The sequence below is a fragment of the Salmo salar genome, unplaced genomic scaffold, assembly GCF_965601325.2.
Source record: "Salmo salar unplaced genomic scaffold, fSalSal1 ptg000117l, whole genome shotgun sequence".
NCBI lineage: Eukaryota > Metazoa > Chordata > Actinopteri > Salmoniformes > Salmonidae > Salmo > Salmo salar.
This window is the reverse complement of record NW_027675317.1, coordinates 22,082-94,170: the sequence shown is the minus strand read 5'-3', so window position 1 is coordinate 94,170 and position 72,089 is coordinate 22,082. Positions and strand designations below refer to the sequence as shown.

Below are 72,089 nucleotides of genomic sequence, written 5' to 3'. Positions count from 1 at the left end.
AAATACCCTGGTTTACATGAAGATATGGATTTACAAACTACAGGCCACTAAATACCCTGGTTTACATGAAGATATGGATTTACAAACTACAAGCCACTAAATACCCTGGTTTACATGAAGATATGGATTTACAAACTACAGGCCACTAAATACCCTGGTTTACATGAAGATATGGATTTACAAACTACAGGCCACTAAATACCCTGGTTTACATGAAGATATGGATTTACAAACTACAAGCCACTAAATACCCTGGTTTACATGAAGATATGGATTTACAAACTACAAGCCACTAAATACCCTGGTTTACATGAAGATATGGATTTACAAACTACAGGCCACTAAATACCCTGGTTTACATGAAGATATGGATTTACAAACTACAGGCCACTAAATACCCTGGTTTACATGAAGATATGGATTTACAAACTACAGGCCACTAAATACCCTGGTTTACATGAAGATATGGATTTACAAACTACAGGCCACTAAATACCCTGGTTTACATGAAGATATGGATTTACAAACTACAGGCCACTAAATACCCTGGTTTACATGAAGATATGGATTTACAAACTACAGGCCACTAAATACCCTGGTTTACATGAAGATATGGATTTACAAACTACAGGCCACTAAATACCCTGGTTTACATGAAGATATGGATTTACAAACTACAGGCCACTAAATACCCTGGTTTACATGAAGATATGGATTTACAAACTACAGGCCACTAAATACCCTGGTTTACATGAAGATATGGATTTACAAACTACAGGCCACTAAATACCCTGGTTTACATGAAGATATGGATTTACAAACTACAAGCCACTAAATACCCTGGTTTACATGAAGATATGGATTTCTCACCATTCCTGTAGGGTTGTGATAGGTCCATTCCTGTAGGGTTGTGATAGGTCCATTCCTGTAGGGTTGTGATGGGTCCATTCCTGTAGGGTTGTGATAGGTCCATTTGCTGTCATTTAGTGGTCTTTCTTCTCAATTGCCCTCAGCTATGTTTAGACTGTTGTTCATGTTTTGTTGGGTTCAAGTGTACTAGGGAATAGATTGCTTTCTTGTTCTTGACTTCTCTCCCAGACATGTTTAGGGTTGGAACTACCTTGCTGGGTGTTCTAGTGCCTCTAGCTTGGAGTTGTATTATCTTTCCTTTTTTGTGATGACACAGCCACAGTGTTTCACTTTTTAATGTGTATAGTATTGCTTACTAGGTGTGTCCAATCAATTTTGTAACCACTCCCTCTTCAAATTAGGGCTAATTGGAAAAGCTGTTAAAAAGAGGACATTGTATCATTTCTTTGTACTCCCTGACGAAGGCCATGCAGCCGAACCGCGTTGGATTTTTTTTTAAACATTGTTTCTATTGAACCTGCCATACTAATAAAGGCATTTTAATCAATTATATGAAGAGTGCCTTGGTCCTCCTTTCTTTTTGATGACCTACTCACCCCTTTTACCAAAGAGCACCTTCTGTCTACCAACATTTACTATTGTGTACCTTAGTAGCGCTTCCCTTCCTCCTCTTTCTACTAGTTGAAAATAACTTCTATTTCACATTATAATCAACTACAATGCTTCACCTTCACCAATATAAACATGGTGTCTACTGGCTGTCAACAATTATAAACAAGAAAAAATATATATTCTCCCCACTAGCTTCTACAATACTCCTCTTCCTAAAACTCCAAAGCTTCTAGAACTCTCGTCCCCTTGGAACGAGCCCAAACAAAACTCATCTCCGACACGGAAAAACGTGTAGTCAAAATAAATTGTGATCTATAGCAACGCACTAGCTAAACGCAAAAAAACTAATCTTTTTGACTGCCCACCCTTGAGACAATCAGAAACCAAGTTGTCCTCACCATGTCTGATTTCAAGAGGAAACTCCTGCAATATCCGTAGTAACTTTCCACCTAACTGCGGAGCTTCTCTCTCTTTTCAGGGTTCACTAGATAGGCATGTTGTTGGAACGGGGCCCAGTCCCCAATGTCATGCTCTAGTACATTTGTGTTGGCACATCTGAGAATGAACCCTGATATTCTAAAAACAGGGCAACAATGTCATAATTGTACCAAAAAAATTGTCAGTTGGTTGCATAAATAATTATCACTACTAAATGTTACATGAAATGTAAATATGAAATATTTGATTGCATAGTCATATTTTCAACGTCATTTTGCTAGATGGGATATCCCCAATGTCAAAACAGTTTTAACGTGTCCAAATCAATAACCAATATGCAGAAACAGTTTGTGATAAATTGAAAACCTAAACATAAAATGTGCTGTATACACAAACATCTGCCACAATAATTATATTACTTGTATTATTTAAAACAAGCACCTTATAAAACTGTACAAGCACCAGAAACACTGTTGTTTTGACAAGTAGCAATAAATCACTGATATCGATTAGGGGGGAAATCAGGTTGTACGTGCTGTTGAAACTAACACAACTAAAAAAACACATGGAAATGGGAGATATATTTTACCTCACTGATTAGAGGACAACCTGCAGAAGACAGTCAGCTACATTTTGGAGTGATGCATTTCAATTTAGGGGTCACTAAACAAAGGAACACAACACTGATTTGTCATAACTCATTAATATCATGTGGAGTTTTTTTCTTCTTTACCGTTGTTTTACCAGTTAAGTTGACTGAGAACACATTCTCATTTACAACAACAACCTGGGGAATAGTTACAGGGGAGAGGAGGGGGATGAATGAGCCAATTGTAAGCTGGGGATGATTAGGTGGCCGTGATGGTATGAGGGCCAGATTGGGAATTTAGCCAGGACACCGGGGTTAACACGATAAGTGCAATGGGATCTTTAATGACCTCAGAGAGTCAGGACACCCGTTTAACGTCCCATCCGAAAGACGGCACCCTACACAGGGCAGTCACTGCCCTGGGGCATTGGGATATTGTTTAGACCAGAGGAAAGAGTGCCTCCGACTGGCCCTCCAGCAGCATATGGTCTCCCATCCAGGGACTGACCAGGACCAACCCTGCTTAGCTTCAGAAGCAAGCCAGCAGTGGGATGCAGGGTGGTATGCTGCTGGCAATCAATTGTGCGAAAGGAGGAAGATGAGGTTACACTTCCTGTTAAAACGAACAGCTCAAAAACCACACGGAATCTGGGAATAATGTGTACATCCCTGGTTAGAGGACAATTTGTAGAAAACAGCTCGCTACATTTTGAAGTGTTGCGTTTTGATTCAAGTGGGTCAGCAACATGGTAAGTGTAACACAACTCTTTCTTTTGTTAGTCACTTTTTGTTAAATCTCATAAATAGTAACTCTTCCATTTCAGAGCCTGGATTTTCCCCCTGAGGTTAATATCCATATCATGTTGAAATCAATAGAACAGGGGACAAACATTTAGGGTTCTACATTGTGACATCATTAAAATACTCCTACTACAATGTTTAAACATTCTACATTGTGAGATTTCATTTCATTGATATCATGAAACAATTCCTTCATGTATGTATTTTCTGATGTTTGATCAGAGATCTTTTATCAGAGTATCTCTTGTCACACTGATCACAGCTATAAGATTTCTCTCCTGTGTGTATTCTCTGGTGTAGAGTCAGAGAACCAGATTGACTAAAACTCTTCCCACATTGATCACAGCTATAAGGTTTCTCTCCTGTGTGTGTTCTCTGGTGTGCAGTCAGAGTGCCAAATGTAGTAAAACTCTTCCCACATTGATCACAGCTATAAGGTTTCTCTCCTGTGTGTGTTCTCTGGTGTGATATCAGGGTGGTTAACTGAGTAAAACTCTTCCCACATTGAGTACAGCTATAAGGTTTCTCTCCTGTGTGTATTCTCTGGTGCACTGTCAGCTCTCCAGATTGACCAAAACTCTTCCCACATTGACCACAGCTATAAGATTTCTCTCCTGTGTGTGTTCTGTGATGAATTTTAATGCCTGATGGGGAGGTGAATCTCTTCCCACAGTCAGAGCAGCAGTGAGTTCTCTTCTCTGCAGGTGTTTCTTGAGGTGTTCTAATGTGGAGAGACTCTTCTCTGCCTCTTCAGCATCATGAGGTTGTTGAGGCTCCCCAGAGGATCGAAGATAGTGAGGTATCTCTCCTGTGTGAACAACAAAGTCAGACAGATGGTTAAAGGCCCACAACAGCGGTAATCCACTGTAAAAGGTGATGCCAACAGCGTAGCCATGATGTTATACAACAATTGACGTCTGTAATGAATGTTAAAATTATTTGATATTTGCCTTAAAATGAGCAAGAATAGTCATATTTTGTCTTGTTTTCACATTCGTAGTGACATCGATGATTGTAGGCTAGAAATAAGTTATTCATGTTGTTGAAACTCTAAGCAGTGTGCCAGACGACTTTTGGTCTCCAATATAGGCCCCTTTCTGTATTTGCTAAAATTGTGGCACGAGGGCAATTTGATTGCAGAAACTCCTCCCTGCTAATGAGGAAAGCGATAGTTATGGATGTAGTATATCTGCCTGGAGCAAAAATGGTGAGCAAAGATTTTAGTTTTTCACAATGTATTCTGAATGTGAATGGGGGAAACTCAGGGGAGTAACCTCCATTTCCAGGTTGGTAATGAGTTCATTTCACACTACCTTGGATTATAATTGTAAGGATATTTGAATGTCCTGTTTAATATAATGTTTGCTAAAGCATTAAGAATTATGTGTAATTATTGAAGAACTGCGTTAATGACAGTATCCATTTGGGTGTTGTCAATAAAGTTAAGATTTTATTTATTTATTTAACCAGGTAGGCCAGTTGAGAACAAGTTCTCATTTACAACTGTGACCTGGCCAAGATAAAGCAAAGCAGTGCGACAAAAAAACAACAGAGTTACACGTTGGATAAACAAACGTACAGTCAATAACACAATAGAAAAATCTACATACAATGTGTGCAAATGGAGTACGGAGGCAAGGCAATAAATAGACCATAGTAGTGAAGTAATTACAATTTAGCAAATTAACACTGGAGAGATAGATGTGCAGATGATGATGTGCAAGTAGAAATACTGGTGTGCAAAAGAGCAAAAAAGTAAATAAAAACATGGGGATGAGGTAGGCAGTTGGATGGGCTATTTACAGATGGGCTGTGTACAGCTGCAGCGATCGGTAAGCTGATCAGATAGCTGATGCTTAAAGTTAGTGAGGGAGATATATGTCTCCAACTTCAGCGATTTTTGCAATTCGTTCCAGTCATTGGCAGCAGAGAACTGGAAGGAAATGCGGCCAAAGTAGGTGTTGGCTTTGGGGATGACCAGTGAGATATACCTCCTGGAGCGTGTGCTATGGGTGGGTGTTGCTATGGTGACCAGTGAGCTGAGTTAAGGTGGAATAGCAAAGACTTATAGATGACCTGGAGCCAGTGGGTTTGGCGACGAAAATGTATCGAGGGCCAGTCGACAAGAGCATACAGGTTGCAGTGGTGGGCGGTATATGGGGCTTTAGTGACAAAACGGATGGCACTATGATAGACTGCATCCAGTTTGCTGAGTAGAGTGTTGGAGGCTATTCTGTAAATGACTTCGCCAAAGTTAAGGATCGGTAGGAAAGTCAGTTTTACGAGGGTATGTTTGGCAGAGTGAATGAAAGAGGCTTTGTTGCGAAATAGGAAGCTGGTTCTAGATTTAATTTTGGATTGGAGATGCTTAATATTAGTCTGGAAGGAGAGTTTATAGTCTAACCAGACACCTAGGTATTGTAGCTGTCCACATATTCTAAGTCAGAACCATCCAGAGTAGTGATGCTAGTCGGGCGGGTGTAGGCAGCGATCGGTTGTTGATTGATCGGTTGTTCTTATCAGCTGATGAGTCTGCCAATAAGAATACGGTGATTGACAGAGTCGAAAGCCTTGGCCAGGTCGATGAAGACGGCTGCACAGTACTGTCTTTTATCGATGGCGGTTATGATATTGTTTAGTACCTTGAGCGTTTCTGATGTCCACCCGTGACCAGCTCGGAAACCGGATTGCACAGCGGAGAAGATACGGTGGGATTTGAAATGGTCAGTGATGTTTGTTAACTTGGCTTTTGAAGACTTTAGAAAGGCAGGGCAGGATGGATATAGGTCTGTAACAGTTTGGGTCTAGAGTGACACCCCCTTTGAAAAGGGGGATGACCGCGGCAGCTTTCCAATCTTTAGGAATCTCAGACGATACGAAAGAGAGGTTGAACAGACTAGTAATAGGGGTTGCAACAATGGCGGCAAATAATTTTAGAGAGGGTCCAGATTGTCTAGCCCAGCTGATTTGTACAGTTCCAGGTTTTGCAGCTCTTTCAGAACATCAGCTATCTGGATGAAGGAGAAGCTGGGGAGGCTTGGGCAAGTAGCTGCGGAGCTGTTGGCCGGGGTTGGGGAAGCCAGGAGGAAAGCATGGCCGGCCATAGAGAAATGCTTCTTGAAATTCGCGATTATCGTGGAGTTATCGGTGGTGACAGTGTTTCCTAGCCTCAGTGCAGTGGGCAGCTGGGATGAGGTGCTCTTATTCTCCATGGACTTTACAGTGTCCCAGAACTTTTTGGAGTTAGAGCTACAGGATGCAAATTTCTGTTTGAAAAAGCTAGCCTTTGCTTTCCTAACTTACTGTGTGTATTGGTTCCTGACTTCTCTGAAAAGTTGCATATCGCGGGGACTATTCGATGCTAGTGCAGTACGCCACAGGATGTTTTTGTGCTGGTCGAGGGCAGTCAGGTCTGGAGTGAACCAAGGCCTACATCTGTTCTTAGTTCTACATTTTTTGAAAGGGGCATGCTTATTTAAGGTGGTGAGGAAATTACTTTTAAAGAACAACCAGGCATCCCCTACTGACGGGATGAGGTCAAAATCCTTCCAGGATACCCGGGCCAGGTCGATTAGAAAGGCCTGCTTGCAGAATTGTTTTAGGGAGCGTTTGACAGTGATGAGGGGTGGTCGTTTGACCGCGGACCCATAACGGATGCAGGCAACGATCGCTGAGATCCTGATTGAAAACAGCAGAGGTGTATTTGGAGGGCAAATTGGTCAGGATAATATCTATGAGGGTGCCCATGTTTAGGGATTTAGGGTTGTACCTGATGGGTTCCTTGATAATTTGTGTGAGATTGAGGGCATCGAGATTGACGGCCGGGGTGTTAAGCATATCCCAGGTTAGGTCACCTAACAGAACAAACTCTGAAGATAGATAGGGGACAATCAATTCACATATGGTGTCCAGGGCACAGCTGGGAGCTGAGGGGGGTCTATAACAGGCGGCATCAGTGAGAGACTTATTTCTGGAGAGATTCATTTTGAAAATTAGAAGCTCGAACTGTTTGGGCATGGACCTGGGAAGTATGACAGAACTTTGCAGGCCATCTCTGCAGTAGATTGCAACTCCTCTCTTTTGACAGTTCTATCTTGACTGAAAATGTTGTGGTTGGGGATGGAAATTTCAGAATTGTTGGTTGCCTTCCTAAGCCAGGATTCAGACACGGCCAGGACATCACGCAGGGCCTGGGTTAACCTCTATATCACCCGAGGAACAGAGGAGTAGGATGAGGGTACGGCTAAAGGCTATCAGAATTGGTTGAATAGTGCGTTGTGAACAGAGAATAAAAGGAGCAGATTTCTGGGCGTGGTAGGATAGATTCAAGGCATAATGTACAGACAGGGGTATGGTAGGGTGCGGGTACAGTGGAGGTAAACCTAGGTGTTGAGTGACGATGAGAGAGGTTTCTCCTCTGGAGGCACCAGTTATGCTAGGTGAGATCACCGCATGTGTGGGAGGTGGGACAAAATAGCTCTCTGAGCCATGTTGAATAGGACTAGGGGCTCTGCAGTAAAATAAAACAAGGATAACTACCCTAAACAACAGTATACAAGGCATATTGACATTAGAGAGAGACATAAAGCGAGGCATAAAGCAATCACAGGTGTTGATTGGGATAGCTAGCTAAGACAACAACGGGTAAGACAACAGTTAATCAGCTAAGATAATAACTGGTAAAATGGCGATGAATGGGCAGAGAGGGTCAGTTAACTACATACGGGGCCTGAGTTCGAGGCTGTGGCCGACAGATAAACAAAATGGAAACCCGTGATTAATGAACAGTCCAGCAGGCATCAGCTATGTAGCCAAGTGATCATAGGGTCCAGTGAACAGGAATATATGAAACAGGGAAGCAGTTAGGTAGTCGTTACTACGCTAGCTGGGAGATGCGCCTGGCTCGAGGCTAACTGGTGCTAGCTTCAGGACAAGGGCGTTAGCCACTAAAGCCACTCCGGTGCAAAGGTCCAGAGCTTACGGCAGGAATCCGGTGATGTGATGTGATGTAGTGGCTTCTAGTCGTCTTAGTGAAGAGTCTGGGAGGCATCAGCTGTGTAGCCGAGTGATCATAGGGTCCACTGAGCAGGCCGGAAAATGGGCCTGGCTCAAGGCTAGCTTCGAGGCTGGGCCACTCGGTAGAAGCTAGCTAGTTGCGATTATCCGGTGTAATGGTCCAGAGCTTACGGCAGGAATACGGTGATGTAGTGGAGAAAACAGTCCGATATGCTCAGGGTTGATAACGCGCTGTGCAGACTGGCAGGTATAATCCAGGCAAAAAGCGGCTGGTGTCTGAGCTAAAAAGGTAAAGCAGTGGCTAAAAATGACTAAATAGCTAGTTGCTAATTAGCTGCTTAGCTCCTGATGGCTAGGTTCTGATGGAGGTTCTAGCTATAAGGTCTAAAAAAATAGCAGCTCCGTATCACATTGGGTGAGGCGGATTGCCGGAAGGTATATTTAATTTAAACATGGAAAAAGAGATTGAAATATTTTGCAATATATACAAAAAAAGACGAAAAACAACAACATTTACAACAACAATCACGTCATACTGCTACGCCATCTTGGATTAGAAGATGACTCAGTTAAAAAACATTGGATACAGCAAACTCTGAAATGAGTTTGTATTTCTGTGCCCACAAACTGTTTTCCCAGAGTAACATAAGGAGCCACTAAATGATACGAAGGTCGAGTGCATTTTCATTCACCCGTCGCTGGAAGCCCCGCCTTCCACAGGTGATGAGCGTGAGGCTCGGGTTTATTCCTTAAAATTTAATACCGCTCTTCACCGACCCAGGAAGGGGTGGGGCCAAACAAGTGTTGCACCTCATTTCCCTCCTTCAGGGAACAGTAATTATAGTGTTAGGTTCTAATTTTTCAGAGTAAATAACTCACGGACACTAGAGAAGCTTGTGCAAGTTTAGTTCTTCCCAAAGGGTCGTTACAGCTGTAATTCAGACAAAAACATGTTCTCACCATCACAAGTATATATACCCCACTTTGTACACTCCTTCAAACCAATCCTTACATCTTCTGGTTCAACAGGAAGAGGGTAACAGGATACTAAACCCTTATTACTCCCATCAGGGGATCTGACCTGACCTCCTGACCTCAACCCCTCCTTCGCCTAATCCACAGATGTCCATCCGCTTCCCCTAAAGCAATCCTGTGATCTCCTCCCGTCCACCCAGCACATTCCACAGCCACTCTGTCTTTCTACAGATCTCACTCCTTTATATACTCTGTGTCTGATCTATCATGTCTTTAATATGATCAAAGTTTAGAATCCAACAATAGTCATAAAGTTACACTCCCTTTTAGTCGGTCAACTTCGGTACTATGGGACAATACAATCATTCTCAATGCCGACCCAAACGGATACTAAATGAAACGGCCCCTGGCAGACCACCCAGACCTGACCCCGCAAGATGCTTCAGTTTTGTCAATTTATTAATTGTCTTTTGTTTGAAACACTCCTGTCAATGTTGAGTAAGGACGCACACCTGAATACACATATAGAAGTAGGACTAGTCTACCTGGCCTGTGTGCAAATGTAGGCCTATAAAATGTGCCCATTTGGGGATGTCTGATAGTATTTCTGATTGTCTTAATGCACCACCACTAATGAGTTGTGGAGGTTCTCAAAGCAAATGTTTCTTCACCTCAAACAGCAAGTGCACCTCAGCCACGCTCAAGGTCCTAAACGATATCTTAACCGCCATCGATAAGAAACAATACTGTGCAGCCGTATTAATTGACCTGGCCAAGGCTTTCGACTCTGTCAATCACCACATCCTCATCGGCAGACTCAATAACATTGGTTTCTCAAATGATTGCCTCGCCTGGTTCACCAACTACTTCTCTGATAGAGTTCAGTGTGTCAAATCGGAGGGCCTGTTGTCCCGACCTCTGGCAGTCTCTATGGGGGTGCCACAGGGTTCAATTCTTGGGCCGACTCTCTTCTCTGTATACATCAATGATGTCGCTCTTGCTGCTGGTGAGTCTCTGATCCACCTCTACGCAGACGACACCATTCTGTATACTAATGGCCCTTCTTTGGACACTGTGTTAACAACCCTCCAGACGAGCTTCAATGCCATACAACTCTCCTTCCGTGGCCACCAACTGCTCTTAAATACAAGTAAAACTAAATGCATGCTCTTCAACCGATCGCTGCCTGCACCTGCCCGCCCGTCCAGCATCACTACTCTGGACGGTTCTGACTTAGAATATGTGGACAACTACAAATACCTAGGTGTCTGGTTAGACTGTAAACTCTCCTTCCAGACTCACTATAAGCATCTCCAATCCAAAGTTAAATCTAGAATTGGCTTCCTATTTCGCAACATAGCATCCTTCACTCATGCTGCCAAACATACCCTCGTAAAACTGACCATCCTACCGATCCTCGACTTCGGCGATGTCATTTACAAAATAGCCTCCAATACCCTACTCAATAAATTGGATGCAGTCTGTCACAGTGCCATCCGATTTGTCACCAAAGCCCCATATACTACCCACCACTGTGACCTGTACGCTCTCGTTGGCTGGCCCTCGCTTCATACTCGTCGCCAAACCCACTGGCTCCAGGTCATCTACAAGACCCTGCTAGGTAAAGTCCCCCCTTATCTCAGCTCACTGGTCACCATAGCAGCACCCACCTGTAGCACGCGCTCCAGCAGGTATATCTCTGGTCACCCCCAAAGCCAATTCCCCCTTCGGCCGCCTCTTCTTTCAGTTCTCTGCTGCCAGTGACTGGAACGAACTACAAAAATCTCTGAAACTGTAAACACTTATCTCCCTCACTAGCTTTAAGCACCAGCTGTTAGAGCAGCTCACAGATCACTGCACCTGTACATAGCCCATCTATAATTTAGCCCAAACAACTACCTCTTCACCTACTGTATTTATTTATTTATTTTGCTCTTTTGCACCCCATTATTTCTATTTCTACTTTGCACTTTCTTCCACTGCATATCTACCATTCCAGTGTTTTACTTGCTATATTGTATTTATTTTGCCACCATGGCCTTTTGTTTGCCTTTACCTCCCTTATCTCACCTCATTTGCTCACATTGTATATAGACTTATTTTTTCTACTGTATTATTGACTGTATGTTTGTTTTACTCCATGTGTAACTCTGTGTTGTTGTATGTTGTCGAACTGCTTTGCTTTATCTTGGCCAGGTCGCAATTGTAAATGAGAACTTGTTCTCAACTTGCCTACCTGGTTAAATAAAGGTGATTTAAAAAAAAATAATAATAAAAGATCAATGTCCCTGTTTTATTAGATAGTACTCACTGTATTTACTGGTGTTAATCAGATCAATGTCCCTGTTTTATTAGATAGTAATCACTGTATTTACTGGTGTTAACCAGATCAATGTCCCTGTTTTATTAGATAGTACTCACTGTATTTACTGGTGTTAATCAGATCAATGTCCCTGTTTTATTAGATAGTACTCACTGTATTTACTGGTGTTAATCAGATCAATGTCCCTGTTTTATTAGATAGTACTCACTGTATTTACTGGTGTTAATCAGATCAATGTCCCTGTTTTATTAGATAGTACTCACTGTATTTACTGGTGTTAATCAGATCAATGTCCCTGTTTTATTAGATAGTACTCACTGTATTTACTGGTGTTAATCAGATCAATGTCCCTGTTTTATTAGATAGTACTCACTGTATTTACTGGTGTTAATCAGATCAATGTCCCTGTTTTATTAGATAGTAATCACTGTATTTACTGGTGTTAATCAGATCAATGTCCCTGTTTTATTAGATAGTACTCACTGTATTTACTGGTGTTAATCAGATCAATGTCCCTGTTTTATAAGATAGTACTCACTGTATTTACTGGTGTTAATCAGATCAATGTCCCTGTTTTATTAGATAGTACTCACTGTATTTACTGGTGTTAATCAGATCAATGTCCCTGTTTTATTAGATAGTACTCACTGTATTTACTGGTGTTAATCAGATCAATGTCCCTGTTTTATTAGATAGTACTCACTGTATTTACTGGTGTTAATCAGATCAATGTCCCTGTTTTATTAGATAGTACTCACTGTATTTACTGGTGTTAATCAGATCAATGTCCCTGTTTTATAAGATAGTACTCACTGTATTTACTGGTGTTAATCAGATCAATGTCCCTGTTTTATTAGATAGTACTCACTGTATTTACTGGTGTTAATCAGATCAATGTCCCTGTTTTATAAGATAGTACTCACTGTATTTACTGGTGTTAATCAGATCAATGTCCCTGTTTTATTAGATAGTACTCACTGTATTTACTGGTGTTAATCAGATCAATGTCCCTGTTTTATTAGATAGTACTCACTGTATTTACTGGTGTTAATCAGATCAATGTCCCTGTTTTATTAGATAGTACTCACTGTATTTACTGGTGTTAATCAGATCAATGTCCCTGTTTTATTAGATAGTCTTCTCTTCTTCGTCCTCCTCTAATGTGACAGTAATCTCCCCCTCTTCATCCTCCACTACAAAAACTACATCCTCCTCCTCTTTCACTCTGAAGGCGTCTTCCTCTTCTTTCTCTGTCACGTCTTTCTCTTCTTCTTTCACTGTAACAGCCTCATCCTCTACTTGTTTTTGTATTGAAACAGCCTCCTCTTCCTCCTCCTCTTTCACCAGAGCTTCTTTCTCCGTCCAACAGACATCCTCTTCTTTAACAGGAGGAGAGTAGCTTAGTGAACCATGGTCGGAGATAATAGCTAGTTAGCATTAGCGACTAGACTAGTGCTAACTTGACCAGACAGCTAGTTGACTTACAACGTAAATATTACATAAAATGGAGTACTATGTTTAAATCACAGTGGCGATTAAACCACGAAATTGTCTAAAGAACTTGAATGTTCCGACTTTGTCGGCTAGCGAGCTACCGAGGTGGCTGCAGTTGTTGAAGAAGCGTTCCGTCCACTAGATTATACGTCACACTAGAAACATCGCCTGAAAGACACATATCGCCATCTGCTGTCTGGAGGGAGGAAACGCAGTTGAGGAGGGAAAACTATTTTTATTCTTCATTGAATTATAATATTATAAAGCAGTTTAGGGAAACGTTTTTTTCCTCTCCATTAAATATGAATATTATATCAACACGTATAAAGAGCAACAAGTGTTGTTTGATTAGTTCAGATTTTTTCTGAGAATTTAAAACAAACTCTACATCTACTCCACATCTGTATTTCTGATTCGGTCAAATAACTAGATATCAAAATAAGCACCTAGTTATTGATATCCTTGATAAAGATGAGCAAAAATTACTGTATAAAATAAATAAATAAACTTTACCCACTACCAGGATATTTTAGCCCAAAACCTGGTTACCTCTCTGCTAGGAGGCTGAGACTTGGCCATAAGTGGATCTTCCAGCAAGACACATCAACATCCACAAAGAAATGGTTAATTGGGCACACAAATCAACATTTTCAATGGCCATCTCAGTCTTCGGACTTGAACTCCATTGAAAACTTATGGTTTGAATTGAACAGGGCAGTCCATAAGACAGACTAAATAAATCAAAGACCTGGAGAGATTCTGTATGGAGGAAGGGTCTAAGATCCCACCCAATGTGTTCTCTAATCTCATTAAACATTTCAGTGTCGTTATCCTCCCAAGGGGAGGGTGCTGGAGTATTGAAAACATGGGTAGCAATAATTCAGACCCCTACATTTTGAGAAATACATGTTAAACTAAATCTCTTTCTCTGAGCAATTGTATTAGTATAAAATAATATAATTTCCCTTATTTTGGTGTAACAATACATCATGTAGTATATAATGAACAGACTAGGTCTATACTGCTCCTACATGGTGTAACAATACATCATGTAGATGTACAGTGGGGGAAAAAAGTATTTGATCCCCTGCTGATTTTGTACATTTTCCCACTTACAAAGAAATGATCAGTCTATAATTTAATAGTAGGTTTATTTGAACAGTGAGAGACAGAATAACAACAACAAAAATCCAGAAAAATGCATGTCAAAAATGTTATAAAATTATTTGCATTTTAGTGAGGGAAATAAGTATTTGACCCCCTCTCAATCAGAACGATTTCTGGCTCCCAGGTGTCTTTTATACAGGCAACGGGCTGAGATTAGGAGCACACTCTTAAAGGGAGTGCTTCTAACTGAAGAGGGATAATTCCAGTGCAGTCAGGGGCGGAAATCCCAGGGGGGGGGGGACGGGGGGGACACGACTCCCCCATCCTGGGAAAAATATGATTTGTCCCCCCAATATATCACTGAAACATAACTATGTAATTTAAATAATATTAATAATACGCAATGAAAGCAATTGTGCTGATTATAGACACTTAATAGCGCATTTTTAAGTTTCAAAAGATTGCGACCCCCCACCCTTTGCCTCACAATGGTTTGATCCACTGCCAGTTCCTTAGTTGGCAAGGTAACAGAGGGGTCGTGTCTACTGTCTGAAAGGCACTCAATGCACGTAACTGACGTGAGGTTCATCCAGTCAATCGCGCACACACACTAGCTGAATATGCAGAGCTAGTGCGCAAATATTAACTATTAAGCTAGCTAGTACCTATTCCATTTATGTGGCGTCGTCAAAGATGGAATCTTTGCTATCGTCAATTTATTCCAAGATCAGCATGCAGATGATGTAAGTTAGTGCTTCGAAGTCCCTGTGATAAGGTTAGCGATAAACTGAAGTTTAAACTTAACTGAACTACACTCTCTTCTACCATTGTCTTAACTATATTTAATGGTCTCGTTGCAAAAGCTAAATTGTCGCAAGGGAACTTTTATTTATTTATTTTACTTCACCTTTATTTAACCCGGGTAGCAAAGATTATAGCAAACACCACTGAAACTGAATTGGTGCTCGCTTGCTTTGCAAATTCAGCTATTGTTGGAAGCCAGCAAATATGAAACAAACTATTAAAATTACAAAAGGTTGCAGCATATGTTGTGTAAATGGTGAACTCATACAGCTGTCAACTCTTGGCACTGCAATCCGTTTCACATTTGCTATCTACCTTTTAGATCGAAGCCCAAATAGAATGATAGAAGATGATAGAAGCCCATCTCCTACTGTAAATAACCTACACACTGTGTGTGTGTGTAGCCAGCCAGCCAGCCAGCCAGGTAGAAAAATGGCAGAAAAATAAAAGACGGACATCAGAGTATTTTTCAATACACCAAAACGCATAGTAAGAACCCTAGTAGCCTAATATCTCAAAGACTAGTTGATAAAAAGTTCATAAGAAAGAAATGAAATTCTAATGGAAATGTTTCACAATGATGTCATTAGGCAGAGCAGGCAACAGATGGCACACAGACAGCAGAGTTGGGGACAGATATGCAGGGACAGACTGGCAGGGAGTCTCAGGTAAGTTTGTTGAGTCTTTGTTTGGCAACATTATGAAAGGTTCTCAATTTTTTGGACTAGTAAAATAGGAACATAATTGGAAAATGCCATGGATACCCCCACTCTCAACTTAAACTGGTGACTGAACTAAGATTTGTTAAAGGCAATGGTATTGCTGTTGTGATTAGTTGTGTAGTTTTGGGTACCGGTAGTTAGGAGTACGGCAAACACCTTATTTCTTTGGTTCCTCAATATACATTTACCATATTACAATGTAGGCTATGTGTTACAGCACTACTTTTGGTGTCCCCCTCAGGAATTGCTCTTGAGAAAATTTCATGTAATTGTACCCTGAGTGCAGTACATGTATAGAGAGATAATTCCAGTGCAGTACATGTGTAAAGGGTGTAGAGGGATAATCCCAGTGCAGTACATGTGTAAAGGGATAATCCCAGTGCAGTACATGTGTAAAGGGTGTTGAGGGATAATTCCAGTGCAGTACATGTGTAAAGGGTGTAGAGGGATAATTCCAGTGCAGTACATGTGTAAAGGGATAATCCCAGTGCAGTACATGTGTAAAGGGTGTTGAGGGATAATTCCAGTGCAGTACATGTGTAAAGGGTGTAGAGGGATAATTCCAGTGCAGTACATGTGTAAAGGGTGTAGAGGGATAATCCCAGTGCAGTACATGTGTAAAGGGATAATCCCAGTGCAGTACATGTGTAAAGGGTGTTGAGGGACAATCCCAGTGCAGTACATGTGTAAAGGGATAATCCCAGTGCAGTACATGTGTAAAGGGTGTTGAGGGATAATCCCAGTGCAGTACATGTGTAAAGGGTGTTGAGGGATAATTCCAGTGCAGTACATGTGTAAAGGGTGTAGAGGGATAATTCCAGTGCAGTACATGTGTAAAGGGTGTTGAGGGATAATCCCAGTACAGTACATGTGTAAAGGGTGTAGAGGGATAATCCCAGTACAGTACATGTGTAAAGGGTGTTGAGGGATAGTTCCAGTACAGTACATGTGTAAAGGGTGTAGAGGGATAATCCCAGTGCAGTACATGTGTAAAGGGTGTTGAGGGATAATCCCAGTGCAGTACATGTGTAAAGGGTGTAGAGGCATAATCCCAGTGCAGTACATGTGTAAAGGGTGTTGAGGGATAATTCCTGTACAGTACATGTGTAAAGGGTGTTGAGGGATAATCCCAGTGCAGTACATGTGTAAAGGGTGTTGAGGGATCGTTCCAGTACACCGGTTATTGACTGGAGACTTAAAATGCTGAAAACAGGTCCCTAGTGGAATGACAACAACATGGCTGCTTGTTAAAGAAGAGATGGAGAGAGAGACAGAGATAACCATATACATTGCACATGGACCGTAAGAAATCCTGAAGGTATTGAAATGCCTGGGCTCGCAGGGGATGTGTTAATTCATAACCCATCATTTATACCTGTTAATTCATAAACCATCATTTATACCTGTTAATTCATAACCCATCATTTATACCTGTTAATTCATAACTCATTCTCCTTCAGAGAGCCTATGGGAACCTTAGAAATTGTCACGTTACAGCAGAGATGCTGTATTTTCAATAGAGATGCCACAGAAGCAGAAGAATGGGCCAGACAGGGCACTTCCTGTATGGAATCTTCTCAGGTTTTGGCCTGCCATATGAGTTCTGTTATACTCACAGACACCATTCAAACAATTTTACAAACTTTGGAGTGTTTTATATCCGAATATACTGGAAAAGAGTAGTAACCAGTTTAAATCGGGTACGTTTTTTATCCGGCCGTGAAAATACTGCCCCCTAGCCCAGACAGGTTAAAGAAGAGGAGGGGCATTTGTAAGGAGTATGACATATGTTATGACCAAATGTTAGGTATAAAAGGCTGTGTACATTGTATGATATTAAGAGCTCTCTCAATAAAGAACTAACCTTTTGCTGACTTCTGGGACTTTGTCGAATTCTTCTATTAACCGGGGCCTTACAACCCCCGGGGAATTGGTCAAAGCATATAGTGAGTTTTGAGTTAATAACATTGGGATGAAAATTCTCGTGACAACTTGGTCCTTCGAGCCGGATCTCAAAACCTGCCTCTGTCGTCCCAAGGAACTGCTGGAAACCGTGCACGGGTGGATCCAGGATCCGTAAGACAAAGACCTGACCTCTGAATTGAGGGTTTATTTCAGGCCAGTGGTGAACTGGTACACGACAGAGGTGGTGTGTCACGTCCTGGCCAGTATAAGGTTAATTGTTTTTGTAGTTTGGTCAGGACGTGGCAGAGGGTATTTGTTTTATGTGGTTCGGGGTGGTGTGTTTGTGTAAAGGGTGTTTGATTTAGTATTTCCGGGTTTTTGGTTGATGGTCTATGTGTTTGTATTCTATGGTTAGTCTGGTGTGTGTGTTTCTATGTTTGGTTAATTGGGGTTGGGACTCTCAGTTGAAGGCAGGTGTTGTCTATCTGCCTTTGATTGAGAGTCCCATATATTAGGGTGTGTTTGTGTGTGTGATTGGTGGGTGATTGTTCTGTGTATAGCCTTGTGCCGTACCAGACTGTCAGTTTGTCGATTGTTCGTTCTTTGTTATTTTGTACGTTCATTTTTGAAGATAATTAAAAATCAAGATGAGCATTCACATACCTGCTGCGTTTTGGTCCTCCATCACCGACGACAAGCGTGACAAAATCACATGACTTCTAGTTAGAGAAAAGGATTCCTGTTAACACGGCCTGCTACAAGCAGGAAACAAGTTATGGACAAACCAGAAATGTCACATGTCTGTTTGACAGTAACCCTGGATGATGAATGTGTGAACTATCTTGTCATCTTTTTGGGTAACCACAATGGAACATTCTAGTCTTTAAGGACATGAACTGGCAGAACAGGTTTCAGCAAAGTATGAAGTCATTGTTTTCAGGAAGGTGCAACCATGGAGATAGGAGGGACAGGAGGCAGACTAAGGTACAAGGGAAGCCAACTACTGCCCTAGAAAAGACAAGGAGCAGTCTACACAAACAGCCACCTGAACTACTGCCCTAGAAATACAAGGAGCATCTACACAAACAGCCACCTTAACTACTGCCCTAGAAAAGACAAGGAGCAGTCTACACAAACAGCCACCTTAACTACTGCCCTAGAAAAGACAAGGAGCAGTCTACACACACAGTGAATGTGAGAAAAATGGTTTCAAGTTTGTTTTTTAGTCCATGCATATCAACCATGACCACTGATCTGACCTATGACCCCTAAAACGCAAAAGAAAAGTGCAGCATCTAGAAATCTGAATGTGTTTATCCAGCTTTCTTGTTGTTTTTCTGTTTGATGAAACTAGTTGAGAGTTCTGTGTTATTTCTTATTTTATGTACATTTATTTAACCAGGTAGGCCAGTTGAGAACAAGTTCTCATTTATAACTGCGACCTGGCCAAGATAAAGCAAAGCAGTTTGACAGAAACAACACAGAGTTACACATGGGATAAATGTCACGTCCTGACTAGTAAAAGGGGTTATTTGTTATTGTAGTTTGGTCAGGGCGTGGCAGAGGGGTGTTAGTTTTGTGTGTTTCGGGGTTTTGATGTATGTTCTATATTTTCTATTTCTATGTTTATTCTAGGTTTCTCTTTCTATGTTGTGTTTTTTCAATGACCTCCAATTAGAGGCAGCTGGTGGTTGTGAGTGAAGGATACTTTGTTGCAGAGTTGTATGGCATTGAAGGTCGTTTGGAGGTTTGTTAACACAGTGTCCAAAGAAGGGCCAGATGTATACAGAATGGTGTCGTCTGCGTAGAGGTGGATCAGAGACTCACCAGCAGCAAGAGCGACATCATTGATGTATATAGAGAAAAGAGTTGGCCCGAGAATTGAACCCTGTGGCACCCCCATAGAGACCGCCAGAGATCCGGACAACAGGCCCTCCGATTTCACACACTGAACTCTATCTGAGAAGTAGTTGGTGAACCAGGCGAGGCAATCATTTGAGAAGCCAAGGCTATTGAGTCTGCCGATAAGAATGCGGTGATTGACAGAGTCGAAAGCCTTGGCCAGGTCGATGAATACGGCTGCACAGTATTGTCTTTTATCAATGGCGGTTATGATATCGTTAAGGACCTTGAGCGTGGCTGAGGTGCACCCATGATCAGCTCTGAAACCAGATTGCATAGCGGAGAAGGTACGGTGGGATTCGAGATGGTCAGTGATCTGTTTATTAACTTGGCTTTCGAAGACTTTAGAAAGGCAGGGTAGGATAGATATAGGTCTGTAACAGTTTGGGTCTAGAGTGTCACCCCCTTTGAAGAGGGGGATGACCGCGGCAGCTTTCCAATCTTTAGCGATCTCAGACGATACGAAAGAGAGGTTGAAGAGGCTAGTTATGTAGTTGTGTTTTCATGTTTTGAATGTTGTATTGTAGTAGGCCTAACCCTCACCAATTATTCTGGTGATGGAGAGAGACACCAGACAAGACACAGAGACAGCAACAGAAGAATAGGATATGATGGAGAGAGACACCAGACAAAACACAGAGACAGCAACAGAAGAATCGGATATGATGGAGAGAGAAACCAGACAAGGCACAGAAACAGCAACAGACGACACAGACAAAGTGATGGAGAGAGGCAAAGGAGGGGAGTGTACAGTAGACTGTATTACTTATAGCTGCTATAGGGGTTCTAATTACTGCACTGTTTGTGAGTCTGTATGTGTGTGTGTGTGTGTGTGTGTGTGTGTGTGTGTGTGTGTGTGTGTGTGTGTGTGTGTGTGTGGTGTGTGTGTGTGTGTGTGTGTGTGTGTGTGTGTGTGTGTGTGTGTGTGTGTGTGAGAGAGAGACAGAGAGAGAGACAGAGAGAGAGACAGAGAGAGAGAGAGAGAGAGAGAGAGAGAGAGAGAGAGAGAGAGAGAGAGAGAGAGGGTGTTTAGGTACTGTGGGATTCTTTAATCAGTTTGGCTCATTAGACAGGTCAGAGTCTATGTTTGAAGTTCTTGAGTGATTTTTGGCAATACACTGGTGTTGTATTCATGGTTTTAGCTGTTGAAATTCTGTCCCGGACCCCCCTGCTGGCTATGAGCTAAGCCACCAATGTCTTCACATCCTAGGGGAGAGAGGAGCTGCTACCCCTGGGGAGAGAGGAGCTGCTACACCTGGGGAGAGAGGAGCTGCTACCCCTGGGGAGAGAGAGGAGCTGCTACCCCTGGGGAGAGAGGAGCTGCTACCCCTGGGGAGAGAGGAGCTGCTACCCCTGTGGAGAGAGGAGCTGCTACCCCTGGGGAGAGAGGAGCTGCTACCCCTGGGGAGAGAGGAGCTGCTACCCCTGGGGAGAGAAGAGCTGCCACCCCTGGGGAGAGAGGAGCTGCTACCCCTGGGGAGAGAGGAGCTGCTACCCCTGGGGAGAGAGGAGCTGCTACCCCTGGGGAGAGAGGAGCTTCTACCCCTGGGGAGAGAGAGGAGCTGCTACCCCTGGGGAGAGAAGAGCTGCTACCCCTGGGGAGAGAGAGGAGCTGCTACCCCTGGGGAGAGAGGAGCTGCTACCCCTGGGGAGAGAGGAGCTGCTACCCCTGGGGAGAGAGGAGCTTCTACCCCTGGGGAGAGAGAGGAGCTGCTACCCCTGGGGAGAGAGGAGCTTCTACCCCTGGGGAGAGAGAAGAGCTGCTACCCCTGGGGAGAGAGAGGAGCTGCAACCAGGAGAGACTGTGACCCTGCTCGGGAAGAGCTTAACGATTGGTGATTGTTGGGGCACGATTGGCAGGAGCTTCAGTGATGAAGACTGCTGAACTTGCTGATGTTTCACAATATGCCACGGCCGTCTCAGTCACCAGGTCTCAACACAATAGAACACCACCATCCCTCCAATAGACTTCCAGACAGTTGTAGAATGTTTGCCAAGGCTCATTGTAAGAGCTGTAAAGAGAGAGGGACTCGGAGAGAGAACAGGTAGAACCTGATATGTAAATGAGCAGAGCAAACGAAAGCAACTTTCAACGACCGAATGATCATTCAGACTCTGTTTCTATTGAGGGATAAAAGGTAAGACGACGATTGTTATGTGTATTAATATAGTTGATGGTATTGTTATGTGTATTAATATAGTTGATGATATTGTTGTGTGTATTAATATAGTTGATGATATTGTTATGTATATTAATATAGTTGATGGTATTATTATGTGTATTCATATAGTTGATGGTATTGTTATGTGTATTCATATAGTTGATGATATTGTTGTGTGTATTAATATAGTTGATGATATTGTTGTGTGTATTCATATAGTTGATGATATTGTTGTGTGTATTCATATAGTTGATGGTATTGTTATGTGTATTCATATAGTTGATGATATTTTTGGTGGACAGTGTTAAAATAGTCCTACTCTCCTTAAAATGTTTTTGATATAAATTAGATGCGTGGGGTGAATTCGTTCTGTGCCCATCTGTGTGCCCCAGGGTGATCGCTCCTACACTATCTACAATCTAAAAGGGTTCTTTGGCTGTCCCCATAGGAGAACCCTTTGTAGAACCCTTTTTTTGGTACTAGGTAGAACACTTTTGGGTTCCGTGGAGAACCCTTTCCACAGAGGGTTCTACATGGAAGCCAGAAGGGTTCTACCTGGAACCCAAAAGCGTTCTCCTATGGGGACGGCCGGAGGACCCGTTTGGAACCCTTTATTCTAAGAGTGTACTGTATCATAGGTCTATAGACTTGTCTTCTCAAAACAGGCTTAAAACACAACTAGCAACAAACAAACATTTTCTCTTTATAATCTACAGTTAACTCTTTTCACTCAGGAAGGTATGTTGTGTGAAAGAGAGACAAAAATATTGTGGAGAGACTAACAACAACTTACACTTCCTCAAAACAGTTTGTGTGTATTCATTAGTGCCCACCGTAGCAAAACGTTTGGCAACAGAAACCGTTTAGGTCACATTGTACAGCGTTTAGAGTAAACGGTTTATGTTTTATTTAACATCTTAAAACTGTTGGCTGTGGAGTAAACTAATGAATACAACCCAGGTTGTTGCCTACGACTCGGCATGTTGATACCTGCCTCTTGCTGAAACCTGAACGTAGCCTGAGGGGTATACTATGATACAGGCTTGATATACTGGTTTTCTAAAGCTAGCCAGCTTCAGTTAGCTTCACATTCCAGCTCAGGCCTCACCCATCACAATATACACAACAGAACAGAAAAAAATCACAATGAAGTTTCAAGGTGAGAATCCTGCCAGGGATTATTGTAAAGTGTGGAGATAAATTAAATGTAATGTTAGTATAGTGAATGACAGTAAAACACTCCTAACAGTCTACTACTACTGAGACAGGTTGGTGTAATGTTAGTATAGTGAATGACAGTAAAACACTCCTAACAGTCTACTACTACTGAGACAGGTTGTTGTAATGTTAGTATAGTGAATGACAGTAAAACACTCCTATCAGTCTACTACTACTGAGACAGGTTGGTGTAATGTTAGTATAGTGAATGACAGTAAAACACTCCTAACAGTCTACTACTACTGAGACAGGTTGGTGTAATGTTAGTATAGTGAATGACAGTAAAACACTCCTAACAGTCTACTACTACTGAGACAGGTTGGTGTAATGTTAGTATAGTGAATGACAGTAAAACACTCCTAACAGTCTACTACTACTGAGACAGGTTGGTGTCAGTTTAATCATATAAATGGAGCAGACTGGACGTGGTCAAGTCAAATTCAATATATCAATATTCATATATTATAGTTCTACATTTAACATTTCATATGATAATGTAATTGTATCATAGTTCCACTATAGTGCAGTGATCCTCTACATTTCATATGATAATGTAATTGTATCATAGTTCCTCTATAATGTAGTGATCCTCTACATTTCATGTGATAATGTAATTGTATCATAGTTCCTCTATAGTGTAGTGATCCTCGCTATATGAGCCACTTCACAATTCCAACCAAGTGACCCAATTGGTGCCAATGGCGCGATGCGTAGGTTGTTGAGCTTTTACAGGTGCGACCTGGGTTCACTTCCCTGCCCAGCTGTTTGCTACATTGGTGTCAGAAGTGGTATGGTGTCTGTGAGGTCATCAGAATGGACCGGATGTGTTAGGGGTCTGAGTAGTCGAAGCACGGGACTAATTAGCACTGATACTGGGTTAACACTATTAATACTGATACTGGGTTAACACTATTAATACTGATACTGGGTTAACACTATTAATACTGACACTGGGTTAACCCTATTGATACTGATACTGGGTTAACCCTATTGATACTGATACTGGGTTAACACTATTGATACTGATACTGGGTTAACACTATTGATACTGGGTTAACACTATTGATACTGATACTGGGTTAACCCTATTGATACTGATACTGGGTTAACCCTATTAATACTGATACTGGGTTAACCCTATTCATACTGATACTGGGTTAACCCTATTGATACTGATACTGGGTTAACACTATTGATACTGATACTGGGTTAACACTATTGATACTGATACTGGGTTAACCCTATTGATACTGATACTGGGTTAACACTATTAATACTGATACTGGGTTAACCCTATTGATACTGATACTGGGTTAACACTATTAATACTGATACTGGGTTAACCCTATTGATACTGATACTGGGTTAACACTATTAATACTGATACTGGGTTAACCCTATTGATACTGATACTGGGTTAACACTATTGATACTGATACTGGGTTAACCCTACTGATACTGATACTGGGTTAACCCTACTGATACTGATACTGGGTTAACACTATTGATACTGATACTGGGTTAACCCTACTGATACTGATACTGGGTTAACACTATTAATACTGATACAGGGTTAACCCTATTAATACTGATACTGGGTTAACCCTATTAATACTGATACTGGGTTAACCCTATTGATACTGATACTGGGTTAACACTATTGATACTGATACTGGGTTAACCCTATTGATACTGATACTGGGTTAACACTATTAATACTGATACAGGGTTAACCCTATTAATACTGATACTGGGTTAACCCTATTAATACTGATACTGGGTTAACACTATTAATACTGATACTGGGTTAACCCTATTGATACTGATACTGGGTTAACCCTATTAATACTGATACTGGGTTAACCCTATTAATACTGATACAGGGTTAACCCTATTGATACTGATACTTGGTTAACACTATTAATTCTGATCCTGGGTTATCCCTACTTGGGGCGGCAGGAAGCTGCGCTCCAACGCTCTAGTGGTTAGTTAGAGCGTTGGACTAGTAACAGAAATGCTGCAAGATCAAATCTCTGAGCTGACAAGGTAAAAATCAGTTGTTTACCCCTGAACAAGGCAGTTAACCCACTTTTCCTAAGCCGTCATTGAAAATAAGAATTTGTTCTTAACTGACTTGCCTAGTAAAATAAATGAATAAATACTGGGTTAACCCTATTTGTGCGCTGCATAGGGTTTTTTCCTTGTTCACCAGCGACCTGGGTTCACTGCCCTGCACCACTGTTTGCTACAATATTAATATCATAGACTATCTGTTAAACGAAGAGACACCACAATATGAGTGAAAGGATTTCAGGATAATATCAGTGAGTGTTGATTTAGAGTTGTCTTCTGGGTTCATCCTTGTAGCTGCCTTTATCAACAGGGTGAAATGTAACAAATGACATCAGAGTTGGGAGGTAACCAGGTCCCAGTTTAAATCACCATGACAACCATGTCATTATTTCTCCAGAGCAGCAAGGGAATCTAGAGACTCAACCTTTGTAGAATCACAATCAGCTTTATTCACCAAGTACATTTGCACGTAGGATCTTCATTTGAGCCAGTTTACTACAGCAGGAAAATATTCCTGCAGCAACAAGAAATGTGAATTATCATGGGGATTATAATTAATGGACATTTTTGTAGGGGTTGATACTTAAGTCTGATATCTCTAAGTGGAAATTACAAACTTCAGAAGCCTTTTTAATCCTCAAATACACTACAAGTTTTACATTTCCTGCATTGCAGGAACGTTCTTCTGCAGTAGGGAGTGATCAAAATAAGATCCTACATCTGTACACATAATTGTACATGGGGATATGTATGCGAGTCTATAACATCCAATCACAGAGGTTTACATCAGCTGACAGTTGCAATGTTATCGCTAATAACTCAAACTGCCCTTTTCAGATAAAGACATAAACTCTGTACAGATGTAAGATCTTAATTTGATCACCCTGATGCAGAAAAACTAAACTTGTAGTGTATTTGAGTGTAATTAAACTTTAGAAAAGGTTTCTGAAGATGATAAATTCCACATACTCATTTTATAACTGTTCATTAATTATAATCCATACAATAATTCAAATGTCCTGTTTCTGCAGGATTATTTTCCTGGTGTAGCAAACTGGCTCAAATTAAGATCCAACATCTGCAGCAATATACCTCTCTCTAATGTATGTGGCTCTATTGAGATTCACTTTTGACCATTTGACATCTTGTATTTACTGTTGTTTAGGCTGGTTGAATGAGCTGCCTGTGAAAGCTACTTCATCTGCAAGAAAACAGGCGGCTGCACCAGTGACTGTCAGAAGTTTTGTGATTTCCTCATATGAACGTGAAAGTAAGTGTGTTGTCTACGCAGTTACAAAAATGGCTGTTGAAACTGTGGCACATATTTCTCGGTAACATTGAATAAATGTGTTGGTATGTAGGAAAGACGGGCAGACTCTCGTACTGTTGGTCTAGACTACCTACAAACTATTATAAGGCTATGATCACTTATCATGCCGACAAACCTGATGTTCTCTGTGAACTGATCTGAACAGGTTTAGGCTGGTCATCTATGATATGTAGGTTATATACAGTACATTCTCTGTCCTGCTACTGGTAGGACTATAACATTATGTTGATCTGAACAGGTTTAGACTGGTCATCTATGATATGTAGGTTATATACAGTACATTCTCTGTCCTGCTACTGGTAGGACTATAACATTATGTTGATCTGAACAGGTTTAGACTGGTCATCTATGATATGTAGGTTATATACAGTACATTCTCTGTCCTGCTACTGGTAGGACTATAACATTATGTTGATCTGAACAGGTTTAGACTGGTCATCTATGATATGTAGGTTATATACAGTACACTCTCTGTCCTGCTACTGGTAGGACTATAACATTATGTTGATCTGAACAGGTTTAGACTGGTCATCTATGATATGTAGGTTATATACAGTACATTCTCTGTCCTGCTACTGGTAGGACTATAACATTATGTTGATCTGAACAGGTTTAGACTGGTCATCTATGATATGTAGGCTATAGCCGAGGTATAGACCTTGATCTGCATATCACTAACAAACTGCTATTATACATTATAACCTAGTCTACTTTAAATAATATAAAATCTCTCACTTGATGCAAAAAACCTTTCTGAATGGTTCAACAATTTCCTCCTTGGATCAATCATGCCCGTTTTAGCCCTTCTGTCTATATTCTCAGATATGTTTAGAAAAGAACAGATTGAAAGACAATAAATAGCCTACTGTTAGTGAATACAAATACGTGTGAGACATGGCCTTGTGTTGCTGTACTGTCTATAACTACCTTAACAAACAGTGACTTATTATTATTATTATTATTATTATTATTATTATTATTATTGTTATTACTATTATTATTGTTGCTGTACTGTCTATAACTACCTTAACAAACAGTGAATTATTATTATTATTATTATTATTATTATTATTATTGTTATTGTTATTGTTCTGTCTATAACTACCTTAACAAACAGTGACTTATTATTATTATTATTATTATTATTATTATTATTATTATTATTATTGTTGCTGTACTGTCTATAACTACCTTAACAAACATTGACTTATTATTATTATTATTATTATTAATATTATTATTATTATTATTGTTGCTGTACTGTCTATAACTACCTTAACAAACAGTGACTTATTATTATTATTATTATTATTATTATTATTATTATTATTATTGTTATTGTTGCTGTACTGTCTATAACTACCTTAACAAACAGTGACTTATTATTATTATTATTATTATTATTATTATTATTATTATTGTTGCTGTACTGTCTATAACTACCTTAACAAACAGTGACTTATTATTAATATTGTTATTATTATTATTATTGTTATTATTGTTGCTGTACTGTCTATAACTACCTTAAAACAAACAGTGACTTATTATTATTATTGACAGTTACCATGAAGATGAAATGTCACAACTACATGTTCATGTGATGCTTTAAATCACATTAAATCACCTGACTGTTTCTATGTGTCTGTTAGTAAATGTTTTATTTCTCTAAGAAATAATGAATACATGATAACAATTGACAGTCAAGAACTAGTTGTCACTGTGTTAACCACAACCAACATGCTGGATCTCTGTTTAGTTGTCACTGTGTTAACCACAACCAACATGCTGGATCTCTGTTTAGTTGTCACTGTGTTAACCACAACCAACATGCTGGATCTCTGTTTAGTTGTCACTGTGTTAACCACAACCAACATGCTGGATCTCTGTTTAGTTGTCACTGTGTTAACCACAACCAACATGCTGGATCTCTGTTTAGTTGTCACTGTGTTAACCACAACCAACATGCTGGATCTCTGTTTACAGGGGTCAGTGCTCTAAAATGAGTCTCTCTGGGGAGAGAAAGGAGGGGGGCCCTGCCTCTAAAATGAGTCTCTCTGGGGAGAGGAAGGAGGGGGGCCCTGCCTCTAAAATGAGTCTCTCTGGGGACAGAGAGGAGGGGGGCCCTGCCTCTAAAATGCATCTCTCTGTGGAGAGAGAGGAGAGGGGCCCTGCCTCCAAAATGCATCTCTCTGGGGGACATAACACCAAAGCTAAGAGGTGAGATAACAATTTTATGAATAATTCATTAAGTTTATTTCCTAAATAAATATCTATCTTAATAAGGTGAATGCACTTACTGTAAATCTTTCTGGATAAGAGCATCTGCTAAATCAGGGGTTCTCAATCCGGGGTCTGCGGAGGTACTGCAGGGGTTCTGCAGGAAGCGTCGGGAGTGGTGGTGTATCCAGGGAGAAAACTAAACTAACATTCTGAAATGTCATTGTGGTCTTATGTTCCCATCTATTGGAATTATTTAGCAACTGCAGTAGTACTGAAAAAATGTGTTATTCCTTACTAAAGTAGTAATTACTGAGAATTGAAAAATATACCATGTTCTTGTTAATTTTATCACTTACAACCATAAAAAAACAATTTATAGCATAACAAACAATTAAACTTACATAAACCAAAAACACTATATATGTAGTTATTCAGTTAATTACCAAATTGAGCCGGTCGGTCACATTTGAGAGTGAGGGAGATATACAGCATTTTGCAACAACAAAACATGATTTTTCGCTCTCTGAAATGAAACCATCAAGTGATAGATTTTAAACAAATCCTTGTCTGTGAGAGATGTAATAATTAATACATCATTTCTTTAAACAATAAAAGCTCATTTCTGTAAAGAGATATGTAGCGTTTTGGAACTCTTCTTATGTTTCCCCATCTGAGATCAGAGTAGATGAGAGATGTAATGTTTGTCTCTGTTGTGTTGAAGACCAATCAAGCAGGAGAGACCAGCCTCCCCTGTTCCCAGCTGTGTGTCCATGAAGAGTGACCGGTCTATGGAACCTCCTATAATGTTTAGAGAGGGAGACTTTTCTACTGAACAAAGGTAAGAAGAACTCATGGGTCATGGTCAGTGAGTTAAACAACACTGTCTCTAGTCATTTCTCCTCTCCCATTTTCACATTTCTTTTGGTTGTTTTCATAATCAATAGGCTAATCCTTTAGTCCATTTTCATAGTCCTAAAACAGTGTGTGTGTGTGTGTGTGTGTGTGTGTGTGTGTGTGTGTGTGTGTGTGTGTGTGTGTGTGTGTGTGTGTGTGTGTGTGTGTGTGTGTGTGTGTGTGTGTGTGTGTGTGTGTGTGTGTGTACTCCCTGGTTGAGGAGATGTAATCTCATGTTTTGTCCACAGAAACCAACAGGAGAGATCAGAGTCAGAGATTCTCAGTGGTCAGTCTTCCCAGAGTCATCAAACAGACCTGGACTCTATATTCAGTGTATGTGGTCCTGTTATCTACATTTGTTTTTGTTTACCTCAAGTAAAGTTTATCTGTTTATTATTCATTATGTTTACTATTTATTATTCATTATTGTGTTAATGAGAAAGCATTTCTTCTCTTGCTTAACTTATTTACTTTATTTATTTCAGATGCTTGAAGAGAAAATGATGACATTTGTGAAGAACGAGCTGAAGATGTTCAAGAGGATTCTTAGTCCAGAACTCCCAGAAGGCTTTGAGAGTCAGAAGCAGGATGAGGAAGTGGTGCATGCTGAAGATGAGAAGCAGGAGAGCAGTGCCAGAGAGGGGGCTCTGAAGATCACACTGCACGTCCTGAGGAAAATGAACCAGAAGGAGCTTGCTGACACACTGGAGAAATGTAAGATCTGTCTGCCTCATGTTGAATGCTGTTTTATAACATTTAAAAGCTGTAGCTAAAGTACAGCTAAAGTAGCTGTGTAACTCAATGATATTGTAGCAGCCTTAACACAACACCTAGTGACCTCATCAAGTAGCAGAAGGGATGTGATGTGGTGATTAATTTAGAGAGAGAGACAGAGAGAGACAACATTAATAATACCATCAATAATACCAATAATAATATAATCAGTCACACCAGTCTGGAATGCATTATGAAAACACTTACACGTTTATACTGTCAGTTAAGAGAATAATTGTTATAATGTAAAACTTTATAACAGTCCTACAATACTGTAGGCATTAAAACAGATGTAATATTAATATCCTCTGTGTTATTTCTTCATTCAGATGAGCTTGCTGTGATTTGCCAACGTGAACTCAAATCTAATCTAAAGAAGAAGTTTCAATGTGTATTTGAGGGGATCGCTAAACAAGGAAACCCAACACTTCTCAATAAGATCTACACAGAGCTCTACATCACAGAGGGTGGAACAGGAGAGGTCAATAATGAACATGAGCTGAGACAGATTGAGACAACAACCAGGAAACAAGCAAGACCAGAGACTGCAATCAAATGTAACGACATCTTCAAACCCTTAACCGGACAAGACAAACTCATCAGAACTGTGCTGACAAAGGGAGTCGCTGGCATTGGAAAAACAGTCTCTGTGCAGAAGTTCATTCTGGACTGGGCTGAAGGAAAAGCAAATCAGGATGTTCAATTTGTGTTTTCATTCCCTTTTCGGGAGCTGAATTTGATGAAAGAGGACAAACACACTTTCATTGAACTTCTTAATCACTTCTCAATGGAAATCAAACAATCAAGAATCTCCATCTACAACAAGTACAAAGTTCTGTTCATCTTTGATGGTCTGGATGAGTGCCGACTGCCCCTAGACTTCCAGAAGAACAAGATCTGTTGGGACATCACAGAGTCAACCTCACTGGATGTTCTGCTGACAAATCTCATCAAGGGAAATCTGCTTCCCTCTGCTCTCCTCTGGATAACTACCCGACCTGCAGCAGCCAATAGGATCCCTTCAGAGTGTGTTGACCAGGTGACAGAGGTACGAGGGTTCAATGACCCACAGAAGGAGGAGTACTTCAGGAAGAGATTCAGGGATGAGGACCTGGCCAGCAGAATCATCTCACACATAAAGACATCAAGGAGCCTCCACATCATGTGCCACATTCCAGTCTTCTGTTGGATTTCTGCAACAGTCCTCGAACACATGCTGAAACATAAGAGAGAAGAGATGCCCAAGACTCTGACTGAGATGTACACACACCTTGTGGTGTTTCATACCAAACAGAAGGATGAAAAGTATCTTGGGAAAGAAGAGACAGGTCCACACTGGAATAAAGAGAGCATTCTGTCACTGGGAAAACTGGCTTTTCAACAGCTTGTGAATGGCAATCTGATTTTCTATGAAGAAGACCTGAAAGAGGCTGGCATTGATGTCAATGAAGCCTCGGTGTACTCAGGATTGTGCACACAGCTCTTTAAAGAGGATTGTGGGCTGTACCAGGACAAGGTGTACTGCTTTGTTCATCTGAGCATTCAGGAGTTTCTGGCTGCTGTATATGTGTTCCTCTCATTCATCAACAACAATGAGAATCTAATGGCCGAACCGCAATCAACGTCCAGGAACCTTTCTGTGCTGTTCAGAGACAAGTCTGAAGTTTCTTTCTACAAGAGTGCTGTGGATAAAGCCTTACACAGTGAGATGGGAAACCTGGACCTTTTCCTCCGCTTCCTTCTGGGACTCTCACTGGAGTCCAATCAGAAGCACTTACGAGATCTACTGACAAAGACAAGAAGCAGCTCAAAGACCCATGAAAAAACAGTCAAGTACATCAAGGAGAAGATCAGGGAGAATCCCTCTCCAGAGAGGTGCATCAATCTGTTCCACTGTCTGAATGAACTGAATGACCATTCTCTAGTGGAGGAGATCCAAAGCTACCTGAGCTCAGGAAGTGTCTCAAAACCCAACCTGTCACCTGCACAGTGGTCAGCTCTGGTCTTTGTGTTGCTGACTTCAGAAAAGGAGCTGGATGTGTTTGACCTGAAGAAATACTCCAGATCAGAGGAAGGTCTTCTGAGGCTGCTGCCAGTGGTCAAAGCCTCCAGAGCTGTTCTGTGAGTACATAAAATGACATATAAGAAGTATTCATCAGGAAGAAATATTCAGGTTAAAGAAAAATATGCATTATAATATGTGTATAATATTATATTGAAAACATTGAATAAATGCATTGATTTTCACATTAGTATAGTATAACAATATGACCATACAATTCTAGGAGACAGAAGAAGAATCTATATGTTGTTTGGGAGAATTAACCAAATGCATCTGCCATTGTCCTTCTACACTAAATTAACAATGTGTTTGAAGTAATGATCTCTTTGTCTCCAAAGAATAGCAGTGTGGTTTTAATATGATTAGACTCTTTGCAGGCTGTCAGGCTGTGGAGTCACAGAGGAAGGCTGTGATTCTCTGGTCTCAGCTCTGAGGTCAAACCCCTCACACCTGAGAGAGCTGGACCTGAGTAACAATGACCTAAAGGATTCAGGAGTGAAGCTGCTCTCTGCTGTACTGGGGAATCCCCACTGTAAACTGGAGACTCTGAGGTCAGTATTATCAGATATGAAAGTACTTTATGCATGTAGTTCTCCCATTTGAAAAAGTCGTAATTATTCGGACATATTACTTATAGTGTATTAAAGTAGTCATAAGTTTAGCATGTTGTCCCATATTCCATGCCTGCTGTCATGTTTCTCTAAGACAGAACCCAGAAGCAGACCAGGACAAGGTGAGTAAAATGAAGGTGAGTATTTATTGGTAGTCTTGATGTGTAATTTGAGTGATCCAGGAGACGAAGCGGCAGCGGAGGTGAGTTGATGAGAGTAGATGGGTGGATTCAATGACGTCACTGAAACCACCGAAGGCCAGGTAAGGGAGTTGAATGTTCCGGGAGGATGACTGTAGACAGAGTAAACGGGGAGTGAGTAACCAGTAACAAGAACAAAACAACAAGACTAGCTCAGGAAACATGAGGCTGTTCGTTGCTAACGATCCAGCAGGGAATAGATGTCAGCTCAGGGCTTATGAAGAGGTGATGATCAGGACCAGGTGTGCAGAAGGTTGATGAGATGCAGGTGTAGGGTAATCACTAGATCTCCCGCCTAACTTCGTCGCCTGGCAACCAGACAGGGTAATAATATCACTAGATCTCCCGCCTAACTTCGTTGCCTAGCAACCAGATAGGTTTCTGAACGCACCCTTAGACACCAAACAAAAAACAGTCAGCTCAGGCAGAAACAGACTCAGGAAGCGGGATTCCTGACACCTGCAGTGAGGCTTGTGATTCTACTAACAAAGATCAAACCCCCTCTGTTATTGGTAATGGTGAGAGGTTAGCATGTTTTGTTGTAGCCTCTGTTATTGGTAATGGTGAGAGGTTAGCATGTTTTGTTGTAGCCTCTGTTACTGGTAATGGTGAGAGGTTAGCATGTTTTGTTGTATCCTCTGTTATTGGTAATGGTGAGAGGTTAGCATGTTTTGTTGTAGCCTCTGTTATTGGTAATGGTGAGAGGTTAGCATGTTTTGTTGTAGCCTCTGTTATTGGTAATGGTGAGAGGTTAGCATGTTTTGTTGTAGCCTCTGTTATTGGTAATGGTGAGAGGTTAGCATGTTTTGTTGTGGCCTCTGTTATTGGTAATGGTGAGAGGTTAGCATGTTTTGTTGTAGCCTCTGTTATTGGTAATGGTGAGAGGTTAGCATGTTTTGTTGTAGCCTCTGTTATTGGTAATGGTGAGAGGTTAGCATGTTTTGTTGTAGTCTCTGTTATTGGTAATGGTGAGAGGTTAGCATGTTTTGTTGTATCCTCTGTTATTGGTAATGGTGAGAGGTTAGCATGTTTTGTTGTAGCCTCTGTTATTGGTAATGGTTAGAGGTTAGCATGTTTTGTTGTATCCTCTGTTATTGGTAATGGTGAGAGGTTAGCATGTTTTGTTGTAGCCTCTGTTATTGGTAATGGTGAGAGGTTAGCATGTTTTGTTGTAGCCTCTGTTATTGGTAATGGTGAGAGGTTAGCATGTTTTGTTGTAGCCTCTGTTATTGGTAGTGGTGAGAGGTTAGCATGTTTTGTTGTAGTCTCTGTTATTGGTAATGGTGAGAGGTTAGCATGTTTTGTTGTAGCCTCTGTAATTGGTAATGGTGAGATGTTAGCTGTTTTGTTGTAGCCTCTGTTATTGGTAATGGTGAGAGGTTAGCATGTTTTGTTGTAGCCTCTGTTATTTGTAATGTGAGAGGTTAGCATGTTTTGTTGTAGCCTCTCTTATTGGTAATGGTGAGAGGTTAGTATGTTTTGTTGTAGCCTCTGTTATTGGTAATGGTGAGAGGTTAGCATGTTTTGTTGTATCCTCTGTTATTGCTAATGGTGAGAGGTTAGCATGTTTTGTTGTAGCCTCTGTTATTGGTAATGGTGAGAGGTTAGCATGTTTTGTACTAGCCTCTGCTATTGGTAATGGTGAGAGGTTAGCATGTTTTGTTGTAGCCTCTGCTATTGGTAATGGTGAGAGGTTAGCATGTTTTGTTGTAGCCTCTGTTATTGGTAATGGTGAGAGGTTAGCATGTTTTGTTGTAGTCTCTGTTATTGGTAATGGTGAGAGGTTAGCATGTTTTGTTGTATCCTCTGTTATTGGTAATGGTGAGAGGTTAGCATGTTTTGTTGTAGCCTCTGTTATTGGTAATGGTGAGAGGTTAGCATGTTTTGTTTTAGCCTCTTAACTTTCTCACTCATTCAGATTCATGATTTATTCATGATTTTTCTTAATCATGGCATCATCAGAATTTAATTTTTAATCGTCAATCACATACAGTTGAAGTCGGAAGTGTACATACACTTAGGTTGGAGTCATTAAAACGTGTTTTTGAACCTCTCCACAAATTTCTTGTTAACAAACTATATAGTTTTGGAAAGTTGGTTAGGACATCTACTTTGTGCATGACACAAGTAATTTTTGAAACAATTGATTACAGACAGATTATTTCACTTATAATTCACTGTATCACAATTCCAGTGGGTCAGAAGTTTACATAGACTAAGTTGACTGTGCCTTTAAACAGCTTGGAAAATTCCAGAAAATTATGTCATGGCTTTAGAAGCATCTGATAGACTAATTGACATAATTTGGATGTATTTCAAGGCCTACCTTCAAACTCAGTGCCTCTTTGCTTGACATCATGGGAAAATGAAAACGAATCAGCCAAAATCTCAGAAAAAAAAATTGTAGACCTCCACAAGTCTGCTTCATCCTTGGGAGCAATTTCCAAACGCCTGAAGGTAATACGTTCAATCAATAGTATGCAAGTCTAAACACCATGGGACCACACAGCCATCATACCATCCCAACTGTGAAGCACGGCGGTGGCAGCATCATGTTGTGGGGGTGCTTTGCTGCAGGAGGGACTGGTGCACTTCACAAAATAGATGGCATCATGAGGGAGGAAAATTGTGGAAATATTGAAGCAACATCTCGAGACATCAGTCAGGAAGTTAAAGCTTGGTCACAAATGGGTCTTCCAAATGGACAATGACCCCAAGCATACTTCCAAAGTTGTGGCAAAATGAATTAAGGACAACAAAGTCAAGGTATTGGAGTGGCCATCACAAAACCTTGACCTCAATCCTATAGAAAATTTGTGGGCAGAACTGAAAAAGCGTGTGCGAGCAAGAGGCCTACAAACCTGACTCAGTTACACCAGCTCTGTCAGGAGGAATGGGCCAAAATTCACCCAACTTATTGTGGGAAGCTTGTGGAAGGCTACCCGAAACGTTTAACCCAAGTTAAACCATTTAAAGGCAATGCTACCAAATACTAATTGAGTGTATGTAAACTTCTGACCCACTGGGAATGTGATGAAAGAAATAAAAGCTGAAATTAATCATTTTCTCTACTATTATTCTGACATTTCACATTCTTAAAAGAAAGTGGTGATCCTAACTGACCTAAGACAGGGGACTTTTACTAGGATTAAATGTCAGGAATTGTAAAAATTGAGTTTAAATGCATTTGGCTAAGGTATATGTAAACTTCTGACTTCAACTGTATGTATTAAAATATCCTCAAATAAAAGGTGACATTATATACTATCACCTCATATGAAACATTTGATGTGAAATCCAAAATGTTGGAGTTTAGAGCCACATTTAAAATGTTATCTTCACTGTCAAAATAGATATGTGTGGACTATATACTCAATACAATCTAAATCTGATACCTCACTGTCTGTCTTTTGACTGATACTGCTTTTAAACTGGTCTGGTCAGTCTACTCAAATATTTGTATTATACATGTTTCTATCTGCAGGCAAAACTTTGATAATTTGTCATTTTTAATGATGATACATTCATTTACGAATAGATATGAAAGGTTTCAGGACACTGATATCTGAATATGTTGAAAAATGATACTGCCACTATTTTCACCACCAAAGCATAGCAGTGTGATTTTAATATGATTTGACTCTTTGCAGGCTGTCAGGCTGTGGAGTCACAGAGGAAGGCTGTGATTCTCTGGTCTCAGCTCTGAGGTCAAACCCCTCACACCTGAGAGAGCTAGACCTGAGTAACAATGACCTGAAGGATTCAGGAGTGAAGCTGCTCTCTGCTGGACTGGGGAATCCCCACTGTAAACTGGAGACTCTGAGGTCAGTATTCCTGTAGTTGGTCAACAAGTGATAACTGTTCACCAGATCCACATGTGTTTACCAGACACAGATAGTCCACACCATATGTGTTTGGACAGTGAAGCTTACAGTTTTACATTTGGTGCTATGCTCCAGCATTTTGGATTTGAGATAGAATGTTGGATATTAGGTGACAGTACAGAACGTCACCTTTTGTTTAAAGGTGTTCATACATATACAGTCGTGGCCACAAGTTTTGAGAATGACACAAATATTAATTTTCACAAAGTCTGCTGCTTCAGTGTCTTTAGATATTTTTGTCAGATGTTACTATGGAATACTGAAGTATAATTACAAGCATTTCATAAGTGTCAAAGGCTTTTATTGACAATCATATGAAGTTGAAGCAATGAGTCAATATTTGCAGTGCTGACCATTCTTTTCCAAGACCTCTGCAATCTGCCCTGGCATGCTGTCAATTAACCTCTGGGCCACATCCTGACTGATGGCAGCCCATTCTTGCATAATCAATGCTTGGAGTTTGTCGGAATTTGTGGGTTTTTGTTTGTCCACCTGCCTCTTGAGGATTGACCACAAGTTCTCAATGGGATTAAGGTCTGGGGAGTTTCCTGGCCATGGACCCAAAATATCAATGTTTTGTTCCCAGAGCCACTTAGTTATCACTTTTGCCTTATGGCAAAGTGCTCCATCATGCTGGAAAAGGCATTGTTCGTCACCAAACTGTTCCTGACTGGTTGGGAGAAGTTGCTCTCGGAGGATGTGTTGGTACCATTCTTTATTCATGCTGTGTTCTTTGGCAAAATTGTGAGTGAGCCCACTCCCTTGGCTGAGAAGCAACCCCACACATGAATGGTCTCAGGATGCTTTACTGTTGGCATGACACAGGACTGATGGTAGCTCTCACCTTGCCTTCTCCAGACAAGCTTTTTTCCGGATGCCTCAAACAATCAGAAAGGGGATTCATCAGAAAAAATGACTTACCCCAGTCCTCAGCAATCCAATCCCTGTACCTTTTGCAGAATATCAGTCTGTCCCTGATGTTTTTCCTGGAGAGAAGTTGCTTCTTTGCTGCCCTTCTTGACACCAGGCCATCCTCCGAAAGTCTTCGCCTCACTGTGCGTGCAGATGCACTCACACCTGCCTGCTGCCATTCTTGAGCAAGCTCTGTACTGGTGGTGCCCCGATCCCGCAGCTGAATCAACTTTAGGAGACGGTCCTGGCGTTTGCTGGACTTTCTTGGGCGCCCTGAAGCCTTCTTCACAACAATTGAACCGCTCTCCTTGAAGTTCTTGATGATCCGATAAATGGTTGATTTAGGTGCAATCTTACTGGCAGCAATATCCTTGCCTGTGAAGCCCTTTGTGTGCAAAGCAATGATGATGACACGTGTTTCCTTGCAGGTAACCATGTTGACAGAGGAAGAACAATGATTCCAAGCACCACCCTCCTTTTGAAGCTTCCAGTCTGTTATGCAAACACAATCAGCATGACAGAGTGATCTCCAGCCTTGTCCTCGTCAACACTCACACCTGTGTTACCGAGAGAATCACTGACATGATGTCAGCTGGTCCTTTTGTGGCAGGGCTGAAATGCAGTGGAAATGTTTTTTGGGGATTCAGTTCATTTGCATGGCAAAGAGGGACTTGGCAATTATTTGCAATTTATCTGATCACTCTTCATAACATTCTGGAGTATATGCAAATTGCCATCATACAAACTGAGGCAGCAGACTTTGTGAAAATTAATATTTGTGTCATTCTCAAAACTTTTGGCCAAGACTGTATTTTTTACCGTTTAGATATGAAAGCACTTTATGCATCTAAACTCAACAAAAAAAGAAACATCCCTTTTTCAGGACCCTGTCTTTCAAAGATAATTCGTAAAAATCCAAATAACTTCACAGATCTTCATTGTAAAGGGTTTAAGCACTGTTTCCCCATGCTTGTTCAATGAACCATAAACAATTAATGAACATGCACCTGTGGAACGGTCGTTAAGACACTAACAGCTTACAGATGGTAGGCAATGAAGGTCACAGTTATGAAATCTTAGGACACGAAAGAGGCCTTTCTACTGACTCTGAAAAACACCAAAAGAAAGATGCCCAGGGTCCCTGCTCATCTGCGTGAACGTGCCTTAGGCATGCTGCAAGGAGGCACAAGGACTGCAGATGTGGCCAGGGCAATAAATTGCAATGTTCGTACTATGAGACGCCTTAGACAGCGCTACAGGGAGACAGGACGGACAGCTGATCGTCCTCACAGTGGCAGGGTCACGTGTAACAACACCTGCGCAGGATCGGTACATCCGAACATCACACCTGTGGGACAGGTACAGGATGGCAACAACTGCCCGAGTTACACCAGGAATGCACAATCCCTCCATCAGTCCTCAGACTGTCCGCAACAGGCTGAGATAGACTGGACTGAGGGCTTGTAGACCTGTTGTAAGGCAGGTCCTCACCAGACATCACCGGCAACAACGTCACCTATGGGCACAAACCCACCATCGCTGGACCAGACAGGACTGGCAAAAAGTGCTCTTCACTGACGAGTCGAGGTTTTGGCTCACCAGGGGTGATGGTCGGATTCGCGTTTATCGTCGAAGGAATGAGCGTTACACCGAGGCCTGTACTCTGGAGCGGGATCGATTTGGAGGTGGAGGGTCCGTCATGGTCTGGGGCAGTGTGTTACAGCATCACCGGACTGAGCTTGTTGTCATTGCAGGCAATCTCAACGATGTGCGTTACAGGGAAGACATCCTCCTCTCTCATGTGGTACCCTTCCTGCAGGCTCATCCTGACATGACCCTGCAGCATGACAATGCCACCAGCCATACAGCTTGTTCTGTGCGTGATTTCCTGCAAGACAGGAATGTCAGTGTTCTGCCATGGCCAGCGAAGAGCCCGGATCTCAATCCCATTGAGCACATCTGGGACCTGTTGGATCGGAGGGTGAGGGCTAAGGCCATTCCCCCCCAAAATGTCCAGGAACTTGCAGGTGCCTTGGTGGAAGAGTGGGGTAACATCTCACATCAAGAACTGGCAAATCTGGTGCAGTCCATGAGGAGGAGATGCACTGCAGTACTTAATGCAGCTGGTGGCCACACCAGATACTGACTGTTACTTTTGATTTTGACCCCCCTTTGTTCAGGGACACATTATTCCATTTCTGTGAGTCACATGTCTGTGGAACTTGTTCAGTTTATGTCATAGTTGTTGAATGTTGTTATGTTCATACAAATATTTACACATGTTAAGTTTGATGAAAATAAACGCAAATGACAGTGAGAGGACGTTTCTTTTTTTGCTGAGTTTAGTTCTCCTATTTGAAGAAGTCTTAATTATTTGGACAAATTAATTTAGTCAAAAGTTTAGTGTTGGGTCCAATATTCCATACCTGCAGTGATTACATCAAGCGTGTGATTCTACTAACTTGTTGAATTCATTTCCAGTTTGTCTTGGTTGTGTTTAGGATTATATTTTTCCTAATAGAAACTGAATGGTGAATAATGTCCTGTCATTTTGGAGTCACTTCACTTGTATTGTCAGTAAGAATAGAAGATGTTTCTGAACACTTCTACATTCATGTGGATGCTACCATGATTATGAATAATCAGGAATTAGTCGTGAATAATGAGGAATGAGAAATTTACAGAGGTACAAAGATCATACCCCCTCTGTCATTGGTAATGGTGAGATGTTAGCATGTTTTGTTGTAGCCTCTGTTATTGGTAATGGTGAGAGGTTAGCATGTTTTGTTGTAGCCTCTGTTATTGGTAATGGTGAGAGGTTAGCATGTTCTGTTGTATCCTCTGTTATTGGTAATGGTGAGAGGTTAGCATGTTTTGTTGTAGCCTCTGTTATTGGTAATGGTGAGAGGTTAGCATGTTTTGTTGTAGCCTCTGTATTGGTAATGGTGAGAGGTTAGCATGTTTTGTTGAAGCCTCTGTTATTGGTAATGGTGAGAGGTTAGCATGTTTTGTTGTAGCCTCTGTTATTGGTAATGGTGAGAGGTTAGCATGTTTTGTTGTAGCCTCTGTTATTGGTAATGGTGAGAGGTTAGCATGTTTTGTTGTATCCTCTGTAACTCTCTCACTCATTATTATTCATGATCTTTCTCGATCATGGCAGTCACAGGCTTGATGTAGTCATTGCAGTCAAAGAATATGGGACCAAATACTAATCATTTGACTAATTTAATACACTATGAGTTAATTGGTCAGAAAACATATGACTTCTTTAAATAGGGGGACTAGATACATAAAGTGCTTTCATTTTTCTAAATGGTGAAACAGATATGTATGAAAATATCCTCAAATAAAAGGTGACATTATATACTGTCACCTCATATGAAACATTTGATCTGAAATCCAAAATGTTGGAGTTTAGAGCCTCATTTAAAATGTTATCTTCACTGTCAAAATAGATATGGTGTGGACTGTATACTCAATACAATCTAAATCTGATACCTCACTGTCTGTCTTTTGACTGATACTGCTTTTAAACTGGTCTGGTCAGTCTACTCAAATATTTGTACTATACATGTTTCTATCTGCAGGCAATACTTTGATCATTTGTCATTTTTAATGATACATTCATTTACGAATAGATATGGAAGGTTTCATATGTTGAAAAATTATACTGCTACTATTTTCACCACCAAAGAATAGCAGTGTGATTTTAATATGATTTGACTCTTTGCAGGCTGTCAGGCTGTAAACTCAGAAAGACATCCTGTAAAGTGTTGGCCTCAGTTCTCAGTTCAAACCCCTCACACCTGAGAGAGCTGGACCTGAGTAACAATGACCTGAAGGATTCAGGAGTGAAGCTGCTCTCTGCTGGACTGGGGAATCCCCACTGTAAACTGGAGACTCTGAGGTCAGTATTATCAGATATGAAAGTACTTTATGCATGTAGTTCTCCCATTTGAAAAAGTCGTAATTATTCGGACATATTACTTATAGTGTATTAAAGTAGTCATAAGTTTAGCATGTTGTCCCATATTCCATGCCCGCTGTCACGTTTCTCTAAGACAGAACCCAGAAGCAGACCAGGACAAGGTGAGTAAAATGAAGGTGAGTATTTATTGGTAGTCTTGATGTGTAATTTGAGTGATCCAGGAGACGAAGCGGAGGTGAGTTGATGAGAGTAGATGGGTGGATTCAATGACGTCACTGTATCCACCGACGGCCAGGCAAGGGAGTTGAATGTTCCGGGAGGATGACTGTAGACAGAGTAAACGGGGGGGGGAGTAACCAGTAACAAGAACAAAACAACAAGACTAGCTCAGGAAACATGAGGCTGTTCGTTGCTAACGATCCAGCAGGGAATGGATGTCAGCTCAGGGCTTATGAAGAGGTGATGATCAGGACCAGGTGTGCAGAAGGTTGATGAGATGCAGGTGTAGGGTAATCACTAGATCTCCCGCCTAACTTCGTCGCCTGGCAACCAGATAGGGTAATAATATCACTAGATCTCCCGCCTAACTTCGTTGCCTAGCAACCAGATAGGGTAATAATATCACTAGATCTCCCGCCTAACTTCGTCGCCTGGCAACCAGATAGGTTTCTGAACGCACCCTTAGACTCCAAACAGAAAACAGTCAGCTCAGGCAGAAACAGACTCAGGAAGCGGGATTCCTGACACCTGCAGTGAGGCTTGTGATTCTACTAACTTGTTGAATTCATTTGCAGTTGGTCTTGGTTGTGTTTTGGATGATGTTTTTCCTAATAGATACTGAATAGTAAATAATGTCTCTTGTCATTTTGGCGTCACTTCACTTTTATTGTCAGTGACTTCTACATTCATGTGGATGCTACCATGATTATGAATAACCATGAATGAATCGTGAATGATGATAAATGAGAAACGGAGGCACAAAGATCAAACCCCCTCTGTTATTGGTAATGGTGAGAGGTTAGCATGTTTTGTTGTAGCCTCTGTTATTGGTAATGGTGAGAGGTTAGCATGTTTTGTTGTAGCCTCTGTTATTGGTAATTGTGAGAGGTTAGCATGTTTTGTTGTAGCCTCTGTTATTGGTAATGGTGAGAGGTTAGTATGTTTTGTTGTATCCTCTGTTATTGGTAATGGTGAGAGGTTAGCATGTTTTGTTGTAGCCTCCTTTATTGGTAATGGTGAGAGGTTAGCATGTTTTGTTGTATTCTCTGTTATTGGTAATGGTGAGAGGTTAGCATGTTTTGTTGTAGCCGTTGTTATTGGTAATGGTGAGAGGTGAGCATGTTTTGTTGTATCCTCTGTTATTGGTAATGGTGAGAGGTTAGCGTGTTTTGTTGTAGCCTCTGTTACTGGTAATGGTGAGAGGTTAGCATGTTTTGCTGTAGCCTCTGTTATTGGTAATGGTGAGAGGTTAGTATGTTTTGTTGTATCCTCTGTTATTGGTAATGGTGAGAGGTTAGCATGTTTTGTTGTAGCCTCTGTTATTGGTAATGGTGAGAGGTTAGCATGTTTTGTTGTAGCCTCTGTTATTGGTAATGGTGAGAGGTTAGCATGTTTTGTTGTAGCCTCTGTTATTGGTAATGGTCAGAGGTTAGCATGTTTTGTTGTAGCCTCTGTTATTGGTAATGGTGAGAGGTTAGCATGTTTTGTTGTAGCCTCTGTTATTGGTAATGGTGAGAGGTTAGCATGTTTTGTTGTAGCCTCTGTTATTGGTAATGGTGAGAGGTTAGCATGTTTTGTTGTAGCCTCTGTTATTGGTAATGGTGAGAGGTTAGCATGTTTTGTTGTAGTCTCTGTTATTGGTAATGGTGAGAGGTTAGCATGTTTTGTTGTAGCCTCTGCTATTTGTAATGGTGAGAGGTTAGCATGTTTTGTTGTAGCCTCTGCAATTGGTAATGGTGAGAGGTTAGCATGTTTTGTTGTAGCCTCTGTTATTGGTAATGGTGAGAGGTTAGCATGTTTTGTTGTAGCCTCTGTTATTGGTAATGGTGAGAGGTTAGCATGTTTTGTTGTATCCTCTGTTATTGGTAATGGTGAGAGGTTAGCATGTTTTGTTGTATCCTCTGTTATTGGTAATGGTGAGAGGTTAGCATGTTTTGTTGTATCCTCTGTTATTGGTAATGGTGAGAGGTTAGCATGTTTTGTTGTAGCCTCTGTTATTGGTAATGGTGAGAGGTTAGCATGTTTTGTTGTAGCCTCTGTTATTGGTAATGGTGAGAGGTTAGCATGTTTTGTTGAAGCCTCTGTTATTGGTAATGGTGAGAGGTTAGCATGTTTTGTTGTAGCCTCTGTTATTGGTAATGGTGAGAGGTTAGCATGTTTTGTTGTAGCCTCTGTTATTGGTAATGGTGAGAGGTTAGCATGTTTTGTTGTAGCCTCTGTTATTGGTAATGGTGAGAGGTTAGCATGTTTTGTTGTAGCCTCTGTTATTGGTAATGGTGAGAGGTTAGCATGTTTTGTTGTAGCCTCTGTAACTTTCTCACTCATTCTGATTCATGATTTATTCATGATTTTTCTTAATCATGGCATCATCAGAATTTAATTTTTAATCGTCAATCACATACAGTTGAAGTCGGAAGTTAACATACACTTAGGTTGGAGTCATTAAAACGTGTTTTTGAACCTCTCCACAAATTTCTTGTTAACAAACTATATAGTTTTGGCAAGTCGGTTAGGACATCTACTTTGTGCATGACACAAGTAATTTTTGAAACAATTGTTTACAGACAGATTATTTCACTTATAATTCACTGTATCACAATTCCAGTGGGTCAGAAGTTTACATACACTAAGTTGACTGTGCCTTTAAACAGCATGGAAAATTCCAGAAAATCATGTTATGGCTTTAGAAGCATCTGGTAGGCTAATTGACATCATTTGGATGTATTTCAAGGCCTACCTTCAAACTCAGTGCCTCTTTGCTTGACATCATGGGAAAATAAAAAGAAATCAGCCAAGATCTCAGAAAAAAAATTGTAGACCTCCACAAGTATGGTTCATCCTTGGGAACAATTTCCAAACGCCTGAATGTAACGCGTTCATCTGTTCAATCAATAGTACGCAAGTCTAAACACCATGGGACCACACAGCCGCCATTCCGCTCAGGAAGGAGACGCGTTCTGTCTCCTAGAGATGAACTTACTTTGGTGCAAATCAATCCCAGAACAACAGCAAAGGACCTTGTGAAGATGTTGGAGGAAACAGGTACAAAAGTATCTATATCCACAGTAAAACGAGTCCTATATCGACATAATCTGAAAGGCCGCTCTGCAAGGACGAAGCCACTGCTCCAAAACCACCATAAAAAAAGCCAGACTACAGTTTGCAACTGCACATGGGGACAAAGATCATACTTTTTGAAGAAATGTCCTCTGGTCAGATGAAACAATACAAGAACTGTTTGGCCATAATGACCATCGTTATGTTTGGAGGAAAAAGGGGGAGGCTTGCAAGCCGAAGAACACCATCCCAACCGTGAAGCCCGGGGGTGGCAGCATCATGTTGTGGGGGTGTTTTGCTGCAGGAGGGACTGGTGCACTTCACAAAATAGATGGCATCATGAGGGCGGAAAATTACGTGGATATATTGAAGCAACATCTCAAGACATCAGTCAGGAAGTTAAAGCTTGGTCACAAATGGGTCTTCCAAATGGAAAATGACCCCAAGCATACTTCCAAAGTAGTGGCAAAATGGATTAAGGACAACAAAGTCAAGGTATTGGAGTGGCCATCACAAAACCTTGACCTCAATCCTATAGAAAATTTGTGGGCAGAACTGAAAAAGCGTGTGCGAGCAAGAGGCCTACAAACCTGACTCAGTTACACCAGCTCTTTCAGGAGGAATGGGCCAAAATTCACCCAACTTATTGTGGGAAGCTTGTGGAAGGCTACCCGAAACGTTTAACCCAAGTTAAACCATTTAAAGGCAATGCTACCAAATACTAATTGAGTGTATGTAAACTTCTGACCCACTGGGAATGTGATGAAAGAAATAAAAGCTGAAATTAATCATTTTCTCTACTATTATTCTGACATTTCACATTCTTAAAATAAAGTGGTGATCCTAACTGACCTAAGACAGGGGATTTTTACTAGGATTAAATGTCAGGAATTGTAAAAATTGAGTTTAAATGCATTTGGCTAAGGTATATGTAAACTTCTGACTTCAACTGTATGTATTAAAATACCCTCAAATAAAAGGTGACATTATATACTGTAACCTCATATGAAACATTTGATCTGAAATCCAAAATGTTGGAGTATAGAGCCACATTTAAAATGTTAGCTTCACTGTCAAAATAGATATGGTGTGGACTGTATACTCAATACAATCTAAATCTGATACCTCACTGTCTGTCTTTTGACTGATACTGCTTTTAAACTGGTCTGGTCAGTCTACTCAAATATTTGTACTATACATGTTTCTATCTGCAGGCAATACTTTGATCATTTGTCATTTTTAATGATGATACATTAATTTACGAATAGATATGGAAGGTTTCAGGACACTGATATCTGAATATGTTGAAAAATGATACTGCCACTATTTTCACCACCAAAGCATAGCAGTGTGATTTTAATATGATTTGACTCTTTGCAGGCTGTCAGGCTGTGGAGTCACAGAGGAAGGCTGTGATTCTCTGGTCTCAGCTCTGAGGTCAAACCCCTCACACCTGAGAGAGCTGGACCTGAGTAACAATGACCTGAAGGATTCAGGAGTGGAGCTGCTCTCTGCTGGACTGGGGAATCCCCACTGTAAACTGGAGACTCTGAGGTCAGTATTCCTGTAGTTGGTCAACAAGTGATAACTGTTCACCAGATCCACATGTGTTTACCAGACACACATAGTCCACACCATATGTGTTTGGACAGTGAAGCTTACAGTTTTACATTTGGTGCTATGCTCCAGCATTTTGGATTTGAGATAGAATGTTGGATATTAGGTGACAGTACAGAACGTCACCTTTTGTTTAAAGGTGTTCATACATATACAGTCGTGGCCACAAGTTTTGAGAATGACACAAATATTAATTTTCACAAAGTCTGCTGCTTCAGTGTCTTTAGATATTTTTGTCAGATGTTACTATGGAATACTGAAGTATAATTACAAGCATTTCATAAGTGTCAAAGGCTTTTATTGACAATCATATGAAGTTGAAGCAATGAGTCAATATTTGCAGTGCTGACCATTCTTTTCCAAGACCTCTGCAATCTGCCCTGGCATGCTGTCAATTAACCTCTGGGCCACATCCTGACTGATGGCAGCCCATTCTTGCATAATCAATGCTTGGAGTTTGTCGGAATTTGTGGGTTTTTGTTTGTCCACCTGCCTCTTGAGGATTGACCACAAGTTCTCAATGGGATTAAGGTCTGGGGAGTTTCCTGGCCATGGACCCAAAATATCAATGTTTTGTTCCCAGAGCCACTTAGTTATCACTTTTGCCTTATGGCAAAGTGCTCCATCATGCTGGAAAAGGCATTGTTCGTCACCAAACTGTTCCTGACTGGTTGGGAGAAGTTGCTCTCGGAGGATGTGTTGGTACCATTCTTTATTCATGCTGTGTTCTTTGGCAAAATTGTGAGTGAGCCCACTCCCTTGGCTGAGAAGCAACCCCACACATGAATGGTCTCAGGATGCTTTACTGTTGGCATGACACAGGACTGATGGTAGCTCTCACCTTGCCTTCTCCAGACAAGCTTTTTTCCGGATGCCTCAAACAATCAGAAAGGGGATTCATCAGAAAAAATGACTTACCCCAGTCCTCAGCAATCCAATCCCTGTACCTTTTGCAGAATATCAGTCTGTCCCTGATGTTTTTCCTGGAGAGAAGTTGCTTCTTTGCTGCCCTTCTTGACACCAGGCCATCCTCCGAAAGTCTTCGCCTCACTGTGCGTGCAGATGCACTCACACCTGCCTGCTGCCATTCTTGAGCAAGCTCTGTACTGGTGGTGCCCCGATCCCGCAGCTGAATCAACTTTAGGAGACGGTCCTGGCGTTTGCTGGACTTTCTTGGGCGCCCTGAAGCCTTCTTCACAACAATTGAACCGCTCTCCTTGAAGTTCTTGATGATCCGATAAATGGTTGATTTAGGTGCAATCTTACTGGCAGCAATATCCTTGCCTGTGAAGCCCTTTGTGTGCAAAGCAATGATGATGACACGTGTTTCCTTGCAGGTAACCATGTTGACAGAGGAAGAACAATGATTCCAAGCACCACCCTCCTTTTGAAGCTTCCAGTCTGTTATGCAAACACAATCAGCATGACAGAGTGATCTCCAGCCTTGTCCTCGTCAACACTCACACCTGTGTTACCGAGAGAATCACTGACATGATGTCAGCTGGTCCTTTTGTGGCAGGGCTGAAATGCAGTGGAAATGTTTTTTGGGGATTCAGTTCATTTGCATGGCAAAGAGGGACTTGGCAATTATTTGCAATTTATCTGATCACTCTTCATAACATTCTGGAGTATATGCAAATTGCCATCATACAAACTGAGGCAGCAGACTTTGTGAAAATTAATATTTGTGTCATTCTCAAAACTTTTGGCCAAGACTGTATTTTTTACCGTTTAGATATGAAAGCACTTTATGCATCTAAACTCAACAAAAAAAGAAACATCCCTTTTTCAGGACCCTGTCTTTCAAAGATAATTCGTAAAAATCCAAATAACTTCACAGATCTTCATTGTAAAGGGTTTAAGCACTGTTTCCCCATGCTTGTTCAATGAACCATAAACAATTAATGAACATGCACCTGTGGAACGGTCGTTAAGACACTAACAGCTTACAGATGGTAGGCAATGAAGGTCACAGTTATGAAATCTTAGGACACGAAAGAGGCCTTTCTACTGACTCTGAAAAACACCAAAAGAAAGATGCCCAGGGTCCCTGCTCATCTGCGTGAATGTGCCTTAGGCATGCTGCAAGGAGGCACAAGGACTGCAGATGTGGCCAGGGCAATAAATTGCAATGTTCGTACTATGAGACGCCTTAGACAGCGCTACAGGGAGACAGGACGGACAGCTGATCGTCCTCACAGTGGCAGGGTCACGTGTAACAACACCTGCGCAGGATCGGTACATCCGAACATCACACCTGCGGGACAGGTACAGGATGGCAACAACTGCCCGAGTTACACCAGGAATGCACAATCCCTCCATCAGTCCTCAGACTGTCCGCAACAGGCTGAGATAGACTGGACTGAGGGCTTGTAGACCTGTTGTAAGGCAGGTCCTCACCAGACATCACCGGCAACAACGTCACCTATGGGCACAAACCCACCATCGCTGGACCAGACAGGACTGGCAAAAAGTGCTCTTCACTGACGAGTCGAGGTTTTGGCTCACCAGGGGTGATGGTCGGATTCGCGTTTATCGTCGAAGGAATGAGCGTTACACCGAGGCCTGTACTCTGGAGCGGGATCGATTTGGAGGTGGAGGGTCCGTCATGGTCTGGGGCAGTGTGTTACAGCATCACCGGACTGAGCTTGTTGTCATTGCAGGCAATCTCAACGATGTGCGTTACAGGGAAGACATCCTCCTCTCTCATGTGGTACCCTTCCTGCAGGCTCATCCTGACATGACCCTGCAGCATGACAATGCCACCAGCCATACAGCTTGTTCTGTGCGTGATTTCCTGCAAGACAGGAATGTCAGTGTTCTGCCATGGCCAGCGAAGAGCCCGGATCTCAATCCCATTGAGCACATCTGGGACCTGTTGGATCGGAGGGTGAGGGCTAAGGCCATTCCCCCCCAAAATGTCCAGGAACTTGCAGGTGCCTTGGTGGAAGAGTGGGGTAACATCTCACATCAAGAACTGGCAAATCTGGTGCAGTCCATGAGGAGGAGATGCACTGCAGTACTTAATGCAGCTGGTGGCCACACCAGATACTGACTGTTACTTTTGATTTTGACCCCCCTTTGTTCAGGGACACATTATTCCATTTCTGTGAGTCACATGTCTGTGGAACTTGTTCAGTTTATGTCATAGTTGTTGAATGTTGTTATGTTCATACAAATATTTACACATGTTAAGTTTGATGAAAATAAACGCAAATGACAGTGAGAGGACGTTTCTTTTTTTGCTGAGTTTAGTTCTCCTATTTGAAGAAGTCTTAATTATTTGGACAAATTAATTTAGTCAAAAGTTTAGTGTTGGGTCCAATATTCCATACCTGCAGTGATTACATCAAGCGTGTGATTCTACTAACTTGTTGAATTCATTTCCAGTTTGTCTTGGTTGTGTTTAGGATTATATTTTTCCTAATAGAAACTGAATGGTGAATAATGTCCTGTCATTTTGGAGTCACTTCACTTGTATTGTCAGTAAGAATAGAAGATGTTTCTGAACACTTCTACATTCATGTGGATGCTACCATGATTATGAATAATCAGGAATTAGTCGTGAATAATGAGGAATGAGAAATTTACAGAGGTACAAAGATCATACCCCCTCTGTCATTGGTAATGGTGAGATGTTAGCATGTTTTGTTGTAGCCTCTGTTATTGGTAATAGTGAGAGGTTAGCATGTTTTGTTGTAGCCTCTGTTATTGGTAATGGTGAGAGGTTAGCATGTTCTGTTGTATCCTCTGTTATTGGTAATGGTGAGAGGTTAGCATGTTTTGTTGTAGCCTCTGTTATTGGTAATGGTGAGAGGTTAGCATGTTTTGTTGTAGCCTCTGTATTGGTAATGGTGAGAGGTTAGCATGTTTTGTTGAAGCCTCTGTTATTGGTAATGGTGAGAGGTTAGCATGTTTTGTTGTAGCCTCTGTTATTGGTAATGGTGAGAGGTTAGCATGTTTTGTTGTAGCCTCTGTTATTGGTAATGGTGAGAGGTTAGCATGTTTTGTTGTATCCTCTGTAACTCTCTCACTCATTATTATTCATGATCTTTCTCGATCATGGCAGTCACAGGCTTGATGTAGTCATTGCAGTCAAAGAATATGGGACCAAATACTAATCATTTGACTAATTTAATACACTATGAGTTAATTGGTCAGAAAACATATGACTTCTTTAAATAGGGGGACTAGATACATAAAGTGCTTTCATTTTTCTAAATGGTGAAACAGATATGTATGAAAATATCCTCAAATAAAAGGTGACATTATATACTGTCACCTCATATGAAACATTTGATCTGAAATCCAAAATGTTGGAGTTTAGAGCCTCATTTAAAATGTTATCTTCACTGTCAAAATAGATATGGTGTGGACTGTATACTCAATACAATCTAAATCTGATACCTCACTGTCTGTCTTTTGACTGATACTGCTTTTAAACTGGTCTGGTCAGTCTACTCAAATATTTGTACTATACATGTTTCTATCTGCAGGCAATACTTTGATCATTTGTCATTTTTAATGATACATTCATTTACGAATAGATATGGAAGGTTTCATATGTTGAAAAATTATACTGCTACTATTTTCACCACCAAAGAATAGCAGTGTGATTTTAATATGATTTGACTCTTTGCAGGCTGTCAGGCTGTAAACTCAGAAAGACATCCTGTAAAGTGTTGGCCTCAGTTCTCAGTTCAAACCCCTCACACCTGAGAGAGCTGGACCTGAGTAACAATGACCTGAAGGATTCAGGAGTGAAGCTGCTCTCTGCTGGACTGGGGAATCCCCACTGTAAACTGGAGACTCTGAGGTCAGTATTATCAGATATGAAAGTACTTTATGCATGTAGTTCTCCCATTTGAAAAAGTCGTAATTATTCGGACATATTACTTATAGTGTATTAAAGTAGTCATAAGTTTAGAATGTTGTCCCATATTCCATGCCCGCTGTCACGTTTCTCTAAGACAGAACCCAGAAGCAGACCAGGACAAGGTGAGTAAAATGAAGGTGAGTATTTATTGGTAGTCTTGATGTGTAATTTGAGTGATCCAGGAGACGAAGCGGAGGTGAGTTGATGAGAGTAGATGGGTGGATTCAATGACGTCACTGTATCCACCGACGGCCAGGCAAGGGAGTTGAATGTTCCGGGAGGATGACTGTAGACAGAGTAAACGGGGGGGGAGTAACCAGTAACAAGAACAAAACAACAAGACTAGCTCAGGAAACATGAGGCTGTTTGTTGCTAACGATCCAGCAGGGAATGGATGTCAGCTCAGGGCTTATGAAGAGGTGATGATCAGGACCAGGTGTGCAGAAGGTTGATGAGATGCAGGTGTAGGGTAATCACTAGATCTCCCGCCTAACTTCGTCGCCTAGCAACCAGACAGGGTAATAATATCACTAGATCTCCCGCCTAACTTCGTCGCCTGGCAACCAGATAGGTTTCTGAACGCACCCTTAGACTCCAAACAGAAAACAGTCAGCTCAGGCAGAAACAGACTCAGGAAGCGGGATTCCTGACACCTGCAGTGAGGCTTGTGATTCTACTAACTTGTTGAATTCATTTGCAGTTGGTCTTGGTTGTGTTTTGGATGATGTTTTTCCTAATGGATACTGAATAGTAAATAATGTCCTGTCATTTTGGAGTCACTTCACTTCTATTGTCAGTGACTTCTACATTCATGTGGATGCTACCATGATTATGAATAACCATGAATGAATCGTGAATGATGATAAATGAGAAACGGAGGCACAAAGATCAAACCCCCTCTGTTATTGGTAATGGTGAGAGGTTAGCATGTGTTGTTGTAGCCTCTGTTATTGGTAATGGTGAGAGGTTAGCATGTTTTGTTGTAGCCTCTGTTATAGGTAATGGTGAGAGGTTAGCATGTTTTGTTGTAGCCTCTGTTATTGGTAATGGTGAGAGGTTAGCATGTTTTGTTGTATCCTCTGTTATTGGTAATGGTGAGAGGTTAGCATGTTTTGTTGTATCCTCTGTTATTGGTAATGGTGAGAGGTTAGCATGTTTTGTTGTATCCTCTGTTATTGGTAATGGTGAGAGGTTAGCATGTTTTGTTGTAGCCTCTGTTATTGGTAATGGTGAGAGGTTAGCATGTTTTGTTGTAGCCTCTGTTATTGGTAATGGTGAGAGGTTAGCATGTTTTGTTGTAGCCTCTGTTATTGGTAATGGTGAGAGGTTAGCATGTTTTGTTGTAGTCTCTGTTATTGGTAATGGTGAGAGGTTAGCATGTTTTGTTGTATCCTCTGTTATTGGTAATGGTGAGAGGTTAGCATGTTTTGTTGTATCCTCTGTTATTGGTAATGGTGAGAGGTTAGCATGTTTTGTTGTAGCCTCTGTTATTGGTAATGGTGAGAGGTTAGCATGTTCTGTTGTAGCATCTGTTATTGGTAATGGTGAGAGGTTAGCATGTTTTGTTGTAGCCTCTGTTATTGGTAATGGTGAGAGGTTAGCATGTTTTGTTTTAGCCTCTGTTATTGGTAATGGTGAGAGGTTAGCATGTTTTATTGTAGCCTCTGTTATTGGTAATGGTGAGAGGTTAGCATGTTTTGTTGTAGTCTCTGTTATTGGTAATGGTGAGAGGTTAGCATGTGTTGTTGTAGCCTCTGTTATTGGTAATGGTGAGAGGTTAGCATGTTTTGTTGTAGCCTCTGTTATTGGTAATGGTGAGAGGTTAGCATGTTTTGTTGTAGCCTCTGTTATTGGTAATGGTGAGAGGTTAGCATGTTTTGTTGTAGCCTCTGTTATTGGTAATGGTGAGAGGTTAGCATGTTTTGTTGTATCCTCTGTAATTGGTAATGGTGAGAGGTTAGCATGTTTTGTTGTATCCTCTGTTATTGGTAATGGTGAGAGGTTAGCATGTTTTGTTGTGTCCTCTGTTATTGGTAATGGTGAGAGGTTAGCATGTTTTGTTGTAGCCTCTGTTATTGGTAATGGTGAGAGGTTAGCATGTTTTGTTGTATCCTCTGTTATTGGTAATGGTGAGAGGTTAGCATGTTTTGTTGTGTCCTCTGTTATTGGTAATGGTGAGAGGTTAGCATGTTTTGTTGTATCCTCTGTTATTGGTAATGGTGAGAGGTTAGCATGTTTTGTTGTAGCCTCTGTTACTGGTAATGGTGAGAGGTTAGCATGTTTTGTTGTATCCTCTGTTATTGGTAATGGTGAGAGGTTAGCATGTTTTATTGTATCCTCTGTTATTGGTAATGGTGAGAGGTTAGCATGTTTTGTTGTAGCCTCTGTTATTGGTAATGGTGAGAGGTTAGCATGTTTTGTTGTAGCCTCTGTTATTGGTAATGGTGAGAGGTTAGCATGTTTTGTTGTAGTCTCTGTTATTGGTAATGGTGAGAGGTTAGCATGTTTTGTTGTAGCCTCTGTTATTGGTAATGGTGAGAGGTTAGCATGTTTTGTTGTAGCCTCTGTTATTGGTAATGGTGAGAGGTTAGCATGTTTTGTTGTAGCCTCTGTTATTGGTAATGGTGAGAGGTTAGCATGTTTTGTTGTAGTCTCTGTTATTGGTAATGGTGAGGGGTTAGCATGTTTTGTTGTATCCTCTGTTATTGGTAATGGTGAGAGGTTAGCATGTTTTGTTGTAGCCTCTGTTATTGGTAATGGTGAGAGGTTAGCATGTTTTGTTGTAGCCTCTGTTATTGGTAATGGTGAGAGGTTAGCATGTTTTGTTGTAGCCTCTGTTATTGGTAATGGTGAGAGGTTAGCATGTTTTGTTGTAGCCTCTGTTATTGGTAATGGTGAGAGGTTAGCATGTTTTGTTGTATCCTCTGTTATTGGTAATGGTGAGAGGTTAGCATGTTTTGTTGTAGCCTCTGTTATTGGTAATGGTGAGAGGTTAGCATGTTTTGTTGTATCCTCTGTTATTGGTAATGGTGAGAGGTTAGCATGTTTTGTTGTAGCCTCTGTTATTGGTAATGGTGAGAGGTTAGCATGTTTTGTTGTAGCTTCTGTAACTTTCTCACTATTATTCATGATTCATTCATGATTTTTCTTAATCATGGCATCATCAGGATGCTTTTAGTAGTGTTTAGAAACATGTTATCTACTCACTTATAAATAAAATGACTCCAGTCACCATCTGTAATGAACACGATGGGAGACAGAGAGCTGGTTTCAAGTGCAGGGCTCAGCAGGTGTTTATTGTAAAGGACCACAGGTCCAGGGGCAGGCAGAAGATCAAAAAGGGTCCAAAAATGCAACAGGCAGGGAAAAGGCCGTGGTCCGGGAGATCAGGCAATAGGTTGATAACAGGAAATCCAATGGGCTAAGGTACAGGCAGGGAATAGGTTGATAACAGGAAATCCAATGGGCTAAGGTACAGGCAGGGAATAGGTTGATAACAGGAAATCCAATGGGCTAAGGTACAGGCAGGGAATAGGTTGATAACAGGAAATCCAATGGGCTAAGGTACAGGCAGGGAATAGGTTGATAACAGGAAATCCAATGGGCTAAGGTACAGGCAGGGAATAGGTTGATAACAGGAAATCCAATGGGCTAAGGTACAGGCAGGGAATAGGTTGATAACAGGAAATCCAATGGGCTAAGGTACAGGCAGGGAATAGGTTGATAACAGGAAATCCAATGGGCTAAGGTACAGGCAGGGAATAGGTTGATAACAGGAAATCCAATGGGCTAAGGTACAGGCAGGGAATAGGTTGATAACAGGAAATCCAATGGGCTAAGGTACAGGCAGGGAATAGGTTGATAACAGGAAATCCAATGGGCTAAGGTACAGGCAGGGAATAGGTTGATAACAGGAAATCCAATGGGCTAAGGTACAGGCAGGGAATAGGTTGATAACAGGAAATCCAATGGGCTAAGGTACAGGCAGGGAATAGGTTGATAACAGGAAATCCAATGGGCTAAGGTACAGGCAGGGAATAGGTTGATAACAGGAAATCCAATGGGCTAAGGTACAGGCAGGGAATAGGTTGATAACAGGAAATCCAATGGGCTAAGGTACAGGCAGGGAATAGGTTGATAACAGGAAATCCAATGGGCTAAGGTACAGGCAGGGAATAGGTTGATAACAGGAAATCCAATGGGCTAAGGTACAGGCAGGGAATAGGTTGATAACAGGAAATCCAATGGGCTAAGGTACAGGCAGGGAATAGGTTGATAACAGGAAATCCAATGGGCTAAGGTACAGGCAGGGAATAGGTTGATAACAGGAAATCCTATAGGCTAAGGTACAGGCAGGGAATAGGTTGATAACAGGAAATCCAATGGGCTAAGGTACAGGCAGGGAATAGGTTGATAACAGGAAATCCAATGGGCTAAGGTACAGGCAGGGAATAGGTTGATAACAGGAAATCCAATGGGCTAAGGTACAGGCAGGGAATAGGTTGATAACAGGAAATCCAATGGGCTAAGGTACAGGCAGGGAATAGGTTGATAACAGGAAATCCAATGGGCTAAGGTACAGGCAGGGAATAGGTTGATAACAGGAAATCCAATGGGCTAAGGTACAGGCAGGGAATAGGTTGATAACAGGAAATCCAATGGGCTAAGGTACAGGCAGGGAATAGGTTGATAACAGGAAATCCAATGGGCTAAGGTACAGGCAGGGAATAGGTTGATAACAGGAAATCCAATGGGCTAAGGTACAGGCAGGGAATAGGTTGATAACAGGAAATCCAATGGGCTAAGGTACAGGCAGGGAATAGGTTGATAACAGGAAATCCAATGGGCTAAGGTACAGGCAGGGAATAGGTTGATAACAGGAAATCCAATGGGCTAAGGTACAGGCAGGGAATAGGTTGATAACAGGAAATCCTATAGGCTAAGGTACAGGCAGGGAATAGGTTGATAACAGGAAATCCAATGGGCTAAGGTACAGGCAGGGAATAGGTTGATAACAGGAAATCCAATGGGCTAAGGTACAGGCAGGGAATAGGTTGATAACAGGAAATCCAATGGGCTAAGGTACAGGCAGGGAATAGGTTGATAACAGGAAATCCAATGGGCTAAGGTACAGGCAGGGAATAGGTTGATAACAGGAAATCCAATGGGCTAAGGTACAGGCAGGGAATAGGCAAAAGGCGTCGTTAGGGAGGCAGGGAGGCAGGCAAAAACTATCATACACGGGAGGAGTAAATTAAAGGAAACTCAGCGCTCCGAATAGCCGTGTGTCGCAAATCAAACATTACATCACAATGATGGGGGTGCAAAGAACTGAACTAAATAGAGTTTGATAATGACATACAGGTGTGTGAACAGGTGATCAGAATTCAGGTGACTGGGATCTGGAGAGTGAGCTGCGTTCAGGGGGATCTACGTGTTTGAGAGTGTGAGCTGGAAGCAGACGTTACACCATCCACCATTTTAATATTGGGCAAAACACAACCCAAAACACAACCAAAACAAACTGAAAAATCAATCAACGAGTTTGAGTCACAAGCTTGATGTAGTCGCTGCGTTAAAGGAATATCGGATCAAATACTCAACTTGTGACTACTTTAAGCCACTATGAGTGAATTGGTCAGAAAACATATGACTTCTTTAAATAGGGGGACTAGATACATAAAGTGCTTTCATTTTTCTAAATAATGAAACAGATATGTATGAAAATATCCTCAAATAAAAGGTGACATTATATACTGTCACCTCATATGAAACATTTGATCTGAAATCCAAAATGTTAGAGTTTAGAACCACATTTAAATTGTTATCTTCACTGTCAAAATAGCTATGGTGTGGACTGTATACTCAATACAATCTAAATCTGATACCTCACTGTCTGTCTTTTGACTGATACTGCTTTTAAACTGGTCTGGTCAGTCTACTCAAATATTTGTACTATATATGTTTCTATCTGCAGGTACACAGCATTGATAATTTGTAATTTATAACTATGATACATTCATTTCTGAATAGATATGGAAGGTTTCATGACCTGATATATCTGAATATGTTGAAGAAATATACTGCCACTATTTTCACCACCAAAGAATAGCAGTGTGATTTTAATATGATTTGACTCTTTGCAGGCTGTCAGGCTGTCTAGTCACAGAGGAAGGCTGTGCTTCTCTGGTCTCAGCTCTGAGGTCAAACCCCTCACACCTGAGAGAGCTGGACCTGAGCTACAATCACCCAGGAGACTCAGGAGTCAGACTGCTCTCTGCTGGACTGGAGGATCCACACTGCAGACTGGAGAAACTCAAGTATGTAGAGGGTTTATGTCAATGTTCATATCAGACATGTTTGACTTTTCAGGCTAGTTAAGACAAACATTCTGACCACCACTTGGACAAAGTTATATGGTGACTGTGTGTGTGTGTGTGTGTGTGTGTGTGTGTGTGTGTGTGTGTGTGTGTGTGTGTGTGTGTGTGTGTGTGTGTGTGTGTGTGTGTGTGTGTGTGTGTGTGTGTGTGTGTGTGTGTGTGTGTGTGTGTGTGAGTTCATGTGTATCCCTCAATGACTGTCTGTTTTTCTGCTTACTGCTACAGTGTGGAACATGGTGGAGAGAACAGAATGAAACCTGGACTTAGACAATGTGAGTGTTGACTGCTGTGAAGAAAATGACTTAATAAGTCTTAATTCAAGTCAATGTCAAAGACCACCATCATTACTGACTTGGTCATATTAAATATCAACTGTAGTTCTACAGAAGCAAAAATCAGGGACACCAAAGTTTACAAGGAGTTGCTTTGACAATGTTTGAGTCTGTGTATGTGTGTGTGTGTGTGTGTGTGTGTATATGTGTGTGTGTGTGTGTGGCGAGTTCGTGTTACATTAGAAGTGTGTGTTTGTGTTCATGATGCATACAGGTGTGTGTGTGTGTGTGTAATTAATGTGAATAAGTGTGTTTTATATTACCATACAGTATAACATATGATCATTCAACAAGTCTCAAGTCACCTTAACTTCTCCTTTTGATACCTAGAAACATCTACATTAAATGAATTAGTGAAAAGTGAGTTAACATTCTAATGTGAATGATGATGATTTCTAATATTGTGTCTGGTTTCATCCATCAGATGTCTGTGATCTCACACTGGACCCAAACACAGTAAACAGACTCCTCTCTCTGTCTGAGGAGAACAGAAAGGTGACAGGTAGGACAGAGGAGCAGCCGTATCCTGATCACCCAGAGAGATTTGAGGGCTGGGGACAGGTGCTGTGTAGAGAGGGTCTGACTGGGCGCTGTTACTGGGAGGTAGAGTGGAGTGGGAGTTGGGCTGGTATAGGAGTGACATATAAAGGAATCAGCAGGAGAGGAGGGGTTAATGACTGTTGGCTTGGATTCAATAACAAGTCCTGGTGTCTGTTCTGCTCTGACAACAGTTACATTGCCTGGCATAATAATAATCCCACTACCATAGACGTCCCCTCCTCCAGCTCCCACAGAGTAGGAGTGTATCTGGACTGGTCAGCCGGCACTCTGTCCTTCTATAGAGCCTCCTCTGACTTACTGACCCACCTGATCACATTCACCTCCACATTCACTGAGCCCCTCTATCCAGGGTTTGGGGTTTATGATGGTGGCGACTCAGTGTCCCTGAAATAATAACTGGACACACACACACACACACTGGACACACACACACACTGGACACACACACACACTGAACACACACACACACTGAACACACACTGAACACACACTGAACACACACACACACTCTGGACACACACACTGGACACACACTGAACACACACTGAACACACACACACTGGACACACACACACTGAACACACGCAAACTGGACACACACAGAACACACACACACTGAAACACACACACACTCACTGGGCAAAGACACTGGACACACACACACTCTGGAAAAACACACACATTGGACACACACACACACTGACACACACATACACTGGAAACACACACACACTGGACACACACTCACTGGAAACACACACACGCTTGACACACACATGCTTGACAAACACACTGGATACACACACACATAAACACTGACACACATAAACACTGACACACACACTGACACACAATGGACAAACACACACTGGACACTCACACACTCTGGACATACACACACACACACACACACACACACACTGGACAAACACACACTGGACACTCACACGTGACAGGCTTGTAATATTTTCTGATCTTTTACCACTTTGCATTTTTTATGATATATTTTACTGTTTGTGTTTGTACCACAGGAGGCTGGTGGGACCTTATTTAGGGAGGACAGGCTTGTAATGGCTGGAGTGGAATAAGTGGAATGGTATCAAACACGTGGTTTCCATGTGTTCCATTTCATTCACTCTGTTCCAGACATTATTATGAGCCGTCCTCCCCTCAGCAGCCTCCTCTGGTATGTACTGTCCTGTATGTGAGAGAGATCCAACAAGGAATTACAATGTATGTATTACTTTTAATACCTGCAAATGGCAAATAAACTACTGGAACTCCTTATGAATGTCTGCAGCCGACAAGAGGTGAAAATATTACCGGAATATTCTGCAAAATGTTGATGAAGACGTCACTCAATCCACCCAAAACAACATGCAGTCTTTCCACAAGACTCCCATGAAGTTATAGTGTGACGTTATGAGTCGACGTTAAAGTAACATTCTCACAACATACTGCACTTGTTTTATCCTGTTTTAGATGTATCCTCTGTTTAAACATTTAAACTCTTACAATAACACCATTAAAATACCAATGTGATAATTTCTTGTCTTTTATGTTGGAAAAACAAATTGTACAATTATATGTGGACATACGCTCCATAGTTGTACAAGTATACATGGATATATTGTACTTTTCATAATAAAACATACTTGAAACAAGAAAAAGCATGTTAATAGTGGAAACAATTTCGTTATTGATTTTACATTGCTTCTCCCTGTCTAATGTTGACGTTTGTCATGAATCTTGACCTGGAGGCAGAACTGTGGGATTTCCTCTAGATATGTCAGCTGCAAAGTCAGAATTGGCTGTGGAAAATGTTGTTTTATGGTCTTAAATTAAGAAACTGAAAAAAACTCCTTATTACTGCATCCCACCTTTCACCCTTTTTCATGTTCAGGAAGTGAAGCGGGTGGTCATGCTGGCAGGAAACCCCAACACGCCTGTCTCCTACAATTTCCTTGTTTTGGGTTTGGACCTGATGGCATTGCCTGCTTGAAATCCATGGCAACCCTAAAATATCTATAATAATATAAAGTACAATACAAGTATTATGTACTGAAATGCTTCCTTGCAGGTTAACCACTTGACAATGTCAAAATGAATAAAAAAATATACAGCTGTCTTTAATAAGATCAAACTGAACTAACTGCTATCTTGAAATGTTGAAAAAGTGTTTTTAAATAGCTCAGTCTTATCACTCAATATGAGTCAAAATCTGTCACTTCCAGGAGTGCTCATTTTGTCAAAAATGAAAAAATGAAAAAAATAACAACTCAAAAAATCTGCTATCTTGAAATGTACAAAAAAGGTATTTAAATGGGCCTACCAGACATCTTCTTGAGAGAAGATAAGGTCAGGGACTCCTGTCTTACTCTCCGTCATGTTGAAATAGGTTCTCCTGTCTTACATTCTTCTCTCCACAACACTGTGATCTATATAGTGGTGTTGGCTGGTCTCCACACCACTGTGATCTATATAGTGGTGTTGACTGGTCTCCACACCACTGTGATCTATATAGTGGTGTTGGCTGGTCTCCACAACACTGTGATCTATATAGTGGTGTTGGCTGGTCTCCACACCACTGTGATCTATATAGTGGTGTTGACTGGTCTCCACACCACTGTGATCTATATAGTGGTGTTGGCTGGTCTCCACACCACTATGATCTATATAGTGGTGTTGGCTGGTCTCCACACCACTGTGATCTATATAGTGGTGTTGGCTGGTCTCCACACCACTGTGATCTATATAGTGGTGTTGGCTGGTCTCCACACCACTGTGATCTATATAGTGGTGTTGGCTGGTCTCCACACCACTATGATCTCTATAGTGGTCCACTGGTCTCCACACCACTGTGATCTATATAGTGGTGTTGGCTGGTCTCCACACCACTGTGATCTATATAGTTGTGTTGGCTGGTCTCCACACCACTGTGATCTATATAGTGGTGTTGGCTGGTCTCCACACCACTGTGATCTATATAGTGGTGTTGGCTGGTCTCCACACCGCTGTGAACTATATAGTTCTGTTGGCTGGTCTCCACACCACTGTGATCTATATAGTTGTGTTGGCTGGTCTCCACACCACTGTGATCTATATAGTGGTGTTGGCTGGTCTCCACACCACTGTGATCTATATAGTGGTGTTGGCTGGTCTCCACACCACTGTGATCTATATAGTTGTGTTGGCTGGTCTCCACACCACTGTGATCTATATAGTGGTGTTGGCTGGTCTCCACACCACTGTGATATATAGTGGTGTTGGCTGGTCTCCACACCACTGTGATCTATATAGTGGTGTTGGCTGGTCTCCACACCACTGTGATCTATATAGTGGTGTTGGCTGGTCTCCACACCACTGTGATCTATATAGTGGTGTTGGCTGGTCTCCACACCACTGTGATCTATATAGTGGTGTTGGCTGGTCTCCACACCACTGTGATCTATATAGTGGTGTTGGCTGGTCTCCACACCACTGTGATCTATATAGTGGTGTTGGCTGGTCTCCACACCACTGTGATCTATATAGTGGTGTTGGCTGGTCTCCACACCACTGTGATCTATATAGTGGTGTTGGCTGGTCTCCACACCACTGTGATCTATATAGTGGTGTTGGCTGGTCTCCACACCACTGTGATCTATATAGTGGTGTTGGCTGGTCTCCACAACACTGTGATCTATATAGTGGTGTTGGCTGGTCTCCACACCACTGTGATCTATATAGTGGTGTTGGCTGGTCTCCACACCACTGTGATCTATATAGTGGTGTTGGCTGGTCTCCACACCACTGTGATCTATATAGTGGTGTTGGCTGGTCTCCACACCACTGTGATCTATATAGTGGTGTTGGCTGGTCTCCACACCACTGTGATCTATATAGTGGTGTTGGCTGGTCTCCACACCACTGTGATCTATATAGTGGTGTTGGCTGGTCTCCACACCACTGTGATCTATATAGTGGTGTTGGCTGGTCTCCACACCACTGTGATCCATATAGTGGTGTTGGCTGGTTATGTTTATGATACTTTATCAGTGTTTACAGTCATACCATGAAATGATCAGTTAACCTCTAGACTGGAAACACAGACAAATCACTTCAGGATGAAGAGAAAAATACTTTTGTAATATATTACATTTAAACAAAGTTATTTACAGTCATGCGTGTATACATGTTATGTTTGTGTGGCCGTGGGAATTGAACCTACAACCCTGGCATTGTAAGCTCCATACCACAAGTAGCAGCAGAAAAAAAATATTATTTGCTTAATAAATGCTGTAGGTTAACAAAGTCCAGAGATATCAGGCATGTTTTCACATGGTTCGGTAGTTCTGCTCTAAGGTCCAGACATGGTGGGGTAGTTCTGCTGTAAGGTCCAGACATGGTGGGGTAGTTCTGCTCTAAGGTCCAGACATGGTGGGGTAGTTCTGCTCTAAGGTCCAGACATGGTGGGGTAGTTCTGCTCTAAGGTCCAGACATGGTGGGGTAGTTCTGTTGTAAGGTCCAGACATGGTGGGGTAGTTCTGCTCTAAGGTCCAGACATGGTGGGGTAGTTCTGTTGTAAGGTCCAGACATGGTGGGGTAGTTCTGCTCTAAGGTCCAGACATGGTGGGGTAGTTCTGTTGTAAGGTCCAGACATGGTGGGGTAGTTCTGTTGTAAGGTCCAGACATGGTGGGGTAGTTCTGCTCTAAGGTCCAGACATGGTGGGGTAGTTCTGCTCTAAGGTCCAGACATGGTGGGGTAGTTCTGTTGTAAGGTCCAGACATGGTGGGGTAGTTCTGCTCTAAGGTCCAGACATGGTGGGGTAGTTCTGTTGTAAGGTCCAGACATGGTGGGGTAGTTCTGCTCTAAGGTCCAGACATGGTGGGGTAGTTCTGCTCTAAGGTCCAGACATGGTGGGGTAGTTCTGTTGTAAGGTCCAGACATGGTGGGGTAGTTCTGCTCTAAGGTCCAGACATGGTGGGGTAGTTCTGCTCTAAGGTCCAGACATGGTGGGGTAGTTCTGCTCTAAGGTCCAGACATGGTGGGGTAGTTCTGCTCTAAGGTCCAGACATGGTGGGGTAGTTCTGCTCTAAGGTCCAGACATGGTGGGGTAGTTCTGTTGTAAGGTCCAGACATGGTGGGGTAGTTCTGTTGTAAGGTCCAGACATGGTGGGGTAGTTCTGCTCTAAGGTCCAGACATGGTGGGGTAGTTCTGTTGTAAGGTCCAGACATGGTGGGGTAGTTCTGTTGTAAGGTCCAGACATGGTGGGGTAGTTCTGTTGTAAGGTCCAGACATGGTGGGGTAGTTCTGTTGTAAGGTCCAGACATGGTGGGGTAGTTCTGCTCTAAGGTCCAGACATGGTGGGGTAGTTCTGTTGTAAGGTCCAGACATGGTGGGGTAGTTCTGCTCTAAGGTCCAGACATGGTGGGGTAGTTCTGTTGTAAGGTCCAGACATGGTGGGGTAGTTCTGTTGTAAGGTCCAGACATGGTGGGGTAGTTCTGCTTTAAGGTATAATTTTTTTATTCATTTTGACATTGTTTTGGGACCACTTTTTTTGCTCTGTTTGAAGGCTGTCAGCTTCTTCTCAGGAAGAGAATCACTTAGCCTTTCGACTAATGATCTCAGGTTCAGCCACCAGGTGGCACCCACCCTCCATGAAAACTTTCATAGGCTCTCTTTCACTCAGTAATCATGTAACAACAAGTCGACAGGCTCCCAGAGGCAGGGCAATCAAAGGCTCCAACTCACTGAACTGCCCATCAGCCCAGTCATTGTTATTATTCATACTGTTTGGAAACAGGTTCTATTCAGAACCTCTCAGACTAGAAAATATAAATCATATTTACTATACTGTTTTAAATTGTTTGCATCTGTGATAACTTTATGTAATATATCCTCTCTCTCTCTCAGGATATGAAAAAAGGCCGACCACCTCTCGCCCAGCCATTCTAACAGTGGAAGCCAGGATCTGTGAGAAACTATGATAATAAACTATATAGATCACAGTGGTGTGGAGACCAGCCAACACCACTATATAGATCACAGTGGTGTGGAGACCAGCCAACACCACTATATAGATCACAGTGGTGTGGAGACCAGCCAACACCACTATATAGATCACAGTGGTGTGGAGACCAGCCAACACCACTATATAGATCACAGTGGTGTGGAGACCAGCCAACACCACTATATAGATCACAGTGGTGTGGAGACCAGCCAACACCACTATATAGATCACAGTGGTGTGGAGACCAGCCAACACCACTATATAGATCACAGTGGTGTGGAGACCAGCCAACACCACTATATAGATCACAGTGGTGTGGAGACCAGCCAACACCACTATATAGATCACAGTGGTGTGGAGAGAAGAAAGTAAGACAGTGACAGAAACCTATTTCAACATGACGGAGAGTAAGACAGGAGTCCCTGACCTTATCTTCTCTCAAGAAGATGTCTGGTAGGCAGGGCTGGGCGATATGGACCAAAAGTCATATCCTGATATATTTAGGCTGAATATCGATATAAGATATATATCCTGATATTTTTTCCGCAAAGTGAGAGCAAATGTTCAGTCAAAGTCAAAGCCAGATATGACATGTCTCAAGTAGTTATATTGAAAGCGGCTATTTCAGTGAACAGTTGAAAAATCAAATGAATAAATAATAAACAGGGCTCTTCACCTGGTTCAGATTAAATGCTCAGCTGTTCAAATAACAACAACATGTAAACATAAACACTGTAGAACAACAGGACGACCTTTTTTGAAATCAAAGCTCCATAAGGTGAACATTTAAATAAATACAAATATCTTAAACAAAAATAGCCTATAAAATAAAATAGGCCTATCTTTTTCTGAAATAAATATTATATATATTTATGAGAAAAGTCAACTTTTTTTTTAGTTTGACAACTTTTAAATGGCTTATTAAAATCAAATTACAGATTTCTTCTCCTTTCTAACAAATCCACAGATGCAAATAACGAACATTACAAAATAATAAAATATGACAAACCCTAGTAAGGGCAGCAATTATATATAAATAAAGAACAAAATAAAGTGCTCAGTTTGAGAAAATGTGTTTTAAACATCAGCCTGAGATTACCATTTGCTTTTTGTTAACTCAATTTCTTATCTGAACAGCCTCAACCAGTTGCACAAGAAACAGACTATCAACTCAATAAACATTTTCCCCTCTTTTTTTACTTTGATAAACAGTAATGCTGTCTTGAGGTAGACATTAGAAGACAAGCGTGTCCTCCTTCGTTTAAAGATTTTGTACGAGAAACACCAGCTTGTCAACGGCATCCGGCTTCAGAGATGCTCTGTGGCAGGTCACGATATTGCCACTGCAGCTGAAAACCCTTTCGGAGGGTGAACTGGTAGCTGGTACCAAGAGATACTTTTTTGCCAGGTGGCTCAGAGCTGGAAAGACAACTTCATGATCCTTCCACCACTTGAGGGGATCAGTGTCACTCTCCACACTTGCTGACTGCAAGTAACTTGACAGTTCATTTTCAATAGCCTCCCTCTTGGTTGGTGGCGCAGTGGTGGTGGCTGTGCGCTGCTTGAAGAAGCTTGCCAGTGTCTTAGCTTTTGGTGCCACTGCTGCTTCTCCATCTGCAGGCTCAGGCACAGTTGGCACACGTAGGTAAGGCGGTTGACAACTGCTCTGATCAGCCAGTAGCGTCTCCACCTCCAAGACAGCTCTGTGCTTCAATGCATCAACTTTTTCACTTGGGATATAGGTGGCCCTGAAGCGTGGATCCACAAATGAAGCCATCTCCAATAGGTCAGTAGTGGCTGGGTCAGAATACTTGCGGTTGAGGTACTCAACAATGCTGGTCTTGATCGATTTGCAAAGCTCGCTATCACCCTCTTCACATGCCAGGAGACTTTCGTTAAAAAGGTGCAGCACAGGTTTTACATATGATAGAGTGACGTACTCCTCACCTGACAAAGCATCGGTAAAGTCCTGGAGAGGTTTCAGCACCTTTTGGACTGCTTCTAGGACCTCTAAGTCCTGCCAGGTAGGGACAAGGTGCCTGGTCTTTTTGTCATTAGACAGGACTTTGGCCAGTGCTCCTTCCTGCTCCAGGACTCTCTCTATCATCTGCTGCCTTGATCCCCAGCGTGTGGCAGACTCGGTTATGAGTTGGTGACTTGGCAGACCCAGCTGAATCTGGACTTCAGCAAGATGTCTCCTTTTCTTCCAGCTGTACCAAAAACAGCTTACAATTCTCTTGCACAGAGAAATGGCCCGGGTGACGCGCTTGTCATTCATGCCATGTCCTGTCAGAATCATAAAAAAACTATTAAACAAATGTGCTTATGCGAGAAATTTGACCCTGTTTTCACTTTAACACACTCATACAACTAAGTGCTTTCCAAAATCAAGCTTTAGAAATATTCTACATTAATATTTTCTTGTTTCATAGTTAATTTTTTTTAATCAACGCCAGTCCTAATCATAAATATCAAATATTATATTCATTTATTTTGTGAATTTGAATCCTGTAAGTGATTTGTATGTATTATTATTTGTGTATAATTTATAAATGATGACTATACTGTATGTACATTTACTGATGTTTCGTTCTTGTTGTTGTTCTTAGTATTTATGCTTAGTATTTAATGCTACTTCATATTTCTACTCCACTAAAAACTCCACAATGTTTAGGCCTACCTACGTGTCAACATTAGTTTCTAGTTACTTTGCAGTTGGCTCTTCAATCCAGAGAAAAAACTATAGTCTATCATAATAACTAAATATGTTACCTTGATGATATCAACAGGCTAACCAGCATTTTAAAGTCATAATTACCTCACCTTTACCAGCTGTAACATTAAAGTGGTAAACACATCAATGCATCACTAATTCTTATCCAATAACCTAATAAATATGGTTCTGAAATCTACGATCCTGTATTGTAAGTGATTTTACTTTTAGCACTTTATGTTTTGTGTTTTATTAATCCATTTTTTGGCCAAGACAGCAGCATAAAACAAAACAAGTTGCAGACAGACACAAAGGAAAATAATGTTTTTTCTTTAAAGTAAAATATGTGAATACTCCTTAATAAAACACTGCACTCCCCAATAGCCAAGTGTAGTCTGACCGAAGCACTGCATCCTCATCGTTCAGCTCCACCGCTCTGACCACGTCGCTCCCGTTGGCGGTTGTTATAGCAACCGGATGCTTTTCTTGGAGTTTCCCAGCTTGCGTCCTGCGAGGCCTCAGCTATATGCTCACCGGTGTGATCCTGGGGGGAAATAACTTGTTTTGGAGACACGACGCTGTTTTCATCTCCCCCAGTCGTTGAATGAAGTGAACATGTCACGCTTCATGTAAAGGCTCACATTGTCCTGCTCGACCCACATATCGCTGGTCAACGCCAAAATGGGTCCCGTTAGCGAGCCGGTCAGCAAGGCTCTGCCTGACTTCAGTGGACATTTGTGGCAGTGCTTCTCGGGTAAAGTAGTTGGGAAGCTCATATCTCGGGTCCATAGTTTTCAGTAGCTTTTTGAATCCGACTTGTTCCACAGTTGCAACAGGGACCATATCTTTAGCAATGTGATAGGACACCGCTGTAGTTATAGTACACCACTTGCCAATTTTCTTTTCATAAAGGCTCACTGCGGGAAAATGAAGTTTGCAGTGAGCTTTGTTTCGGGGCGTTTTCGGGTTGTCGACGGCTTGCTGCTGGGGCTTCTGCAGTGCGCAGTTTCACACACTCTTCGTATTGCAGTTTGTGCCACTGTTTTAGGTGGTGAAAAAGATTTGTAGTGCTTCCACCCCTGGCTGTAACTTTTTTTTATGGCACTGCCTACATATAACGTGATTTTGTTGCTCATCTGATACTTTGAATCCGAACCATCTCCAAATTACTGAGCCAATGCTTTTTCTTTTACTAACCAATTCCTCGTCAAAACGCTCCGCAGAAGCTGTTGCTTCCTCCATGTTTGTTGAAGTGTCTGTTCCTGCCCCTCCGCCCTCTGTGCATGAAAGAGGAGGCGCGGGGAGCAGCGCAGAGAGCTCCGGGTCTGCAGCTTGCTTGGAGCAAGGATCAAAGCGCAAATTTCAACTATATCGATATATGCGAAATGGTCTAATTTCATATCACATTTAAAATATATATCGATATATTTTTTATATCAATATATCGCCCAGCCCTAGTCAGGCTGATAAGAACAATTCTTATTTTGTATAACGGGTCATTTAGGATGGCAGTAGCATTGTTGACGAAATGCAGGCATCGCAGCAGAATTAGGAAGCGGTCTTGGGAAAAGAGGGTGGCGAAGAAGGGAGTTGCAAACATAGGATCTGTGCTCCAGTATTCTCTTAGGGAGTTCTTCTTTACTATCCCCATGAGGAGGACTGTCACCAGGAAGGTATACATTTCACTAATTGTGGTTGTCACCCATTTAGCGAGTTTCCCCCTCACTCCTGGCTCTCTCTTCTCCTGTAGCTCCAAGGCATAGCGATTGGTCTCCTGTACTATGTTTCCCACCAGCTCCTCTGTCAGAAACAACTTGAAGCACTCTGCCTCAGATGGAAATGGACTCCAGACTGGGACTCATCAAAACAAACAGCAGGGCCAGGAGGGGTGAAATGACTGGTGGCCTTCCAGCTACCACAGAACTCCTGTACTTCATCCACTGTCGGTCTCCCTCCATCACCACCAGCATCTTCAAAGGGACCTGGTACTTGGTCAGTGGACAAGGGAACCTCAGATTCAGGGTTCTCAATGGCTACAAGGTTGGGGGGGGGCAGCTCCTCACTGTCAGAATCTGATTCCTGACTTTCAGACTCAGACTCATTGTCAGAATAAAAATAAAAAAATCTCCAGAATTTCCACATTTGTGAGTTGTCTCCTTTTGAAAGACATTGCTAATGCTACAGCTTAGCTCACTAGCTACATACATAAACAACAACACTGAATGGCTCAGAGTGAGAGGGGACGTGATTGACTGCCGGCATGCGTCACTTGTATCAATAAATCACCATCAGAAAATGTTTTGTGAGGTAATTATTTGTGTATTTACTGTTTTATTCACATGTTTTCAATTCTGGGTGACAAATCATGCATTCCGATTCTTGCATAGATTGTAATGGGCACATATTATGTGTGTAAAATACTTATTTGAAGGTTATACTGATTATGATGAGCTATGTGTATGGAGCCATGTTTGTTGACATACAATGTATTCTGGGTTTCACGTAATCATCCGTTTGACCAAAGATGTTATAACAAAATGAGGTGAGTAAGAGTTCACTCATTTTTTGAGGACTTCCGGAAATGAATGGTGGGATGTGAACGACGGTAGATGACACACCCCTTCAACACTATAAACAGACCGAAATCATCTTGTCTTTTATTATCTTCGGTTTCTGTGAGGGGAAAAAATGCATGGCTGCGCGCTGAAACTAATCGTCGGATTACTGTCGATTTCTAGAAAGTGTTTTACCTAATTATTTCGATCAATGGTGAGCTCACCCCGTGATGTGATTAATTATACATAGTAATTGCAATTAGCTAATTCATATTGTAGTTTACGTCAGCCGAGAGTTAGAAAATATGACTGCTTGTGTTGGGTCAATCTTTCTTCAGTTAGCGCTACGACAAATGTAGCCTACATTTTTTCCGGTTAGGATGATTGTGTTGTGATATATATATATATATATATATATATATATATATATATATATATATATATATATATATATATTTCTGTGAATATCTGAACCATTTGCATCCAAAAATAAACTGCTCACATTCTGGAGATAAACTTTGTAAGGACTGTGTGTGTTTTTGTGTAAATAGTTTCTGAAAAAAGTGTGTCCAGCTCAAATACTGATTGTTGCGTCATTGTAAACTGTCCGTTCTAAATGAGTGTTCTAAAATAGGCTTCTAAATGAGTGTTCTAAATGAGGGTTCGAATTTAGTGTTCTAAAAGAGGGTTCTAAACGAGTGTTCTATAGAGTGTTCTAAAAGAGCGTTCTAAATGAGGGTTCTAAAAGCGTTCTAAATGAGTGTTCTAAATTAGCGTTCTAAAAGAGGGTTCTAAACGAGCGTTGTAAATCAGCGTTCTAAACGAGCGTTCTAAATGAGTGTTCTAAATGAGTGTTCTAAATGAGCGTTCTAAAGAGCGTTCTAAATGAGCGTTCTAAATTAGCGTTCTAAATGAGGGTTCTAAAGGAGGGTTCTAAATGAGGGTTCTAAAGGAGGGTTCTAAAAGAGCGTTCTAAATGAGCGTTGTAAATGAGTGTTCTAATTGAGCGTTGTAAAGAGCGTTCTAAAGAGCGTTCTAAATGAGCGTTGTAAATGAGGGTTCTAAAAGAGTGTTGTAAATGAGCGTTGTAAATGAGGGTTCTAAAAGAGTGTTGTAAATGAGCGTTGTAAATGAGTGTTTTAAAAGAGCGTTCTAAATGAGTGTTCTAAATGAGGGTTCTAAATGAGCGTTGTAAATGAGTGTTCTAAAAGAGTGTTAGGCTATATAGTGCACTATGTTTGACCAAGGTCCACAGTTAATTGTAGTGCACAATTTAGTGTTCTAATCACACGGCGCTTCAGGGACCACTGTAGAACGATCACACCCCGTGTGACAGGCAGACAGGTTAGGGTTAGGAGGTGATTCTGAACAGACAGACAGACAGACAGGTTAGAGTTAGGAGGTGTTACTGTACAGAGAGACAGACAGACAGACAGACAGACAGACAGGTTAGAGTTAGGAGGTGTTACTGAACAGACAGACAGACAGGTTAGGAGGTGTCAATAGACAGACAGACAGACAGACAGAGAGACAGGTTAGGAGGTGTCACTAGACAGACAGACAGACAGGTTAGGGTTAGGAGGTGTTACTGAACAGACAGACAGACAGAGAGACAGACAGACAGAGAGACAGACAGACAGACAGACAGACAGACAGACAGACAGACAGACAGACATGTTAGGGTTAGGAGGTGTTACTGAACAGACAGACAGACAGGTTAGAGTTAGGAGGTGTTACTAGACAGACAGACAGGTTAGAGTTAGGATGTGTTACTAGACAGACAGACAGACAGACAGGTTAGAGTTAGGAGGTGTTACTGAACAGACAGACAGACAGACAGACAGACAGGTTAGAGTTAGGAGGTGTTAATGTACAGACAGACAGACAGGTTAGGGTTAGGAGGTGTTACTGAAAAGACAGACAGACAGACAGGTTAGGAGGTGTTACTATACAGACAG

At 41.5% G+C, this 72,089-nt stretch overlaps 1 protein-coding gene and 1 long non-coding RNA gene across 2 annotated transcripts; both read left to right on the top strand.

Annotated features, from left to right (window-relative positions):
- Positions 1 to 26,148: 26,148 nt before the first annotated feature.
- On the top strand, positions 26,149 to 29,360 carry LOC123732977 (uncharacterized). Its single transcript, XR_006763547.2, has 3 exons — positions 26,149 to 26,281; positions 28,325 to 28,558; positions 29,283 to 29,360. It is a non-coding gene; the product is annotated as an uncharacterized LOC123732977 (long non-coding RNA).
- Positions 29,361 to 33,135: 3,775 nt separating this feature from the next.
- On the top strand, positions 33,136 to 60,630 carry LOC145866058 (stonustoxin subunit beta-like). Its single transcript, XM_082970926.1, has 4 exons — positions 33,136 to 33,164; positions 57,742 to 57,915; positions 58,201 to 58,247; positions 58,732 to 60,630. The coding sequence occupies exons 1-4, from the start codon at positions 33,136 to 33,138 to the stop codon at positions 59,259 to 59,261; spliced, it is 780 nt and encodes a 259-aa protein (XP_082827052.1). The 3' UTR covers positions 59,262 to 60,630.
- Positions 60,631 to 72,089: the final 11,459 nt, after the last annotated feature.

What these genes read in the sequence shown, in the direction of transcription:
- LOC145866058 (XM_082970926.1), top strand. Translation starts at nt 33,136, where the DNA reads ATGACGTCACTGAAACCACCGAAGGCCAG. An exon ending in CTGAAACCACCGAAGGCCAG is followed by an intron (nt 33,165 to 57,741) that starts GTAAGGGAGTTG and finishes GACTCTTTGCAG; the next exon opens with GCTGTCAGGCTGTCTAGTCA. An exon ending in TGCAGACTGGAGAAACTCAA is followed by an intron (nt 57,916 to 58,200) that starts GTATGTAGAGGG and finishes TTACTGCTACAG; the next exon opens with TGTGGAACATGGTGGAGAGA.